Here is a 72,089-nt window from a genome sequence, read left to right on the forward strand (position 1 = left end):
AGCAATTCCTTTGTTTTCCCTGCCAGTTCCTTTGCAGTAAGATCCATCTTCTTACACGAGGAATCATTAAAAGAGAGAGCTTCAACAAACTTCCAGGTTTTATTCTTGAATACAGCAGAGAATGAGTAGAATGATGATCGGGAATACCATAGGCGCTACTATCAGAGATAACCCCCGTGGACACAGACTCTCCCTATGGGGCTCCACGCCAGACTCCTCTGATGTAGTTGGTGATGGCTCTTGCAGTGGGCATCACCCTGGATGATTTTCGAGCCTCGATGACAGCAGCACCATACTGCTGCACAGCTGTGAATTCTCCCTGGGGCCGGCTGTCATCTTTCTGAGCTTCAAAACAACTACCTTGGCTTGGTTGACATCTGGATACTGAGTCAAGAAATGATTTCCCCAGGTAACAATATTCTTTACATTGTCAGCAGTCACACCAGGTTTAAGAGTAATTTGAGTTTTAGTTTGGTTGTAATCCAAACAAGTCAGGCAATTGAAATTTTCCTTGAAGACGGATGGAGCCAAATTGGAGGCAGTCAGGCAGTTGGTATTGGCTGGGTTTCCCATAACAATAACCTTAACGAACTTCTTGTCATATTTCTCCAAGGCTGCACCCGGCCGTTTGAAGATTTTTACATTTTCAGTAAATCTTTTCTCTCTCCACCTTTCCTTCTTGGCACAGAACCCAAGAGAATGGCCACATCCAGGTGTTTGAGGGCAACTTCTTGATTTGCTTGGATGACATCTTTCAGGAGGGGAAGGGCACAGTCTTGCTGTTCCGTTAGTACGCTGTTCAGGACAACAAGTATGGCGGTGATATCCAACGGCACAAGAATGATAGGCTAGTCTTTACCAAAGACAGATGCATTTCTAATACTGTGTAGCAGTGAATATATGATTCGATCAGCTGCCCCTGTCACAAGGACTGGGATTGGTTCAGACATAATGGGGAACTGAGTGACAATTTTATCACTTACAAAGTGAGCCTCAGGGAGTCGGGTTACCTCTACTGCACAACTGACTTGTGACAACCTTTAGCACAATATATTTGTATTTCTTTCTGGTTTTGCTTTTTGAATACCCAGTGCTCAGAAAAGTAGCTGGCACATACAAAAAGCTGCAAACACATTTGTACAGCAGATAAATGATACTACTATAGATGCTAAAAATGATTCCATTTCATAGGCATATGAGTAAATTGAACTTATATCAAAAACAAATGTGACAGATGTGGCGATGCTGACTACAACTTGAAGATTGGTATTAGAGCTACTGTGACAAAACAGGTTAAAATATATTTATTGTATGATACTTAGATATGTTGGAATTGTAAGTAAACGGTCAGCATTGCTACATATGGTTGGTTAAGCTAAAACAAGAGAGAGAAACACACACACACACACCCCCCAGTGAAAAACGTCTGCGGTTGTGTGGAATTGGGGCAGGAGAATCCCTAGTTCTCTGAATCTAGACCTGCTTAGAGCAGTCTTCCTCAATGCGAGATTGTCATCATAATATTGACACTGTAGGGAAACTTCTCAGGATAGAAGTTCCTGGGAAGCTTAAGCCAAAATCATTTTTCAAGTTATAAGACCAGTAAAAAAAAAAAGCTGGTTTACTGAAGTCTGAGATGAGACAGGTAGGAGAGATTTAAGAAAAGTATTTAAAGTCTTGATTTGAATAGATCTTGTGGTTTTAGAACTTTTTCCCATAAAAGCTTCTTTCTTATAAATGTTACATATGTTTTGCCTTCTATTTTTAGAGCATTATTTGGGTGGAATATGGGACATTGCTTTAACTTGTGATGATAATTAGCATGACCTTTATATATACATAAATGTATTTGCATATGTGCATAAACATACATGTGCATATTTTAATCTCCCATTACTGGTTAAACCTGGTTACTTTCTACTAGCTTATGAAAAATACAAAATTTATCCGTAAATTGTGGAGAGAGTGAAACAACTCACTTTAGAGGGGTGACATTAACCCATTCTCATGCAGGCAAATTCAACTCTGCTTCACACTTGTGGTCTCGTGGCTGACGTGATCTTTAACGACATTTTCATGTTCAACAGTAAAAGGAAGAAGAAACAGTCTTGTGAAAGACACCAGCAATGTGATGAAACACTTAGGAGTTCTGCATTTCCGCGTAAAGTCACTATCCCTCTAAAATATTACTATGGAAGTTCTCCTAGGCAAATATTGACTCAACACATAAAGGGACCTCAATCATGTTTCTCGATTTAGGATTTGAAAATGAACACTAAACAATTGTTCTGGGCTATAGCACAATGAGACATTTCTAGAGCTTCAGAGATAAGTCAGTTCTTTAGAGACCCAGATGTAATTTCTCACTGTGCATACACACTGGCGAAGTAGGTCCAGAGATTTTAAGGCATTTGCATAAGATCACATGACAAGCTCTGGGCCAGTGGAAGAGCCATGCCTGCTACTTTTAGAATTCTCTCCAAGTTATCCTACTGCTTTCTTCAGTCTCTAGAGAAGGAATTCAGGCATTAAGCACACACTATGTATATATTAATACAGCAGGCATGTCCAACCTTTCCTCTTCCCTGGCCCACATTGGAAGAAGAATTGTTTTGGGCCACGCGTAAAATACGGCAACACTAATGATAGCTGATAAGCTGAAAAAAAAATTTCAAAAAACATCTTATAATGTTTTAAGAAAGCTTATGAATTTGTTGTTGGGCCACATTCAAAGCCATCCTTAGCAGCATGTGTGTGGCCTGTGGGCCGTGGGTTGGACAAGCTTGATATTCAATAATCTAGAAGCTTCTGAATTAATACAGGTTCGATCAGGAAATCATTTTATGCCTCTTAGGCTGAGGTGGGTTAGGCTTGGCTGTAGGATGGCATTTTTTAGGTTGTACTCAAGAAACAGCCGGGAAAGTATACCCTCAGTTGGTTTTGCCATGAAACCCAGTAATCTTGGAATGTCCACTGGAACTCTGGAAACTTTGGATATTAGCTCTATGAGAATCATAGCAATTTTGGGGTCTGTATTTTTCTCAGATAATACTGCTTTGTAACAAGCCTGCCTTCCTCTGGTCTGCAGACTACCCTGAGCCAGCTGGTGAGCCTAAAATATCACGCCGGCCCATCCAATTCGAATTTAGGGCAGAAGTTTGAATTTAGTTGCAAGTAATACATTAAAACGTGAAGAATGTTTTTGGTGTATAGCTATATATTTTGAAAGAACTGGTGGGTTGCTTGTGCTTGGGGATTCTCAATGACATGTGACTCCAAAAACAGAACATGGTGGCCCTGTCTTCAAGGCTGACTGAAGTGACAACATAGTCGCCCAGTTAGAGCTGCTGCTGACAGGTGCCCACCCAGACTTGTGGGAGCGCAGCTTGTCCCCTAGATCTGCCTGCAGGCTTTGTGGACACGCCCCCAACCTCCCTTGCATGCTCAGTACTCCCCAGGGGGGAGCAGTGAGACACAGAATCTCTAGTCATTTTTGGCCAGCAATCTAATGGAAGGTGGCATTTAAGTTTACTGTGTTTCGCTCGTACATCATGAGTACAAGTCCACTCTGAGCATAACCTTAGCAGCATAGCAGAAGGTATACCTACTCCTGGCCCTACCTCCAAACTGAGAAAATTAGTGTGGTTCATAAATAAACCTCTGGTTTCATGTTTGGGATCAACCGCCTGTCCCCACCCTCACTCCTACCCCCACCAAATCAGCCTGGTACTTTTCCAACAAATGATTGCTATAATACAATACTTCTTTAACCCAATGTTCTTAATCCGAGGAAGCAGTAAGACAATTATCATGAAGACTCTTGTTTCTTTAGGTAGCATGATGCCTAATCCATTTTTAGGATACAATAAGAGTGTGTTCTTATTGGGTTTTCTTACCAAGACTCAAAGAAGTCAACAAAATTCTGTCATTGTTGCTGCCTCTACCCACTGCCCCCTGTGCCGCCCTGCATAACCAACTATTCTAATTAATTTAAGGAAATTAATGTCTACAGTTGCTAGAATTAACAGTGGCCGGAATGAAGGGGAAAATCTCTTGTTAGCTCCTATTGTGTCAATCGCTGTTTTTAATTTAGCAGTAATAAAACTCTGCCCCAGTTGGAGAACCATGACCCTCACCATCTGGTATGGTAATTCACAAAACCTCTAGCTGGGACACTCCCAGCATCCAGGTGTTGAAATAGAATCACGCTGGGACCAGATCCCTTGGCCCATGCTCCAGAGACCCAGGGTCAAAAGCAAAGGAAAACACTGAACATCAGAATGATGCCATCCCCTGAGAAGAAAGTAGTTTATCTGTTATGTGCTTTCCCAGACATCTGGCAGAGCATCTGTGGGGTGGAGGTCTGTGGAACCATGGACTATCAAGTCTGTTATTTTCCATTTACAAAACAGAAAAGAAAAACGGAAATGACCACGTGGATGCTTCTGTGATCTGGATACTCATATCACAAGTACTATTTGGCATTTTATGGCTGCCAAAGAAAGATAATCTGTCACCCATTTAGTCCCACAGAGGAAAGCATTCTCATGGTGAATAAGATAAATGGAAAGAATTTATCCTTATATATCCCATGTTAGGTTGAAGTCAATGATGAATTAACATAGTTAAAACTCACCTTGGAAGGCTTCCACCTCGTTAACTACCACTTAACTATCTATCCACATATATTTGTGACAACAAATATATATGTTTTAGAAAACTTCTCAGTGCCTAGGTTTTATCTATCTATTTATTTATTTATGCATTTATTTATTTTGAGACGGAGTCTTGCTCTCTTGCCCAGGCTGGAGTGCAGTGGCACCGTCTTTGCTCACTGCAACCTCCGCCTTCTGGGTTCAAGTGATTCTCCTGCCTCAGCCTCCCGTGTAGCTGGGATTACAGGTATGCACCACCATGCCCGGCTAATTTTTGTATTTTTAGTAGAGACTGGGTTTCACCATATTGGTGTGTCTGGTCTCGAACTCCTGACCTCAAGTGATCCACCTACCTCAGCCTCCCAAAGTGCTGGGATTACAGGCATGAACCACTGCGCCCGGCCATGCCTAGGTTTTAAATGCTTGTTTAAAGATCTTTATACTTTCTCTACATGCTAAATTTTAGTCAATTCCACCTTAGGATAAAGCCATAAATTTCAGTAATATATCAGACCAAATGAGGAAACATCTCAGTTTTAAGACAATAGTTCCAGTCTTTTACTTTCAAATAATACTTTTTAAAGGGAAATATTTTTGTGCTTCCAGATGTTTTATTATGTGTTGTTATAAAAATCATAGTCTCATTTTCTTATAAGTTTTATCATACAAAAACAGTAAAAGCAACAATAGCCCAGCTTCCTTTATAACTAAAATAACACAGATTTTATATTCTTCTTTTAGACATTTCATTTTGGCATACAAACAATACATCTAACATTTAAAGTATGTTAAAATTGCTGTATTTTCCATTAATATAATATTTTTTTTGATTGGAATCCATGTTGGTACCTGCCATTTAAGATAATAGCCGGGCCGGACGCGGCGGCTCACGCCTGTAATCCCAGCACTTTGGGAGGCCGAGGCGGGTGGATCACGAGGTCAAGAGATCGAGACCATCCTGGTCAATATGATGAAACCCCGTCTCTACTAAAAATACAAAACATTAGCTAGGCATGGTGGCGCGTGCCTGTAATCCCAGCTACTCAGGAGGCTGAGGCAGGAGAATTGCCTGAACCCAGGAGGCGGAGGTTGAGGTGAGCCGAGATTGCGCCATTGCACTCCAGCCTGGGTAATAAGAGCGAAACTCTGTCTCAAAAAAAAAAAAAGATAATAGTCATATTACTATTATCTTAAAGATCTCTGAGTGCTAGAGAAAACTAAGTAAGACACGTCTTTGAATAAACTAAGTATAGCAACATCAAAACTCAACTTTTAACTCTCATTGTTGTAGTTAACAAGTCTCAGCAAAAGCTTTGGCTCTCTTGTTCCCCATGCTATATCTACGGCAAGCAAGACGTTTAACCTACCAGACGTGACACACCTGTTAGTCTTCTCCTGGTCTTTGAGTCTGACCTTTGAAGCAAGCTTAACCTGCAGCTGTGCAGCCCTAATCCTCTGCAGGCTGACTTCATTCTTGTGATTTACATCAGATGTTGTCTAACTGGGCTCAATGATTAGAGAAAGTGCATTGTTTATGTCTTCACTTGATCCGAATGTTTTGGTGTCAATGTGCCCCCTCTTAAGGGCTCTGAACAATTTACAATAACCCAGTAAGATATGAATGGGAAATACAAGTGCATTGCTGTTTCCAGAAAAACCTGTGCTTTATCGCCTTTTATTCTCACCTCATAATTACAAAGAAAGGCTGAATAACCCCGTACCAGTTCAACAAATCAGTAATGCAGACACCATGGCCTACTTACCTTTGATTATCTGCAAGAAGAGATCATGTTAACAGCAATGAAAATGGGTATACACGATTAATTTGGGAAGTTGAGCCCCTTATTTCTGTATATCTTTTAAGGCAACTTGTCAGTGAGGGTAATTGTCACAGGCTTTGGGGTCATTGCTGATCCTGACAAAATTTAAAATCTGCTGCAAGCACCTGTTCATCATCCCAGGCCCTCACAATGTGCTCACAATTCAGACTCGAAAAACTTTATTAAAGCAATTTGATTACTTTCAAATGATGTTTGATTGTTCACGCATGCAAATAATTTTATATGCTTCATGTCCTGTATATTTTTCTTTCCACATAGGCGAGCCTATCCACCAAAAAGAAAATATAGGAATGAAAGTGTGGCAATGTGTGCTAACCTTGGAGTGTTGATGAACACCATCAACTCTTACTCTTACCCATCCTGATCTCAAGCCAAACTATTCATGCAAATGGTCGAGCAGGTTTCAATCACGATCCCATATGATTCAGTCCTAGAACTTCCTGCTAGCTGCATGGGGCAGTGTTGGAAGTGCATTTCTTGGAGAAAATTTTCTATGTCCCTGCCACTATCCCTCAGTGCAGGAGGCGAGACAGAGCACAAAGGGAAGAAGATGTGGAAGCAGTCGTGGACAATGCGAGGCTCCTCTCTGAAACTTGTCAAGGCAAAAAGAGGAAGATAAGCTTTCATCCAGGCTGCTTCCCGGCACTGTTGTGCTGTCAATGGGGCAGTGGCCCAAGTGATGCTTAGAGCAGGTTAACTGAACTTAGATTCTCTCCACGAAATACTCTCATGTCCCCGCTACACCTTTGCCAAGACAATGGGTGAGAGGGATTCTGGGGCACTGTGGAAATCAAACACCACAAAGAGAAAGAATGCCTGCTTCTTTGCTGTCCTTTGTGTTATGGTTTGAATCATGGTCCCCAAAGATGTGTTAAAGTCCTAACTCCCAGACCAATGAGTGTGACCTTATTTGGAAAGTCTTTGCAGATATAATCATTTTAAGATGAGTTCATGTATTAGTCCATTCTCATGCTGCTAACAAAGGCATGCCTGAGACTGGCTAATTTATAAAGGAAGGAGGTTTCATGGACTCACAGTTCTGCATGGCTGGGGAAGACTCAGGAAACTTACAATCACAGTGGAAGGGAAAGCAAACATGTCCCTCTTCACATGAGAACAGCAAGGAGAAGTGCAGAGCAAAGCGGGGGAAAGCTCCTTATGAAATCATCAGATATCATGAGAACTCACTCACTATCATGAGAACAGCATGGAGGTAGCTGCCCCCCACGATTCAATCACCTTCCACTGGGCTCCTCCCATGACATGTGGGGATTATGGGAATTACAATTCAACATGAGATTTGGGTGGGGACACAGCCAAACCATATCAATTCACAACAGATTAGAATGTGAAATGGAATTCAAAGACAGATGTTCTTAGAAAAAGAGAAAGCAGACACAGACATGCACAAGGAAGAAGATGTGAAGATGGAGGCAGACCTTGGGCTGATGCAGCTGCATGCCTACCAAGGAATGCCATGGACTGCCAGCAACCCCTAGAAGGTGGGTGAGAAGGAAGCAGATTCTCCCTAAGAATCTCCAGAAGGAACCCACCCTGCCAACAGCTTCATTTCAGACTTCTTGCCCCCAGGACTGTGAGAGACTAAGTTTGCTGTTTTAAGCCACCCAGTTTGTGGTGCTTTGCTTGGCATTCCCAGCAAATGGATATGCCCTGCCACGCAGCAAGGCAGTAATTATGCTCTGCTTCCTCCCTGTCCTTCCCAGAATAGAGGCTGGAGGACAGCGGACCATGGTAGATCCCAGTGATGTTCACAGTTGAAGAGTGGAGTTCGGCTTCTCAAGTCTCTCTCTGGATGGGCACAAACCACCACCGCAATAGTAGAGCCACCATTCATTGAGTGTATGCTATATGCCTGGCTCCTGTATCACATGTGACTGAAGACAACAACACAGTGAGGCTGCCCAGATCTCACAGAAGAGGAAGCCCAGGCTCAGATTCAGTCCCTTGCCCACATCACAGAGTTTGAAGATGGAGAAGCTCAAATAGGGACTCCAACACCACACCTCTACAAAAGACTACCTTCTTCCCCTCCTCCTACTTTCTCTCCTCCTCCTCCTTCCTTTTTTTGACAGGGTCTGGCTCTGTTGCCCAGGCTGGAGTGCAGTGACACAATCTTGGTTCACTGCAACCTCTGCCTCCCAGGCTCAAGCCATCCTCCCACAACAGCCTCCTGAGTCATTGAGATTATAGGAATGCACCACCATGCCTGGCTAATGGTTTTGTATTTTTCTGTAGAGATGGGAGTCCCGCTTTTTTTGCCCGGGCTGGTCTTGAACTCCTGAGCTCAAGTGAAGCACCTGCCTCAGCCTCCCAAAATGCTGGGATCACAAGTGTGAGCCACTGTGCCAGCCCCAATAGTATTAAAATATTTAATGCCTTGTCACATAGTGGCACAAGGAGGTGTTTTCTGAAGAGGCTGTCAACTTTTTCTTTAAGTGTCTGCAATTTAACTCAGTGGTCTTTAAAAACGTTTGCCTCAATTCCATTTTTAGGGAATCACAGAGAAAATGGAAAGGTAGTAAAGGAAACTAGTTGTTGAATTGGGAAAGGCCATAAAGAGGACTCAGAGAGTGGTGGTGACATTTTTACATTTCTTTATTTGGTTGACATTTTAAATCACGCTCATCACATTTTCTGTGAAATGTGAATGATTTAGCTGTAGCAATTAAAACGAATGAGCTAAGAGGCTATTTGGTCAGTGAATAAGTGGGTAACAAGTAAGTCTAAATCCACATTGAATGTTTTAGAGGCTCAGCCTTTGCTGTACATGATCTTGTTTCTCTCTCCAAGCCCCTAGTTTGTCTTGTAAGGACAATGAACTTGACCCACCCCAAAAAGGTATGCTTTTGACTCGAAACACTGGCAAATAAAGCCAAGAAGTAACAGCTGTATGTAGAGATATGAAGATTGTAAATCTTTGGGCTTAAAGGGCATCTATTCCTGCTGTGCCTGCCTCAAACATATTTTGAAACCAAAGGTAATAAACAACCTCTGAGTGTCCATGCATATGCATGTGGCATCCCCTGCATGTTTAATTAACTGCACATATGCCTTGTGCAGAGGCCATAGATGTGCCTTCACTTGTATCTGAACTGTCCCTAACTAAAACAAAGCTGTGAGAGATGCTGAGGTTCAGGACTGTGGGAAGTCTTGAGCTCCTCTGAGGAGTCCGTCTTTGGCCTCACCACATCCCTGGCTGAACATACTCTCTGGAAGGAATTATGTGGTTTGTTAGCAGTGTCATTCTGAGTGTCATCTAGAATATTCTTGAGTCAGAGTCTGTGGACTGTCTCCCAACCTCTGAGTTCACTTCCTCTTCGTCCTGGGTATTATACTGGACTACATTTCCCAGTCTCCTCTGCAATTAGCTGTGGTCATGCAACTGAGTTGTAACCCACAAAGTGTGGGTGGAAGTGATGTGAGCCATTCTAAGCTACAGTTTTTAAAAAGCTAATGTTTCTTCTCCATATTCTTTTATTTTTTGGCAGATGGATCTAGTCTGAGAGAAGGCCCTAGAGGATGGTGGACCAGAATGTGCAAGGAGCCTGGGTCTCTGAGTCACCATGTGGAGGAGAACCACTCATCAACCAGGTGCAGACAGTTAAGCGAGCAGTGAGTGAGGAACAGACTTTCCTTGTGTTAAGCCATTGAGATTTGGGGACTATTTTAAATGTATTTTAAAATCATAACCTAGCTACTCAAAGAATAGTTCATGAATTGGTGCTGATTCATGAGCACTTTATTACTAGTCCACCACAGGAGAAGCATAGTAATTTGAGAGTAAGCATTAAAAAGCTTTTATAGGCTGGGCACGGTGGCTCACGCCTGTAATGCCAACACTTTGGGAAGCTGAGGTGGGTGGATCATGAGGTCAGGAGTTCAAGACTAGCCTGGCCAAGATGGTGAAACCGTATCTCTACTAAAAATGCAAAAATTAGCCAGGCATGGTGGCAGGTGCCTGTAATCCCAGCTACTGAGGAAGCTGAGGCAGGGAATTCCTTGAGCCCGGGAGGCACAGGTTGCAGTGAGTCAAGATGATGCCATCGCACTCCAGCCTGGGCAACAAGAGCAAAACTCCATCTCAAAAAAAAAAAAAAAAGAAGAAGAAGCAGCTTTTATAATAGTTGCTACTACCATGATACCTAAGTGTCATGAGCGGATTCATCTCGTTGAGCAGGGTATAACCGGGTTGAGTACTGATGGGCTCCTGTAGTGAGTTGCATATGGTGTAAGTGACATACTACACATGGGCAATGAGCGCGATCACAAATTCAAAGTGAGAGCTCCCTACAACTGTGTGAGAAACGCTAGTCTGGCCTACTATGAATACAAGCCAGCAACTGAGACTGCTGTAGGTCACCCCGACTTTCTGCCTTTACCTATGGTACTGTCCATCTACTGCTAGAAACCTGCTGATGCTACCTCTAAATATTTACTGAACACACATTCTCCCCATCCCCGCTGCCCCAGCCTTTGCTTGGGCCCCATGCTCTCTGACAAGGATTATGACTGATTAACTCTCTGCTGCTTCTCCTTCTTATCCAACCCCAAGACTGTCACCAGACTGATCCCTGCAAATGTAAATCTGACTGGAGCATACTCTACTTGTAATCCTTCTACAGCTTCCATTGCTTCGAAAACAACTTTGACTTCCAACTGGATATTATCTGAAATTTTAGCCTCATCTGCTGCTGCTCTCTCCCTTGCAAGCTGTGCTCCAGCGACAGCTGAAATTTCATAAGTGTGCCATACTGAATCGTGTCTCTGTGGACCTGGGCTTGCTCTCGTCTCTGCCTAGAGTCTCTTCCTTCCTTCCCTCTAAAACCCAATGAAAAACATCTTCATACTTTAATAGCAGCTGAAGTTCCCAGAAATCGTCTTTGAGCTATTTCTCCCAAGTAAAATTAAGCTGTCTTTTCTCTGTACTTCTCTTACATATCCTTCCATTATTTTGCTTGCCATATGGTACTTATTTTAATGTTTCCTTATCTCACCCCACGGAGCTTTATTTATATGGCACTGGGCATGGGGTCTGGCCCACAAAAAGCAATCTGTCAGTGTTGAGTAAATGAATGAATGAGTAAATGCAGGTGATAATAAACAACTTGACTCATCAACTGGCTTTGCCCTTGCCCTCACTCTTGCCATTTAGGCAAGCAAGGGTCTGCCTCATATTAACGTCCTTCTAATTTGTAATGTAAATGGAACAACACAGGTAGGTATTGGTAACAGCAGAGACTTGAAAAAAGAACAGTAGCTGGAATCAGCAGCTCTTTATACCGCTTTTGTTCACACTTCCATGCTTTGGATTTATGAAGGTGTTAAGTAAGCTTTTAAAATCTTCTGAAGATCTACATTAGTACACACTCCTGCTGCTAGTGAATTTCTTTTTAATGTGGCTTTTCCCATTCCCCCAAACAAACAAACAAACAAAAAAACTACATTCAGGAAGAAATGAGTTGGACATCCTCCAGCCTGGTGACAGCCAGGTGACAGCTCCATCTGAATTCATACCACTTTTTACAAGTGTTCTATTTTGAGTACAACCTAAGCCCTCCTCCTCACCACCTTTCTGGAAATTGTTTTGCAGTCTACAAAGAAAAGAATCCTTGGACTCAAAAGTTTATAAACACACAATACAAACTCTAGTACATATTTTGAGGCCAGATTCAAACATACTTTTTTTTTTTTTTTTTTTTTTTAAGATGGAATCTTGCTCTGTCGCCCAGGCTGGAGTGCAGTTGTGTGATCTTGGCTCACTGTAACCTCCGCCTCCTGGGTTCAAGCGATTCTTGTGTCTCACCCTCCTGAGTGCAGGGATCACATGTGTGCACCCCCATGCCCGGCTAATTTTTGTATTTTTAGTAGAGATGGGGTTTCACCATGTTGGTCAGACTCGTCTCAAACTCCTGACTTCAAGTGATCCACCTGCCTTGGCTCCCAAAGTGCTGGGATTACAGGTGTGAGCCACCACACCAGCCTCAAAAGTACATTTTGAAATCAAAGGTAATAAACAAAGTGAGGTATGTGTCTGAAAAGGGATTCAGATATACATTCAGAAGAAAGGGAGTCATAGTATTTGTTGAACAAAGGACCTATGCCCTTGAGGGAGTAAAATGTCAGAAATATTTTTGTTAACCGTGTTTTAAATATTTATAATATATGATATGTGTTATCGAGTTATTTTGATTACAGAGGGGCTGGTTTCCCTCATCATTGCCCTAAGAGACACACAGAAGGGTGGATAAAGAGAGAAGAGGGGAAGGAGAGCCTTCCTCCTAGGGAGCAGCAAACTATAGCTGTAAGCAAAGGAAAGACTATTGCACACTGCAGTGGGAACCAGCCTGGAGGTTTTCAAGTTCCTGCCAATATTCCTGATGCTGTCCACCCAGTTCCCCCATACGTCGTTGTGGTCTTGATTCAGTCACTTGTGCATGCCACTTGCTCTCTTAGGCTGATGCTACCAGCAGGCTTTGGAAACTATGGCTCCCTCCAGACTTTCTGAGGTCTTAAACAGTATCCAAAATTTGCAGAAGAGTCAGTTTTTTTGTTTGTTTGTTTTTAGGGTACAATGAAAAAAACATTTGAATAAAGTTATTTTTCACTCATTCCAATGTCAATATCTGAAGTGTGGAACATTATAAATCAAGTTGACATTGACCTCACAGATGACCAACATCTTTCATGATTTTGCATATGAAAGAACTTTGTGTTTCGACTGAGACCTGTCCCCGGAGGTCAGGGGTCAGGGGTGGAATTTCCCACGTGTCATGTCATGTTGGTGCTCACAGAGCTTCAGATTTTGGTGCATTTCAAATTTCAGATGTTTGGATTAGGGATGGTCAACCTCTGGTGGCCTGTTTTGTTACAATCGACGAATAGAGATTTAGGTGAGAAGATGCCTGGATTCTCTTTTGTGAGTCCCAGATGGGTGTTTAACACATTAACAGTTGTTTTATCAATGGGTTCTTAAGTTTAAAAGAGGAATGGTCACCTGCCCCCTCACCAAGATTCAAGTTGAACATATGACCTGGTCTTCTGTCAACCACCAGGAGCCTGTAGCTTCTGCTCAGGCTGATAAGTCCCTGAGGCATATTCTGTCATTTCTAGCTCTACACCTTTGAACTTGATGGGATTCTAAGAAATGCCATTTTAAAGATGGTTTGCGGCTTGGCATGGTGGTTCACATCTGTAATTCCAGCACTTTGGGAGGCTGAGGAGGGTGGATCGCCTGAGGTCAGGAGTTCAAGACAAGCCTGGCCAACATGGTGAAATCCCGTCTCTACTTAAAAAAAAAAATTAGCTGGACGTGGTGGTGGGCAACTGTAATCCCAGCTACTTGGGAGACTGAGGCAGGAGAATCGCTTGAACCCAGAGGGTGGAGGTTGCAGTGAGCTGAGATCACACCACTGCACTCCAGCCTGGGCAACAAAAGCAAAACTTCGTCTCAAAAAAACAAACAAAAAACCCAAAAACAAAATCTTTTGGGGGGTAATTCAATAATTTTTCTTAAACGATACTCTTTGTCTTTTAACTCTCTCTCTTTTTTTTTCTTTTTGGGACAGAGTCTTGCTCTGTCACCCGGGCTGGAGTGCAATGGTATGATCTCGGTGATCGTGGCTCACTGTAACCTCTGCCTCCTGGGTTCAAGTGATTCTCCTGCCTCGGCCTCCTGAGTAGCTGGGATTATAGGCGTGCACCGCCATGCCTGGCTAATTTTTGTATTTTTAGTAGAGATGGGGTTTCACCTTGTTGGTGAGGGTGGTCTTAAACTTCTGACCTCGAGTGATCCACCCACCTCGGCCTCCCAAAGTGCTGGGATTACAGGCGTGAGCCACTGCACCCGGTCCTTAACTCTATCTTTTATCAGAGCTCCATGTCTTTCAGTAATATATGATACTGCTCATTCTGCAACAGGCCTCACTTCCCTTTCTTCTCCTTCGAGGCTTTAGGGTTATCTTTGAGTCATCTGTGGTCAGCCAAGAAGAAACGAACAATTTATTGTATTTTGAAAGAGCAACATGCTTTGAAATTCTGGACCCCGCAACTGACATTTTGCAGCTTGTTCTCCCAATCCCAACCTCAGAAACAGCTTCCCATCGAGCTCATACAGACCTTTTCTCCCACTGTAAGGGGGCAGGGGTCAGGCTAGGGGTGTTGGTAAATAGTGACCCTTCTCGCCAAGGTGCCAAGCACTGTCATTTTTTAATATCTATGCAGTGAGAAGGCATGACTTAAAAGCTAGGCGAACAAGAATAAAAATTTCTCTGCTCACTCAAAGAAAGTGCTACTGTACAACCAATGCAGCTGCAGATGGTCCCTAATTCATTAAATGATTGTGTTCTAGAAGCTCAACATATACACATGCATCAGTAGAGCCGTTTGTCTGGGGCTTACAGTGGCTTTCTCTCATAGAAAAGGATGAAAGGTAACCTATGAAAGCTTCCTGGATCCATGATAATATTAGCTAGCAATAGATAACGCTTATGAATCTCTTACTCCCTGAAAGGTACAACAACTATTCTTATTAGGTATTCCTACCACCCCTATATTGCAGAGGTAAGAACAGGGCCCAAGAGGTTAGGGAACTCACGGTCACAGAGCCAGTAAGTGGTAGAGACTTAAATCTGGTAGGCTCGTTACCTTTCTTCTCTACTTACTGCTGGCCTTAAGAGGGTGAACAGGACAAGGAACACTGGCCTGAAACTGGCCTCAAGTCTTGGTTTCCTGCAGAAGGCTGACTGCTTTGGAAAAACAAAGCAAGAGAGGAAGCATTTTCTTCCCTGCCCTTATGTGTACAATAGGCGTTCAGCGAACATCTGAGGAATTTAACTCCGGTTCTGTGCCTCTTCCTCTTTCCCAGGCAACCTCCAGCGTCAGCAAACTTAGATAGCTTCTAGTCCCTGCCACAAATAGCAAAACCACCCGAATCACCAGGCTGTCTGCCTCACCACCAAGTCCTACCCCTAATCCTATGGAAAAAACCAAGCCATTAATTCATTCAGTTCATGTTGATTATACTACACAACAACTATGCTTTGTTAATTCCTGGGAAAGCAGCAGTAAACAAGAGAGCTTGTTTCTACACACACTAAGCAAGAAAACGAAGATATGCATAGGAATTACCATCCATATTTTATTCAAGAACAGAAAGGAAACCTGGACGTTCAATAAAAAGGTTAAAATTTAAGATCAGTTAAATGATCTATTCATATGATAGAATGTAATGTACTCATTGAAATGATTATATGGGTTACACAGAAAAACTTACTGCCATGGAAATACAGTCACATTCTATAACTGAAAATAGTTACTGGAAGGCCGAGGTGGGAGGATCTCAAGGTCAGGAGTTCGAGACCAGCCTGGCCAATATGGTGCAACCTCATCTCTACTAAAAATACAAAAATTAGTCAGGCATGGTGACACATGCCTGTAATCCCAGCTACTCGGGAGACTGAGGCAGGAGGATCACTAGAACCCAGAGGTGGAGGTTGCAGTGAGCCAAGATCGCACCACTGCACTCCAGTCTGGGTGACAGAGGGAGACCCCATCTCAAAAAAAAAAAAAAGAAGAAAAAAAGAAAATGGTTAACACAAATAGCGTATTTGGGGTAAAAAAATGACAAGACATAGATAAGCACTAACAATAACAACAAAAGTAAAGTAAAAGGGGTCTCATTATGCTGCCCAGACTGGTCTTCAACTCCTGACTTCAAGCAATCCACCTGCTTTGGTCTCCCAAAGTGCTGGGACTGCAGGCATGAACCACCATGCCTGGCTGAATTTTTTCTTTACATGGCTTTGCCTTACTTGAGGTGACAACTTTATGAGGTCATTTTACTGATAAGTCCCTTGAGTCAGAAGCACCATTTCGCTGGTAGATTTACATTTACTAGTTTTTCTTTCATTGGTACAATAAACAATTTCAATGTAATTAAGAAACAACATTCAACAGAAATATTAGTTTGAGTGACGTGTAATTTTTTTAGGTCACAGTTATTAATGACAATTTCTTTTCCTTTTAGCCTTTAGGATTCAAATGAGAAAGTCCACCTTTGCCAGAAAGCAGGGGCAATGCGGCCTTCTTCAGGGCCAGCTGCAAGCAGACATTTTAGATCTGAGGTCAAATTGTAAAATGAACAATTACCTTTCCTGCTGGCCAGGCTCCCCCTCATATCCTGCCCTAACCTGACCTCTGAGCATCTCACCTGCCCTGAACGCATCACTTTGGTAAAGGGAGCACCTCGATGCTGTTATTAATACCCCCAGACAGCCCTGCAAGCTAGTTTTCCATTCATTTCAGCCCACTCTCCATGCTTGTTTCCCATTGAGGTAGACTTAGTTCCGTTTAATGAAATTGACTGAGAAATGAATTTTTAAAATCCTGGGGGGATTAATAAGTTATTTGTCTTCAGCAAAGTTTTGATCCCCGTTTTTATTTATCTGTGTAAAGCAAATAATTGCAAAACAGATCTGTAGAACTGCTTCTGTTTGCTCCAAATATCTGGCCAGAGTTTGTCTAGTGCCTGTTAAGTTGCCAAGGAGGGAAAACTTCTTCCCAAGCAGGTGGGCGTAGAAGCCAGCTGAAATGGCCGAGGAATGCTCTGCTAAATCCATGCAGGGCCCTTTGTGCCAGGCCCTTGGTCACTCACCTGGTGTCCATCTCAGCCTGATGACTGGCCTGTGGCATCTCCAAAGTCTCTGATGGGGGATCTGAGTGCCCTTTGGCTGGGTCTGTCAGGGCGATCATGCTGCCTGCTCATGACATTGCCTCCAGGTTCTTAAACAACCTAGGATCCCAGATAGTGAGCGAACACATCCAGAACTGGCTTCTGCCATTCCCAACATGCCAGGATCCAATGTAGTTAGATAGTTATTACACATTTATGATGTCATTTTCACTTGAGTTACCTTGAACATTGGCTTGCTCATCAGTTATTGTGCAAATGCAGAATGAACCCCAGCGTACATATCAATGTGCGTGATAGGAAAGAAATACAGTATCGTTCAGAAACAACCACCATACAAAGACGATAACACCGAGCCTCCTTCTTCTCTGATTATATAGTGATTGAATAGTTCCTGACATCAATAGACCCAATTTGTCTCATAAAAATTACACACACACCACACACCACACACACACACACACACACACACACACACACACACACACAAACTGGTTTTACTTGTTTGTCTAGTTTTGGGAAGCATTTTAAAGAAAAACTTTATTCTAACAGACCACATTTGTCCATATAAATTTCTATTTCTTGTTTGGGGAAAATTGCCATTTCCAAAAATAAGTACAAAGGAGACTGACCTAAATTTCCAAATCCCTCCATGAACCCCTTATATTCCATGTAAGGCAATGTTGAGCTCTTCTCCAGCAACAAGTTATTATGTATGAGAAGAAGACACACTGTTTATAAGGTACGTCCACCAAAGAGCTGAAAGCCGTTTACAGACATGACCTCACTTGGTTTTATAACAGGCTAGAAGACAAGACTGAAATAGACTGTATTTTTTTTTTGATATGTTTAGGTAACAGATATTGAAGTCGTCAAATGGACACCCCCACACCAAATCACTACATTACATACTATATTGGAAACAGGAATCTCTGAATGACTCCAAATTTCTAAGTTTATGTTAGCTAGCCAAGATTGCAAGTGGCTGAACATCAAACTGTAGCAACAGCCAACTAAAAACTACAATATACCAGTGTGAATCAAGAGGCCATGAGTAATACGCTTTGTATAGCACTTATATTCAGTTTGAGAGTATCATGACATTCTGCTGCATTCAAGGATATGGATTTCGTTTGGATGTCTTCACCCAAATCTCGTGTTGAATTGTCATCCCCAGTGTTGGAGGTGGGGCATGGTGGGAGGTGTTTGGGTCATCAGGGCGGATCCCTCATGGCTTGGTGTTGTCCTCTCGATAGTGAGTGAACCCTCACGAGATCTGCTTGTTGTAAAGTGTGGCACCTCCTCCTACCTCTGGCTCTCTTCTCGCTCTGGCTTTAGCCATGTGAGGTCCCCCCTCCTTTTTACCTTCCACCATAATTTTAAGCTTCCTGAAGCTGCCCTAGAAGCAGGTGCTGGTGCCACACTTCCTGTACACCCTGCAGACTCATGAGCCAATCAAACCTCTTTTTTTGAGACTGAGTCTTGCACTATTGCCTGGGCTGGAGTGCAATGGTGCAATGTCGGCTCACTGCAACCTCCACCTCCCAGGTTCACCTGATTCTCCTGCCTCAGCCTCCTGAGTAGCTAGAATTACAGGCATGCATCACCACATCCAGCTAATTTTTTGTATTTTTCAAACCTCTTTTCTTATAAGTTACCCAGCTCAGGTGTTTCTTTATAGCAATGCAAGAATGGCCCAACATAGATACATAGAAAAACAACTTTGACATTACAAAGTAATTCCTTATCTCATGAAAGGGGTGCTTACTGGTTACAATCACAGAGGTGAAGGTATTAAATATCTGCTTTTCCTGTTTAATGATCCAGCATATTTTGTAAGCACTTATTGAGTGTCCACAACTATATCTCTTCCCATGCCTGAATACAGAGCTGACATTATGCCGGATGGCTGTATAACAAAGCTGTGCACTCCCTCTGGGTGTTATAGATTGACTAGATGATACAGAATCCCGGTAGTATTCAAAGGATTTCCCCACTAGCATATGCAAACCCTATCTGCATGTGGATTACATTCATATGTATTCAATGCACGTCTTCATTGTACCCTGTGGCTGTGGAGCACGGTGGTCATGGGCACTGATTTTAATGACAAACTGCCTGGGTTCAAATTCCAGCTCCACAGCTTACCAGATGTGGGGTTTTGAGCAAGCTACTTACCCTCAATTTTTTTATCTGCAAAGTGGGGCTTTGCAGATGCAGAAACTATCTACCTACTTTTTTTTCCCTTAAGCTACCGCAGAAGGTAAATGTGAGCTATTAAGTGTAAAGTGCTTACAATACAGTACCTCGCACATAGTAAGTGTTATGTGAGTGTCGGCCATCTTGTTCTACTCCCCCATACGGCCTCATGTAAAAGCAGAATGGAGTTAAGAGGCTGTTGAGAGATGCATAGAAAGACTGCAGAGAAGACAATAAATGCATGTGACAAACAATGTGACAAAAATAACAAAGGAGTTTTTATCAGGGTTTTGTTTTTGAGACAGAGTCTTGCTCTGTCGCCCAGGCTGGGGTGCAGTAGCGCGATCTCAGCTCACTACAACCTCCACCTCCTGGGTTCAAGCAATTCTCCTGCCTCAGCTTCCTGAGCAGCTGGGACCACAGGCACCCAGCCACCATGCCCAGCTAATTTTTGTATTTTTTGTGGAGACAGGGTTTCACCATGTTGACCAGGATGGTCTCTATCTCTTGACCTTGTGATCCACTCACCTTGGCCTCACAAAGTGCTGGGATTACAGGCATGAGCCACGGTGGCCAGCCCTGAGCTAAGTTTTAAAGCTGTCACCTGGCCAATCATTCAGCAAGAAATATTTAGGGGGAGGGATGGAAGGTGATCAAAGGCTGGAAACTGACAACTGTTTCCCAATACATGGTTATTTGTACTCAACTCTTTTATTTTTATTTTTTTAGAGACAGTGTTTCTCTCTCTTGCTCAAGATGGGGTGCAGTGGCACAAGAGTAGCTCACTGCAGCCTCGAACTCCTGGGCTCAAGCAATCCTCATGTGTCAGCCTCCCAAAGAGCTAGGACTACAGGCATGCTCCCCTATGCCTTGCTAATTTTTTAGAAAAAGCTTTTTTAAGAGATGGGGTGTTTCTTTGCTGCCGAGGCTGATCTCAAACTCCTGGGCTCAAGCAATCCTCCTGCCTCAGCCTCCCACTGTGTTGGGTTTACAGGCGTGAATGACCATGCCTGGCCCTCCATGGTTTTCATAAACATATGTGAGCAAAGAGGTAAAACCCAGCACCCAAATGGTTAAAAAGTACATAGGATGTTTGAGTTGTACAAATGTCAACTCAAAAAATACTAAGGTGATGTCTTAGTACAGGAAGAGAAGCAATCAGTGAATTAGTGGCAGTTTTGCCTGCCAAAACATAGTCATTCTGAATATAAGGAGATAATTTCTGTTTTCTGGGTTGGACATACTCTCAGTGCCAGGATGGTGAAATCTAACGTTCCTTTCAGTCTTTCCCTGTTGTTTTTTCCAAGTTACATTTATTTACTTCTTGTTTTCAGTACATACCAAAGCCATTCAGAAAGTCAGCCATCTTAATACAGAGACTAAATACAACATAATACAATCATCCTAAATAGTTTTAATAAGGAAATAAGTTTATCATCAGAGTAATAACTTATTTATAATATTAAAATCATAAGCATACAAAGTGGAATTATGATGGAGGTACAAAAAATAATGAAAATACCTAGGCAAAATCAAAGTGTGTGTCTTTATAACACTAAATCACATAGGCTTTTATGCTGCTAATGTGATAATGATCACTATTCTTTTGATTGATCTATTAGAATTTGAAGGTGGTAAAAAATTTCTTCCCAGAGTTAGAATAACTTTGGTTGGCTATCTTCATTGATTCAATCACCTGGTTAATTGATCAGATCTTCATTTCACACAGGACTGTTGAAACATAAGTTTAAACTCCCAGAAGGGGGGCCTTCCAATCGCTATCCTAGCTGGTGGAGTATGGCAGCTTTAGAGCTTGTATTAGCATCTTCATACTGCTATGAAGAAATACCTGAGACTGGGTAACTTATAAAGAAACAGAGATGTAGTGGACTCACAGATCCACATGGCTGAGGAGGCCTCCCAGTCATGGTGGAAGGTGAAGGAGGAGCAAAGTCATGTCTTACATGGTGGCAGGCAAGAGAGCCTGTGCAGGGGAACTCCCCTTTACAAAACCATCAGTATTGTCTTGATACTTAAAAGTTAGGCTTGTGAGACTTATTCACTATCACGAGAATAGCACGGGAAATACCTGCCCCCATGATTTAATTACCTCTCACAGGGTCCCTCCCATGACACATGGAGATTATGGGAGCTACAATTCAAGATGAGATTTGGGCAGGGACACAGCCAAACCGTATCAGTGCTTTTTATCCAGTGCAGCCAGGCTGGCGTGAGTTGAAAGAGGCACTTCTATCTACAACACAGCATTGTTAGAGCTGCCCGATACCTAAAGGAGTAGTGAGTCACGGCCAATGCTGACCTCGAGTTCTTTAACATCCTTCTTCCTAGGATCTTAGGAGTGCAAACCAACTCACATAAATTAAATTAGACTCTTCCAGTATTTAAGCTTTGCTTTAAGAGTACTACAAGGCACATTCAGACTTTTAAGGTACCCTATTGACCAGAACAGTGGCAAACACACAGCTGTCAATGAGAAAATAATGGCTGAATAAACAGATAAATGAATGAATGAATTTAGAAATATTTAAACCCTCTGCATTAGACATTCATTAGAAATACAAAGCACTTAGCATACTTTTTCTGAAGTTTTTGCCAAACGAAGAAACTGGATTTATTAGATCCAATATGTTTAAAGAATCTTAGTATAATATAAAGAGATAAATAGAATCACTCTTTCCATTTTTCAAACTTCCCATAGCAACAGGCCAGAGTAAATCCAGAGTAAACAGAAACAGAACTGAGACTCCTGCTTGTGAGGACAGATTTCACAGTCTACTTCTGCATGGTTCATTAATTTGTAATTTGTGAAACTAGCAAGAGAAGAGCCTAAAGAAAATACAAAAAGAAAATGAATGATTTATTTGATCTACTTTTGTGTTCCCAACTCTCTCTCTATTATTGATTCTTGATTCTCTGAGCTAAATTGAGCAAGGAATAAACAAATCCCAGGTAATATTATATTCATTTTAGTCAACTCATTAAACTGCTCATCAAGCTTTTGTCAGAGCTGCAATGCAAGGAATAGGAAAAGCTACTCATCAACCTTTTATTAATTTAATTGTTAAATGGATTCTTTGAGTTTTACCTCTGTACTCTTAGAACAAAGTGACCCAGAAAGGCCAGAGAATAACAAAATAGAAAAACAAAAAGTCGAAATAGTCTCCACACTGGATAACTGTTCTGTTAATAATTAAAGTTCAGGGAGACTCCAGAGTTGGAAATAAGAACACCCCTGTGGTAGGATGAAAAGTGGCCTCCCGAAAATATCTACATTCTAATCCGTGGAACCTGTGAATGTTACCTGATGTGGTAAGAAAAAGGGGGCTTTGCAGGTGTGATTAAGGATCTTGAATCAGGAGATGGTCCTGGACTATGCAGGTGGCTCTAAGTGCAATGACCTGTATCCTCATAAAAGGGAAGCAGAAAGAGATCTGTCACAAGAAAGGAAGGAAACATGAAGATGGAGCAGAGAGAGACTCGAAGATGCTGACCTGGAGAACGGGAGTGATGCAACCGCAAGCCAAGGAATACCAGAGCCACCAAAAGCTGAAAGAGGCCAGGAATGGATCCTGCCTGAGAGCCTCTGGGCAGAGCCTAGCCCTGCAAACACCTTGATTTTGGCCCAGTGATACTGACTTTGGATTTCTGGAGTCCAAATTTGTGAGAGAACAATTTTCTGTTTCTTTTAAGCCAGGAAATTTGCAGTAATGTTACAAATTTATTTCTATCCATAGGAAACTAATACAACTTCTATTTAGAATTCTAGTTGGGGGTTGTGTGTGTGTGTGTGTGTGTGTGTGTGTGTGTGTGTGTGTGTATTCTAGTTGGAATGCGCTTTTGTAGAGAAGAAGGGGATCTTACAGACTGGCTTCAAATTATAATGATAATAAAGACTTATCCAACTTACTGTTCCTCCTGATTCTCAACTACAGCAACCTTTGGAAATGTGGTTTCAAGAAAGCATGATCTTCTCTATCTGATATCTTTTCTATTGGGTAAATTTCCCTTATGAAGGTCACACAGCAAATTAGAACATTTTGCAGTGATAATAAGTGCCACTTTCTCCACCAACTAAAGCTAAAAAGGAAATAACATCCAAATTGAGAAACTCTTCTGTGGCTTTGAGGTCTTCATTTATTTATTGATGTGTGCTCTGAGGCATGTGTGTGTGTGTGTATGTACATCTATGTGTGTGTGTGTGTGTGTGTACATCTATGTGTGTGTGTGTACATCTGTGTGTGTGTGTACCTCTGTGTGTGTGTGTGTACATCTATGTGTGTGTGTGTGTGTGTGTGTGTGTATACCTCTGTGTGTGTGTGTTGGGACATGGTTAAAAATGCTATCTTCATGAGAAGCCATAGACTGCTTTCCAAGTGGTGTCAGCCCTGGGTAGTATGCTTGGGAGTCCTGGAGAACATTCATTTCTTGTCACTCAACAAAAATTCATCAGCATTTTCTCTAATCATACAACTTGCCAGAGTGCCACGGGGGATGAAAAGATGTAAAACATATTTATTGGCCTCAGGTACATGTGATACAGTTGGGTTGAAAATTTATCCAAATAAAAAGGCAAGTAACAGCACAACAGAGCCATATGAGAAAAGCTATAGCCACGGGGCTGATTTCTTTCCTGAGATATTGTTACCTTGAGCTTTGTTTTCTGTATTTCCACTCCTCCATCCATTTCAAACAAAGAGCTGGGCTGTTCCTGTTCCTTGCATTGCAGAGCTGACACATTCCTTCCATTTACAAAAACCTCGTTGCACACATTATTGTTATGGACTGAATGTTTGTGTCTCCCTAAAATTCATGTGTTGAATCTGTAACCCCAATATCATGCTATTTAGAAGTGGAGACTTTGGGAGATAAGTGGGTTTAGATGCGGTCATGAGGGTGGGATCCTTATGATGGTATTAGTGCCCGGATAAGAAGAGGGAGAGAGCTCTCTTTGCCACCCAGGTCTGGCCAGGTGTCAGCCCAACTGTATCACATGTACCTGAGGCCAATAAATACGTTTACATCTTTTCATCCCCCGTGGCACTCAGGCAAGTTGTATGATTAGAGAAAATGCTGATGAATTTTTGTTGAGTGACAAGAAATGAATGTTCTCCAGGACTCCCAAGCATACTACCCAGGGCTGACTCTACGTGGAAAGTAGTCTATGGTTTCTCGTGAAGATGGCATTTTCAACCATGTCCCAACACACACACACAGATGTATACACACACACACACACACACATACAGACACACACAGACACACACACGCCTCAGAGCACACATCAATAAATAAATGAAGACCTCAAAGTCACAGAAGAGTTTCTCAATTTGGATGTTATTTCCTTTTTAGCTTTAGTTGATGGAGAAAGTGGCACTTATTATCACTGCAAAATGTTCTAATTTGCTGTGACCTTCATATGGGAAATTTACCCAATAGAAAAGGTATCAAATATAGAAGAAAGACCATGCCTCCTTGAAACCACATTTCCAAAGGTTGCTGTAGTTGAGAATCAGGAGGAACAGTAGGTTAGAGAAGTCTTCATTAACATTATAATTTGAAGCCAGCCTATGATATCCCATTCTTCTCTACAAAAGCACACGCCAACTAGAACACACACACACACACACACACACACACACACACACCCATCCCACTCGAGTTTAAAATATTATTAATAATAATATTCAACATTTGAATAGTGCTTTTCTATCAACAGAGCAGTAAACAAAATACTCATATACTTTAATCCTATTTTATCCTAATACAATCTTCTGAGGTATCTTGCAATCCCAATCTGAGGAAGAAATGAGATCAGGGAAGGTAAATAATTTGATTTCTACTCAGGTCTTCTTTTCACTTTTCCCCCACTGACCCACATTGATTGAAAAAAATCATCAAATCAGAGTTAAAAATCATTTAGTTACAGACCCATCTTCTCTTTCTAAACCTCGACTATAAAGTGGTGAGGCTGAAATCAAACTTTATTGGGCAAATTAAAAGTGTAAAAACGATGAAACGGAAAATTTTGCAATTACTTTAATAAAAAGACTGGAGAGTTTTGCTATAGAAGCAGGATTGTTATGGAATAAAAATAAATCAGGAGTACTGGTGAGCTGATAATAAACTAGTGGCATCAGTATAATAATAACAAACCCATGTATTGGAGAATATTAGTTAGTCAGTGAACTGTGATCATTACATTCCTTTCTTGTTTCTTTGCTTAAGAAAATCCTCAAAGAACCTTTATCTGACACCTCTCGATTGGCCTAATTTGGGTTTTCTATATACTTGAAAGCAATAAAATTGTATTTCTTTCAAGGAGAGTCCATCACTCAAATTTTTCATTGCTTTACTCTGTTCTCATACTCAGTTAAACAAAAAAGCGACCCTTGATTATATTCCTTTGTTTGACTTCGCTCTGAGAGAGCAGTATACAGGCACCTGACTTTATCGGGAAAACTCTAAATCCTTGACTTTCATAGAAAAAATGAAGACTCTCTGCCCTATGCAGCAGAACCAAACTGTGTAATCACTTTTTTTTCTAAGGAAATTTCAAGGGCCAAGAATATCACATGCCGTGAATTATATAAGAGCCAAATCTTGGTTTTGTAAGATTTCAGGACAAAGCACAGAAGGGCAAAGAGTATGCTGAAATAAAAGCCTTGATTATGTGAAAGGGCCTTTTTATGGAGGGGAATGTTTTGGCTTTCAGAAGTCTGTCTTTTCTGAGAGTTTTTGTGAAGCATAAAAATGAAACGCAATTCCTAATGTGAACTTACAGAAAGTAACTGAGCAGAAATGATGACTCTCTTTAGCATTTGGTCCTCTGGTACATGCTGGGTCCTTCCCTGACCTCCGATGGCTATGCTAGCCTTACAGAGCCGTGATTAAGAGACAATTTTCTTGGAAGTCTTGATTTCTATGATGATGATTATTACCATCCTTTACATGTTTTGCACACTGTGGACTTAGGATAACTTTTCTTGAAAAGAGACTTAAGTGTATTCATCTCGCCTTGGGAAACGGTAAAGCTAGGTCATAACTATTACCACTTCCGTAGATTCAGGGGGTACGTGTGCAGGTTTGTTACATGGGCTAATTATGTAGTGCTGAAGTTTGGGGTATGAATGATCCTGTCACTCAAGTAAGGAGCACAGTATCTAATAGGTAGTGTTGCAACCCTTGCTTCCTTTCCCACCTTCCCTCTTTTGGAGTCCCCAGTGTCTGCTATTTCCATCTTTATGTCCATGTGTACCCAGTGCTTAGCTCCCTTATAAGTGAGAATATGTGGTATTCGTTTCTCTGTTTCTGTGTTGAATTCACTTAGGACAAGGACCTCCAGCTACACCCACACTGCTGCAAAGGACCTGATTGCATTCTTTGTAAGGCTGCGTAGTGTTCCGTGCTGTATATGTGCCACATTTTCTTTATCCGGTCCACTGTTGATAGGTACCTAGGAAGATCCCATGACTTTGCTATTGTGAATAGTGCTGTGATGAACATACATGTGGATGTGTCTTTTGGTAGAATGATTTATTTTCCTTTGGGTATATATCCAGTAACTAATTGATTGCTGGATCGAATGGTGATTCTATTTCCAGTTCTTTGAGAAATCTGCCAACTTCTTTCCATAGGGCCTGAACTAATTTACCAACTGCAGGAGGAAATACTCTTGCCTCTTCTTTTATATAAGAGAGACAAGAGAAAATATGAAAATTCCCTGGAGAGTTTAACCTGCAGTTGGCAAAGATTTTTGCCATGATGGTTACAGACTTTGCATGAGCAAAGTGAGGACCAAGATGTAACTGAATAATTGCCTTGCCAAGCTTGCATCAATAAAAATATGTCCAGAGCCTCTCTCGTGGAGTGCTTTATCTGTCTGGGCAGCATAGAAACTCCCTGGACACAGATGCAGAAGCTAGCATGGGAGAACTCAGTCTATGCTGTATGACTGTCTAGTGCATTGACTCCCCAGAAAGCATTCTGTCGCCCCTGAATCCTCAAGTCCATCCACAGTCCTTGCAGGGCATCCCTAGGTTCTCCCACTCCCCGATCTCCAGTAGAAGATAAAATAACCCAGGGAGTGTGCCATCTCTTCTAGACCCTTCTAGATACATACATCCCATACTTTAATGTGTTGTCAGATCCTCTAGGTAACTTACTACAATTCAGACCCTGTAGGACCAGGCCTGGGCTGGGGCCTAAAATTCCACATTTCTAAGAAGGCCACAGGTGTGATGCCGGTGCCATTGGTGCCTGGAGCACACTTTGAGGAGCAAGCCTTCTAGACAAGCTGACCCTTGCTGTTCACCTCCTCCCTTTGCAATTATTATACAATTTATTCTAAATTTAGATAGTTTGGTTTCCTTTTTCAGAGCTTAGTGACCCACAAGCACATGCTGCGGAATTGATAAAATCTGGTTAGTCTTAGATCTCAGTCTCTTCATCTGTAAAATGGGCAGTAGTTGTCACTGCACACAGAATAAGGGGGAAGAAAAAAGCTCTGAAAGTGCTGGCGAATATAAACTGTCCAGTGCTTTGTAGATATCAGTTAATCTGTAATATCTCCTACATCTATGAGAGGGGAACATCTAACACCAGGACTTCGTGTGTGTCCTGCACAATGGAAAAGTCAGTAATATTATTGGGTACATTTGGGCTTCACTGGGCTGTATTTTACTAATGGGCGGGGTGGTGTGCCTCACAGACAGATGCACAAGCTCCATCTTCTTACTCTGTTTCCTGTCTTAGACCCAGGCAAGAACTGACTCCTGGGGGACAGGCTGGCCCTGTCCATTCATTCATTCCATTTATGTTCTGTCTTCCTTGCAAGTAGCAGTGAATAATTATCTCTGCAGAACTGGCTTGCTCTGTTGAGCTTTCTCCCTGTGCTTCTCATCTAAGTATGCTTTGCCCAAGATTTAAAATCTCAAGGGACTTACAGGCACCAGCGAAGCACAGATGTCCATTTTCTCGGAGCCTTGTCTTAGGTTCAAGCTTTTCCGAATCAATTGGCAAAGGGACACTTAGTTTCTGGGTCTCCAGACTTAACAGTAACGAAACTATAGCCATAATTTAAACTCCAGACTTGCTCATCTGTTGTGTGACATTGGAAAGCACTCTAGGCATCCACAGCATAGACATTTGCCCGAGATATTTTTCTTTTTCTTTGAGATGGAGTCTCACTCTGTTGCCCAGGCTGGAGTGCAGTGGCACAATCTCAGCTCACTGCAATCTCCCCCTTCTGGATTCAAGTGATTCTCCTGCCTCAGCCTCCCGAGTAGCTGGGATTACAGGTTCCTGCCATGGTGGCTGGCTAATTTTTGTATTTTTAGTAGAGATAAGGTTTCACCATGTTGGCCAGGCTGGTCTCAAACCCCCGACCTCAGGTGATCCACCTACCTTGGCCTCCCAAAGTGCTGAGAATACAGACATGAGCCACCATGCCCGGCTGGAGATATTTTTCATACTACTAACTCCAGCACTGATTGGAAAAATGTGACAACCGTCACTATTTGGATGTGAACCATGTATCTAAATCTCTAGTGGCACCTCTTCCTCTAGGTGGACTTTGCAGTTGATTCTCCACCTCCATCCCCTTTCTCATCCACTGCAGAAGAGCAATAAGGTGTTCAGAAGAGATCTGTCTCAGAGTAGATGCTGATCAGTTTAAATCCTGTATCCCTGGCTTGTGGCTGCATCAGGGACCCCCATCCGCGTGGTCGGATAATACTAAGAAACAGGCAGGTGGCCTGATTAGGCTCAATTTGGCTGAAAGGAAGAACTCCTGGCACGCTCTGCTCTCTCCAGACACAAACGGGGAATCCTGCAGCCTTATTTCCTCAAGGAAGTCACCCTGAAGTCTAGAAGATAATCAAGATGAAGCCAACGTTCTGGAGGGCAGAGTGAGACATGAAGAAACCCCAGGCCTTGATGGTATCATGGGACTTCTGTGTTGACCAGCTCTGAAGTTACTTTGAGTTGAGCTTTCTGTTACCTGCAGCTGCAAACCCTGAAAACAGGAACAGATTTCCTGCATCCATAGATTTCCAGTCTTTCAATTCTATGAAAATCTATGTATTCTTTTATTTAGCAAAGACTTTTAGATCATCTGTTGTGTACATGGTTCTGTACTAAGGATACAACAAAGTAGACATAGTTCCTGAGCTCCTGTTCTATGCTAGGCAGAAGCATGTCGGCTATGATTGAGTTGCTGTGATTAAGCAGACAGGCCTTAAATTGAGGGATGCTGCCTGCATAGCTGACCCTTGAACAACATGGGGGTCAGAGGCGCCCCCAGATGGAATTTCATACACAGCTCAAAAACTGTGTATAACTTTGATTCCCTCCAAAACTTAACTACTAATAACCTACTGTTGACCAGAAGCCTTACTGATTACATGTGTCAATTAACATATATTTTGTATATGTATTATATACTTTATTCTTACAATAAAATAAGCTGCAGAAAAGTATGTTATGAAGAAAATTATAAGGAAGGGAAGCTATATTTACTATTCATTAGGTGGAAGTGGATTATCATAAAGATCTTCATTCTCATCATCTTCACATGGAGTAGGCTGGGGTCGGGGGGTCGGTCTTGCTGTCTCAGGGAAGCAGACGTGGAAGAGGTGGAGGAGGTGGAAGGGGAAGCAGGAGGCACAGGTACATGGTGTAACTTTGATTGACAAAAATTTACATATAAGTGGGCCCCTGCAATTCAAGCCCATCTTGCTCAAGGGTCAATTGTGTTCAGCTCTAGAAATATAAGATTGAAAATAATTTATTTTCCTCCCAATGGTGTCTAGGAAAGGTTTACCCACCATAGCATCAGTCAATCCCCATTTGTTTCCAGCTTTTGCAGTAGAGGGAAAGGCAGAGGCTGGTGGAAAACCCATTGACATTCCAGCCTATGTAGGCAGCCCCCACCCCTGTTGTCTCCATCATCTTCCCTTGAGTCACATTTTGATCCTAAATTCAGCGATAGGATTTAAATAGAATTAATCAATGCCCATGAGGCCATTGTCAGATGAACACACTGATTTTCATTTCACATGGAAGTTCTTTAATTCCTTATAAGAAAATGTCTTAAGCAGGGAACATATAGTTTTAAGGGGTCATGTGAAGATAGAAGAGACATGCTTTGAACTTCTAACAAACTTCATAAACATAAAGGATGTTTCTTTTCACGAGCACTTGTTAACAATTCTTTACCATGCCCTATGTGGGACACATTTGAAATCATAACCACTGAAAAGACATAGATTGAGGCACATAGCTACATAGACTGCGATTATAATGTGAATACTAAATACGGAATATTCACATTCACCACTTAAAAATCCTTTATGCATTGTAGTAAAGAAGGCTTGTGACTAACTGATTTCTCTGATGTCATGAAACATAAAAAACAATCTCTCTCTAGTAACAGTGAAGTGAGCCCTTCCTGAGTCCGGAGGGCTACACTGACTTTGTTAACTGTCAGTATGGGAGTCCCAGAGCCAACAAGAGCTTTATTGCCAGGCTACCTCTCACTCGACTCTCCTTAACTCTCCACAGCTTTTAGTCAAGAAATGAGGCCAACAAATCTTCCTGCAACACATACCTTCGGTTCTGAAAAGACTTGCTCTAGAATTTACTCTTTTTAGTGACTTAAATTTTTGCTTCTAAGAGATTTCATAAAGACATTAATTTTATGTTTCAAAATATTTTCCTATTGCATCTTACCTTGTCCTTGGGACTGTGGAACATGAAAATCACTCACTCACACACACACGCGCGCGCGCACACACACACACACGCGCGTGCGCGCGCGCACACACACACACACACACTTTTGTCAGCCATACGGTATCGTTCAGCCTATGATGTTTGCCTTGTTTAGACACAGCTGGAATTACCCAACATCATTCCTTGCCACAAATAAACAAAAAAATATATAAGAATATGAATTATGAAAATATCTTTGACTCACAGCTGACTTCACATCACTGTTGATTAGAGCCTGGCAATCCTACGTGACTGTAAATAAAATAAGAATCTGTGACGCCAAGTAGTTATTTTTAATGTGAACGCAGGCCTTCCTCTCTCCTCTAATCTTGACTTAATACACCTGCGTTTCTATGTCCCAGTTTTTAAAATATAATATAGCATCAGGACATTTACCACCAGAAGGAAGGTTTTGACGGAGATTCTGATTTTCAACACTGAGATTTTGGCTTTCAGGCCATGATTAACTCATTAATCTTTTAAAAATATACCCATCTTTTTTTTTTAAGCTCACTTGCTTACAAGGCTAAAAGATTCTGGGGAGAATGCCCTTTGTTCTCATACATTCATGGATAGTGCAAGGCAAAAATAATGAGAACAAGTGACAAGAAAGGCACAGAGAATATGTTCTTTTCTGTGACCGGTGAATCCAGTTTCTTCTCCATCCTCAGCCTTCTGAAGCACCCTAAGCTACATGTGGAGGGCTGATGCATAGTTTAAAGGTACTAGGTGTTAGCTCAGAAAATAAGGCACAGTGACAAAGAAGGTGACAAGGAGGCTGGCATGATACCTTGGAGGTGGCGGTGATGAGTGAGCTCCCTGCTCCTGGCTCTTCACCTACTGACCAAGTATTCTTGGCTAAGTCACACACACCCTGTGTCCCTGTGTCTCCGTACCAATTGCTTTGCTTTTTTTTTTTTTTCTTTGAGACAGAGTCTCGCTCTGTCACAGAGGCTGGAGTGCAGTGGTGCAATCTTGGTTCACTGCAACCTCCGCCTCCCAGGTTCAAACGATTCTCCTGCCTCAGCCTCCCGAGTAGCTGGGATTACAGGCACATGCCACCACACTCAGCTAATTTTTTGTATTTTTAGTACAGACGAGGTTTCACTGTGTTAGACAGGATGGTCTCGATCTCCTGACCTTGTGGTCTGCCTGCCTTGGCCTCCCAAAGTGCTGGGATTACAGGCAGGAGGTACCACGCCTGGCCTTGCTTTGCTTTTAAATGTAAAAGCACCCTGATGTTGTAAGGCAACACCTACAAAATGTGGTGTGCACAGGGAGAGAAGAGTTTCCCTGCTTTCCATCCCCAGTGAGATAGAGAGCCCTGTCTCTGATCCAGGGAGGAAGATGAGAGTTGGAGCATCAAGAAAACTTAGACATGGGTTTTCTTGTCCTGACAGGGCAAATCTGAGAGGGCAGGAAAAGGTCCTAGCAGCCTCCTCTGTGTGAAGTTTGGGGGATCTGAGAGAAGTCTCCTCCCCCACAGGCCCAATGAAACATTCTAGAGTTCCTTGTCCTGAGGATGGTGAAGACCAAGGTGAGTGACCGTTGACTTCCCTGGGACTCCGGCATCTCCCAAATGACAGGTTGGTGGCTTCTGAATCTCCCAAATGACAGGGTGGTGGCTTCTACAGGTCCCCAGGGGGAGGAAGAAGTTAGCAGAGTGTGAGAAAGAGGTAACAGTAGTGAGGAGGCCTTGCGCCTGCAGGGGTCTTAGAGTGGCAGCTGTCATCAGAGCAGCTGGAACCGGGGAGCCTCCGGAGACGGAATGTCAGCATCAGTAGATTCCCTAGGCCATTGTCTACAGCAGACATTCTCCATCCTGGGATCTTCGGCAGTTCTCAGTGCTGAGCCACACGCTGGTCTCATCATTCAGAACCCCTGGCCATGCTATGCAGGCATTACAGTTGACCCATGAACAACCTAAATTTGAACTGCATGCTTCCACTTACACACGAATTTTTTTTCAACCAGGTAGATGGAAAATACAGTATTCCTGGGATGCAAAACTTGAGAATAAGGAGTTTTCATATATGCAGATTCCTCAGGGCCGACTATGGAACCTGAGCATGTGTGAATTTTGGTATATGTCGTGGTGGAGGGCATTCTGGAACTGATTCCCCGCATACACCAAGGCATGACTGTACTATATTTTAAAGCTTCAGACCATGGACTCCCCAAATTTGTATGTTGAAAGCTAATCCTGATGTGATGGTGTTTAGCCTTTGGGAGGTGATTAGACCATGAGCCCTCAGGATGAGACTGGTGCCCTAATAAGGAAAGACCAGAGAAGCTGGGCGCAGTGGCTCCCACCTGTAATCCCAGTACTTTGGGAGGCCAAGGCAGGTGGATCACTTGAGGTCAGGAGTTCAAGACCAGCCTGGCCAACATAATGAAACCCCATCTCTACTAAAAACACAAAAAGCAAGTTGGTGTGGTGGCGCACACCTGTAACCCTAGCTACTCAGGCAGCAGAGGCAGGAGAACTGCTTGAACCGAGGAGGCAGAAGCTGCTGGGAGCTCAGAGTGCTCCACTGCACCCCAGACTGGGTGACAAGAGTGAGACCTAGAGACCCGGTCTAAAGAAAAAAAATGGAAGAAAGACCAGAAAGCTAGCTCCCTCTCTTCTGCCATGTGAGGATATGAGGAGAAGCAGCTGTCTGCAATGGAAGAGGGATCTCACCAAAACCCCACCATGCTGGTGCCCTGATCTCAGATTTCCAGCCTCCAAAATTGTAGGAAATACATTCTGTTGTTTATAAGCCGCTCAGTCTACAGTACCTCGTTATGGCAGCCTGAATGAAGACACCCCCCTGTAATTTCAATGTGGAGTCAAGGTTGGGAACCACAGATCCAGTTTGTTCCGTGCACCCTTGCTACATACCCAAAGTGTGGGGCCCAAAGACCGGCAGCATCAGCATCACCTGGGCATGTGTTAGAAGTGCAGAACTGCGGGCCCTGCCCCAGAGCTTCCATCTCAGAACCTACAATTTCAGATCAGAGAGAGCTTGTGTGCATGTTAAAGTTGAGGAGGCTGCCGCTAACTGGCTGGGCAAGAATCAGACAAGGTTGGGCGGACCTGCCGTTGTGAGCCCACCTCATGCGTAGATCAGGGATTTTCAGCCCTGCAGAATGTTCCACCCCAGACCTTTGAGATCAAAATATCTAGATGGGGAGACTGGTCTTTGGTATTTTCAAAAGCATCTTGGCTGATTTTAATGGGAAGCCAGGGTTGAAAACGTAGGTACAGAATGGCAACTGTACATCTTGTGGGGACAAAGCTGGGGGAATGAGCAAGAGGGAAATTTCAATCTGAAAGTGACTGAGTCACAAGTCTGAACTGACCGAGAATTCACTCACTCAAATGGACTGAGCTCCTGTGGAAGCAGCTGGATTAAGTATCTCCAGCAGACAGAATACAGCTTGGAGGCAGAATATTGCATTGGGCTTTTCAAAGATAAAGACACATTTTTGCATGCCTGAGTCTGTGACTAAGAAGTCACTCCACATATAAAACACTGTGATAATGCCTAGCACATAGTACTTTATCAATAAATGGTTACTATTTTTAAGCAGAGAATGACATGACTCTAATATATATGTCCACCATATTTTGTTTGGATTTTTAAATCTGAAAATTGATATCTTGCAACAATTTTGGAAACTATCTCTTTAAACATCTCCTTTCTCTCATTCTTGCTATTCTATTAATAAATTGCAGTTGGGTGCACGTGAGCTGTTCTTTCTAGTCCCTGAGACTCCTATTTATTGTTTACATTTTTCATTTGTTTGTCTCCCCATGTTGCATTTTGAGTGATTTCTTCAAATCAGTTTTCAAGTTCACTGATTTCTTTTTTTGGGGGGCTCCGGGTGGAGTCTTGCTCTGTTGCTCAGGCAGTGCCCACTGCAACCTCCACCGCCCGGGTTCAAGTGATTCTCCTGCCTCAGCCTCCCGAGTAGCGGGGATTACAAGTACCTGCCACTATGCCAGGCTAATTTTTGTATTTTTAGTAGAGATAGGGTTTTACCATGTTGGCCAGACTGGTCTTGAACTCCTGACCTCAGGTGATCCGGCTGCCTCAGCCTCCCAAAGTGCTGTGATTACAGGCGTGAGCCACTGCACTAATTTTTTAAACTGGATCAAATCTATTATTATGGTAAAGGACTTTACTGTAACATGTAAAGTCCCTCAGGCTTTATGTGTTAATTTATATCTTATGAATAAAATTTATATTTTATAAATAAACATATTTACTTATATATTTATATTTTATAAATAAATATTTCCCTATCTCTATTAGTTTTACTGTCTCTTATTCATGCTTTGATCTCTTTTATATTTTCAAAGAATTAAATCAGTCTTAATTTTTAGTCTATGCCCAATATCTAAAATTATCATGAGTTTGATTATGCTATGTGTTGTTTCTCCTGAGTCTTGCATGTGGCGGCTTATTTCTTTTAGTGTGTGTGTGTCTGTGTGTGTGTATGTTTGTGTGTGTGTGAACTTATGTTCATGCTTTATTAGTAGGGATTTTTTTGAGGATTCATAATTCCTTCTGGTTTATTCAACTGGGGGCATTACCAACCCATGATGCTTTAAAATAAATTATTAGGTTGCAATTTGTAGGATGAAACAAGTAGGGGGAATTTGGGCCAGCGAATCTGTAAGAGTTAGCTTTCCACTTTTATTGGAGTAGGATTTTCCTCCCTTCCATCCAAACCCATGCTGGAAGCAGCATTTTTCTTTGCTGTTTCCATCTGTAAGGCAGGTTTATTTCTGATAGAACCTTACAATGACAATGAATAGTCCTGTGGCACCCCAGGTGGATGTAGGGTCTCTTATCGGGTTCCCACCTTGGGTGGGCCAGTGCCTTTGTTCTTCTGTCCCTGTATCCCTATGAATCTGTCAAAGCCGAAGCTTCAAGTTGCCTGGGCTTGGTCCCTGTTCCCAGCGTGACAGCCAGCTTGGGTGCTTGCTGTCATCTCTGCATTCCTTTTTTCACTTTATGTTTGGCTTCTCTGGAGTTTTGTTTTAAGTGCCAGCTCAGTGATGCACTTTCAGGGACCTTAAAAGACCTTTTCCAGCATTTCACTTTATTTCAGAAGGCAGGTTGTCCAGAGTCACTTATCCATAATAGTTCCAGAAATGGAAGACCTCAGTATTTTCTATCCTAGCAAATTCCTTGTGGGCTTTCAAGGCTCCGGAAGGGAAGTTGCACAATGAAGATGACTTTAAGAACACTGAAACGCTCAGAGAACTGATATTTAAACATATACCCTGCCACCATTATTCAGAGTGTTGTTTTAAAGAAAAAGAAATAGACAAAACAAAATGTGTGAAGTTCTTTGCTTTCTAAGGAATGTTGGTCATTCAAATTTCTGCAGAAACAGCAGAAATCCCCCTGAGCTAGAGGACCAAGTGAAAGCAGAAGTAATAATCCTATCCCGATGCTGATTTAGATGTTGGCAGAAAGCTGAGTGGTGAAATTCTGTTGCACATCACACAGATGAAAAATCATTTGAGTTTGCTGTGCCCTAATAATGAAAACTGGAAAAGCCACCCAATAGAGGACAGTGATACTACTCACCAAAAATAATTGCTCCCATTTTATCAAGCTGCTGTCATGCTAATATACGTATTTTTAAGTTCCTTAGTTTCTTAGGTCCAAACATGACAATTTAAAGACTTTCCATCTCAATTACTCAGACAGCCATAGAGAGGTCTGTGATTGTATTTGAAATGGTTCGTGTTTTTGCCTCATGAGAGTAGAACTCCTGTTCTTTAAACAAGATGAAACACGTTCTTGACCTGTTATGTAACATGCTACAGTTGCATGCATAAAGTAAATGAATCATCCTACTTGAAAGCTTTCTCTTTCTGACTAATGCGACTACGGAGGTTTTTCAACTGCAGAAGTTTTTGACAAGAGTTGTTACTGCAGGTTTAATTTTCTTTCATAGTTTTAAAATCATTAATTATTTATAGAGAATAAAGAGATAAATTTATCTTATTTAGCCTGATTTGACAAACACTAACTGGACTGGGCTTTGTAAAATGGACAATAGGATCAAATGTGGTGGCTGACACCTGTAATCCCAGCACTTTGGGAGGCCGAGGCGGGCAGATCATGGGGTCAGGAGATCGAGACCATCCTGGTCAACATGGTGAAACCTCATCTCTACTAAAAATACAAGAATTAGCTGGGTCTGGTGGTGCATGTCTATAATCTCAGCTACTAGGGAGACTGAGGCACAAAAATCCCTTTTACCCAGGAGGCAGAGGTTGCAGTGAGCCGAGATGGCACCACTGCACTCTAGCCTGGCTACAGAGAGAGACTCCATCTCAAAAAAAAAAAAAAACCAAAAAATGGAATTTTATCTAGCTGACCTGTAAAATTATTTAATTTCCTTTAATGTTCTGGATTTCTAAACATTCTTATCTGATTTTATAAGACTCAATGCACGGCCGGGCACTGTAGCTCAAGCCTGTAATCCCAGCACTTTGGAAGGCCGAGGCGGGTGGATCACGAGGCCAAGAGATCGAGACCATCCTTGTCAACATGGTGAAACCCCGTCTCTACTAAAAATACAAAACATTAGCTGGGCATGGTGGTGCGTGCCTGTAATCTCAGCTACTCAGGAGGTTGAGGCAGGAGAATTGCCTGAACCCGGGAGGCGGATGTTGTGGTGAGCCGAGATCGAGCCATTGCACTCCAGCCTGGGTAACGAGAGTGAAACTCCATCTCAAAAAAAAAAAAAAAAAAGAAAGACTCAATGCACCAAATACTCTGTGAAATATTTTTCAACCAGTTAGTGAAGGGCAAGTTCCATTTTGACTTTGTAAGGAATAGGCAAAAGCAATTTCTAGTGTAAGTTTTCCTTTTGTGAAAGAAATTAGTCCTACTGAAACCCTCTGCCCCATTGCTCACATTTCTTCTTTATGTTTTTTTTTGGTGTGTGGTAAAATATACGTATCGTAAAATTTGCCATTTTAACTGTTTTCAAGCATATAGTTCACTGGCATTCAGTATAACAAAATTGTTCTGCAAGGCCAGGCATGGTGGCTCACACTTGTAATCCCAGCCCTTTGGAAGGCTGAAGCAAGCAGATTACCTGAGGTCAGGAGTTCGAGACCAGCCTGACCAACATGGCAAAACCCCGTCTCTACTAAAAATGCAACAATCAGCTGGGCTTGGTGGCATGCACCTGTAATCCCAGCTACTCGGGAGTCTGAGGCAGAAAAATAGTTTGAACCTGCAAGGTGGAGGTTGCAATGAGCTGAGATCGCTCCACTGCACTCCAGCCTGGGCAACAGAATGAGACTCAAAAAAAAAAAAAAAAAAAAAAATTGTTCTGCAAGCGTCACCACGATCCAACTCTAAATTACTCTTCATCATCTCAAGCTGAAACTCTGTACCCTTTATACAAGGACTCCCATTTCCCCTCCCAGCACCTCCAGGCAACCACCACTACTTTCTGTCTCCATGAATTTCACTATTCTGGGTATCTCATAGGAGTGGAATAGTACAGTATTTGCCTTTTTGCAACTGGCTTATTTCACAAAGCATAATATCCTCAAGGTACAGACATGCTGTAGCACGCATCACACATTCATTCCTTTTTGTCGTTGAATATTATTCCATTGTGTGGGTGTACAATATTTCTGTTTAGTCATCAGTTGATGCACACTTGGTTGTTTCTATGTTTTGGTTATTGTGTGTAACGGTCCTATGAATGTGAGTATACAACTATCTGCCTTCCGTGCTTTTGAGTTTATACCTAGAAGTGGAATTTAATTTTTGAGGAACTGCCATTCTCTTTGCCACAGAGGCTGTACCATTCTTCATTCCTACCAGCAATGCAAAAGGGCTCCAATTTCTCTACATCACAAATTATTATTGTCTGTTTTTCTTGATAGCCACCATCCTATGGGTGTGAAGTGGTATCTCACTGAGGTTTTCATTTGTGGTTCTCTGATGATTAGTGATATTGTCACTCTCCATGTTTTTGGACGTGGTGTGCTCTTATGTGTGTTTGTCAAGGGAATAGACTATCTTGCTGGGATGTCTTTGACTTGGGGAACAGGTAAAGCTCAACACTGTCCCATTTCTTTTCAGAAGGATTTAATGCACCCCAATTATCCTTGAACAGATTCGAGGAAGTGACTAAGCTTATGGCTACATCATCCACTTCCTTTCATTCCCCAAAGAAAATGAAGTGCTAGCCATTTCCTTCCCTTTGTTCTTTCCCTTTGAGCACTGCCCTTAGGGTAGGTGTCCCCTGGGTTCTGCCAGCATGAAAGACGTTTGAGAAGGGCTGACCAGCCTCTGAGGACAGGTGGGCAATTAACCCCAGTGCTCAGCTCAAACAAACCCTGTGGCTGAGCGTGGTGAATGAGGGTATCACTGCAGGGGAAAGGCACCTTAATGTGTCACAGACAGTATCACACAGGAGACCAAACGGCACTGCGGATTTATGACAAGAACAAATGCCTGCATGTGGACTGTGCTTAGGAAAGCAAGTGAGGTGCAGCACAACGGTGGAGCTGGAGAAATCATTCATTAGTGAAAAATGCACCAAGCTGGTTAAAAATAGTTTCGATGTGCAGGTGACTAGAATTCAGGTGGGAGCTTGACAGTTGCCACATATCAGCCTTTTAGAGGCTGTTTTCAAGGACGTGTTGGAAAATAGAGACTCCATTCTCATGGCAAGTCTGCTTGAGAATAAATAACTAGACAGAGTCATCACTTGTATTAACTCGAGGACAACTCTCCCTAAGCAATTCGATGCTCTTTCCTATGGACTTCAGCCAGACCTAGCATCTGCCTAAAAGGATATAGAGTTCACTAACTTAAAATAAAGAAGCGTGATCTAAATGACTCAATACTGTATTTAAAATACGTGAAGTTCTAGCCAGTAGTGTACACAGACACAATTTTTCATTTTTTTTTTTTTACCGTAATTAACACATTAAATGTGAGTAGTGCTGCTGAGTGTTTTGCTTTCTTGGTAAGTTAAATAACCCACATAAGTCCTTATTCATATTTAATTTGCTAAGCAATCTGTTTCCTCATAGATGGTACAAAGGTAAAGTTTAGCTCAGTTCTTGGCTGCATTAGTGGGATTTAAATTATTAGGATTTTACTGCAGAGACTGAACCGCTATGCCAGGCTGAAATTTCTATTGTGAACATCTGGTTATCCCATACACAATTATTGTCTTTGGAATGTCAAATTATACTCACTTTGTGGTTTCTTTTACTTTTGTTAAGTAAAAGATTTAAAATCGACTCCATTATATTTGGGTTTGGGGCTTATAAACACTCTCTAAGTTGACAATTTATCTGTGGCTTACCTTCTTTACATCAAAGTAAGGTTTCTCTAAGGGCACACACAAGCCTCAAATGGTATGAATAGGAATTCAGCATTTTTGTGTGGCTTTTTCCCTCCCTCCCTCCTTTTCTTCCTATTTTCTTCTTCTTTCTTTTCTTTCCTTCCTTCCTTCCTTCCTTCCTTCCTTCCTTCCTTCCTTTCCTCCTCCTCTTTCCTCTTCTTCTTTCTCCTTCTTTCTTCTCCTTCTCCTCCTTCTTCTTCCTCTTCTTCTTCTTTCTCCTTCTCCTTCTTTCTCCTTCTCCTTCTTCTCCTTCTTCCTCTTCTTCCTCTTCTTCTTCTCCCTCTCCTCCTCCTCTTTCTCCTCATCTTTGCCCTCCTTGCCTTCCTCCTCCTCTTCTGGTTGGCTTGGTGATTTGGCACTCACATGACAGGAGATCTCGTTTAGGATCTATTCTATAAAGGAGGTTGCATTGTTACCCTTCTCAGCCTAGACACCAGGATTATGGTGGTAATTGCCAATTGGTCATCTGCTTAATTTTACCTTAAGCAGAGCAGATCCCATATTCTGGAATGACATATTAACAGAACACTCTAAACTGTACTATCCTACCACTGATAGCACACAGGATGGATACAGAGTGGCTCTGCCGCTTCTAACAATTCTTCCCCACGACAAAGCGTTGCCAGGTGTGGCTGAAGGAGTGGCACGGTCCTGGCTTGGTCTTCTCTCTCTGTCAACACCTACTTGGCCGTTGATCTTTCATCATCCACGCTGGCCCAGTCCTTCACATCCTGGACTTGTCAGGTCAAAAGAAACTGTTCTCTTGGTTATTGAAAATATTATGAGAATGTTTTGCCTCTGTTTTTATCCCTCAAAACTACACGTTAATAAAGTGGACTCTTTCCCTAATTGGGTGTTATAAATCTAGGCAAATAAAGCTTGAGTGGCAACCTCCAACTCTATAAAATGTTTCAGCAATTACTAATTACAAAGGACTTCCTCTGTGCCACAGAGAGCGATTGCAGGTGGATGGACTTATCTGGCCTTTACTGGGAAGAATATGACTTTTAGTGGAGGCTCTGAGTGTAAGCATTGCCCTCCATTACCGAGGAAACCTCTTCTAGAATACTTTTCTCTCAGATGAGTTCTCCAACCTCCCTTAAGTCTTTTCATTGAAGCTCCTCATTTGATGCTGCGAACTGTCCTCCCCATCTCCCTTACCCTGTTTATCCTGCCTTGTTTTTTTTTGGCCTGTAGCCTTTACCTCTTACTCACCTCCGATTACTTTCGCTTACATTCCTTGGGCTAATTGTGGCGGTCTTCTCCCAGGCCTGCAGAACATAAGCTCTGTGAGGGAGGAAATCTTGGTCTATTTTATTCACAGACATATCCCAAGTGTCTAGGACAGTGCCTGGCATGCAGTACTCACTACATATTTTGCTGAATAAATTTAATATATAAAACGTAGCAAATCATGATTGCTGTTATTTACTGTGTACCTCCTATATTTCAGGTGCTGTACTCAGTATTTTTTTAAACACATGATCACATTTGATTCCTCCAACAACCTGTGCTGTTGGTACAATTATCATCATCACTGCTTTACATCTGGTAAAACTGAGGTTGAGAGAGGTGAAATCATTGGTGAAAATGGCTCAGTTAGTAGAAATTAGACCAGAGATTTGGGCTAGAGATGCCTTCTCCTGCCTGGCTTCTCAGTCACTCTCCTATAACAACCTGTAACAGCAGCTACCGAATGTGTGGGCCCAATGCCAAAGGAAAACGCAGGTTTCCTTGTCAAAAAACTCTTCGAGTTTCAAGATGGTGGCAACAGAGCATTAAACCAAGGGCAGGACCCTATGTAACTGCACAGGACGTGTTCATGAAGCCAGTCCTGAGCTAGTCAATGTACATCCCCAGCTATAGCAATTGAGGGGCAGACGCTGCAATTTCTTTCATCCTCATTTCAGGATGGCTTTAGTTTTGAGTTAGAAAATCAGAGGTTAGTTCATTGCACTCATCTGGCAGAGAAACAAGTCTCAGTGAGGTGCTACTTATAAAGGGCAACATTTCCTTTATGCTACTGTAAAGTTTAAGGCCAGCCAAGAGGCAGTCCCCTTGGTATTGAAAGAGATTATAACAACTGGAAGTCGCCATTTTTTACTGTAATCAACAGAATGGGAGTCACTGGTGGTAGTTAAAATACAGATACTTGTCAGGATCTTAAAGAAGGCAAACAGAATTCCGGGGTTTCCTTGTGATGTTACTGTCATTTACCTTCATATGCACTTTCTTAAAAATAGGTGACAAGCATCACGCTTAAATATATAATTTGTCTAGTGTGTTTGGTAGAAATAAACTTGAGCCACCACTTCAGATGGCTGTCTCAGGTTGAAATATCCTTCCCTAAAGTCCTCCCTACCTACGTTTCTCTTAGATTTCAGGGTCTGATTGAAATTATGGCTCCTCTGTCTGACCTGTTTCAATTTAACCTAAATCAACACACATTTGTTAAGTAACACTTTGTTCATTGTAGAATAGAAAGGTGTAAGACACATTTTCTCATATAGATGACACCCTGCACCACCCCTCTCATTTGATAATTGCTCAGGAAACATTCTTTGAGTCTTACTCTGCTGCCAGGCTGGAGTGCAGTGATGTGATCTCGGCTCACCACAACCTCCGCCTTCCGGTTCAAGCAGGTCCCCTGCCTCAGCCTCCTGAGTAGCTGGGACTACAGGCATGCACCACACCTGGCTCATTTTTGTATTTTTAGTAGAGACAGGGTTTCATCATGATGGCCAGGATGATCTTGATCTCTTGACCTCATGATCCACCCGCCTCCGCCTCCCAAAGTGCTGGGATTACAGATGTGCGCCACAGTGCCTGGCCAGGAAACATTCTTCATTAATTAATTGCTTACCCAATGTCAACTTCTTTTTTTACAAGGAGAAGGTAAATTGGTTCAGGATGATAATGGGCTCAGTTAAAAATGCTTACTCCCTGGGGTCCTCTCATGGGTAGGAGTAGCCATGTGACCTGGATTGGTGACAAAATTCAAGCCTATAGGGAGGGACTTCTGGAAATCTATCTCATGAAAAGGGACAGGCTCAGCTAGCATACTCCCTTTCGTTTTTCTCTTCCCCCTTCTTCCTACAACATTTCTGTACCTGTGTTGCAGGACTTTTCCTTAGCTCAGCTAAAGACAGGATCCTTGTCCGTCCTATGGCCATAAAAACATAGGCTCCCAGCTGGTTTGAAGGGTGAATAAAGCAGGGTTTTATTGGGTAAAAAGGAAGAAAAGGGGGAAACAGGGACTCTCCACAAGGCCAGAATCTCCTGCTAGATGCTGTTTGAATCCCAGTTTCCACACAGGAGAAGGAGGGTCAGACTCCTCCCTGCTACAAACCATGTGAACTTCCCCAGGCTCCACCTCAATGGGCAGGCTGGTTGGAGTTTCTCCAGGGACCCCCTCCCACCTGGGCGTCTCGCCTGCAGTACCCATGCTGTAACTACGAAGACAAAAACCACAGTCCAGACAGCGGAGCAAGAAACTAGAAGATCCTGGTTGAAGGGCCCTCCATGGCTTCCTCAAGTCTCTGCCCTGCTCTGCCGACACGTGGACTTTTCTTCAGCTAAAAAAATTAAAGCCCCATTTGGCGAAGCCTCTGCAGTTGTCTTTTTGTTACATGTAGCCCAAAGAGATCCTAAGTGATACACTGTAGACACCATAAAAAGCACTGACAGGGGGAATCTAGAGCCAACTGAACCTAAGGAGAGAAAAGGAGGCGGAGAAGAAGAGAAATTGGCTGTGTCGCAGAGGCAATGCGCAGCGAGACATCTCCCTACATAAAATGCAGGGCAGAGCCTACCTCTCCCGTCTCGTCTCATTTTTTGTTTACTCATGAGTGGCTGAGCAGCCCTAGCCTTCCCCTGCGCTGATAGGCACGTCCAGGCCTCTTCTCCCTTCCCTTGGGGGCTTGGAGCCCCTGCTTGAATAGTCAGGCTTCCTTTGAGAAGAGTTTAACACACGAATTTGAAGCTAGTAGAGGAAGAAACTCAATCCCTGAATCATTAGCCTAAGTGTCTGACAGAATGGGTCTGTTCTAGCAGTGAGAAATGACCTTGACTGCCTTTGGATGGTAAGGGCAGAAAATAGAGAATAAAACTCTTTGGATTTTTAAAAACATAACAAAGTCCTCAAAATAGCTAGATCCTTTCAGCCTCTTGATTTATTGAACAATAAAATAAATAGGATGTACCAAGGCTTCACTTTCATAAAAAATCTATTCTTCTAAGTATGTAGACCCATATAGCAAACTGGAGCTTGCTTTACTCATTAATTCTGTGGTGTGGATGAGCGTTTCCACGTATTTGCTTCCTTCTCAGGTCATTTAAGATTATTGATTCCTCCTTCTCTAGCATAGAGCTCAATTCTCCAAAGACTGGTTAGCAAAACATTTTCCAGCTCACATTGCCATTTAAAAATGATTATGCTCAGTGTCTTCAGCTTAAAGTTTCCCTTCTTGGCTTCCATATGCTAGCAGTTTGTACACTTCTCTTTTTTTGCTTTGTTTTTTTAGGGCTGATTCCACAGTCTTCAGCCCTTTTGCTAACTTTCCCTGACTGCTTTCTCCTGGTGGCTGAAACAGCAACAGAGACAACGGCTAAACCAGATAAGCTGCAGAGATTTGTTTTTCTCATAACCAAAAGTTTCCGGGGGACATAAAATCATTCTAAGTAGTCATGTGTAGTCTTTTGGCTCAAAAGTAAAATGCTAAGTTACGCATTAGTTGTTGCATAAATTTGCATATTGATATATACAATCCCGACGACTTTAACAGCATCCCAGATTAGCAGAGACAGATGCACACAGGCACACACAGCCTGACATTCAGAGACTCCCAGGCAGAGACAAACAGCCCAGGGAAAAAGTGGGGACGGCTCAACAGGAGCAAGGAGGATTGGAAGGAACACAGGTTTTTTAATTTTGTTTCTTTTTTGTGAGATGGAGTCTTGCTCTGATGCCCAGGCTGGAGTGCAGTGGTGCCATCTCAGCTCACTGCAACCTCCGCCTTCCAGGTTCAAGCGATTTTCCTGCCTCAGCTTCCCTAGTAGCTGGGACCACAGGTGTGTACCAGCACGCCCAGCTAATTTTTTTGTATTTTTACTAAAGATGGGGTTTCACTGGGTTAGCCAGGATGGTCTCGATCTCCTGACTTCATGATCTGCCTGCCTCAGCCTCTCAAAGTGCTGGGATTACAGGCATGAGCCACCACTCCTGGCCAGGAACACAGGTTTTTAAGGGAAAGATGGACAGCCTGGGTGGGCAGAGGGTTCTCCCCAGCTCTTGCTTTATGTAACCTTCTGGTCCCAGGCCCCCACTCCAATGCCCTGTCCTTAGAACTTCCTGCCTGGTCCTGAGCAGAGAATAGGAGAGGTGATTTGTGTGGGTCTGGCATGAATCAGAAAATGCTGAAGTATCGAAGTACCCTGGGTCCCAAAGGAGCATTCAGTCTTGTTTTAAGAAAAGAAGAGGAAAATTCTTAAAGGATGGTATTTCTACTTATTTGTTTTTTTGTTTTGGCCTTTCACTTTCTATGACATCCAAGTAGAGAACCAGGGTCCTGGGATGTGCACGCCTACAGGCCTTTGGCACTCTGCCAGCAAAGATTAGGCCCTAAGAGAAGATTCCACACTGGTCTGATTTGCAAACTAAAGCACCAATTTATTAATTTCCTGGGGTAAATAAGCACTTCAAGGTGCTACCACCGGAGAGTCTACTGCCTTCTAGGAGCACAGGTACCTGGAAAAGTCATTCATAATCAGGACAAAGGGCCAGGCATTCTTTAAGGAATATCTTCCATCTGCTTTGAGAGGCTACATGACACTACCTCCACAATAATTTTATATTATACATGCAGAGTGGGCGCAGCTCAGTGCTGGAAACATATTCCGAAATTCTCAGTCTTGGCCTCTCATGTCTTAAAACTTTACTCATCATCTTTTGTTTTTGTGTCTATACTGAATATTGAAAAATCAACATTTTAAATATCAATGAACATCTTTCACTCAATAAACATGTATTGAGTTCTCAGTCTAGGCTAGATTCTACAACAGCACATAGGGACTGCAGTGGAGACAAAGATGGATAAGACACAGGGCCAGGCCCTAGAAAGCTCACCATGGTAAGGGGATGATTACATAAATACACGTGGCTGTACCTCAGAGGGAAAATTACTTTATATAAATATCCAGAATGTGCTTTAGGGATTCAAAGGATGAGAAACGGAATCTGTTTGGCAAGATGAAACGAGGCTGATTCATAGACGTGGCTTTTAAGCTCAGACGTAAAGAACAGCTATAATTTTAGCAAGGAGAAATGTTCAGGTGAGGCAGTGGCAAGGAAGTGGAGGAGACGGAAGAGGAGGAGGGAGAGGGAGGTAGCCCGTGTGGATGAAGGGGATGGTGTGGGGGCTCACCTGATGTTCTGTTCAAATGCATGCCTCATGCTTGGGCTGGAGGTACAGAGAACGTTCAGGAGAATTGTGAGAGTCAGAGGCTGTTGGGTCCACGTTGGGCAGGTTTGATGCCAGGAGCTTCATTCTATGGACACTGGGCACTCACAGGTCCATAGGTTTTTGCCCAAGAGAGGGCTGAGATCTGAACTGCAGTTCTAGAAGACTAATTTAGTCTCATTGTACAGAATGGACTGGAGAGAGAGAGAATAAAGGCTGAGGAGGCCAATGTGAAGGTGCTATAGGAATTCAGATCAGAAATAATGAGGATCTGCCCGAACCAGGACAGCACAGTAGGAATTAAAAAAAAAAAAGTGGAGGCGATTTACGAGATACAGTGGAGATAAAATCAGTAAGTCTTGGCAACGAGCTGGATGCAGCAGGTATAAGAATGAGTCAAAGATGACTAACAGAAGCTAAGATTTACCGAGCACTGTGCTAAGCACTTTAAATGCATTAATTTATTTGATTCTTCTAATGACTCGTGAAGTAGATACTATTAGTGCCCCCATTTTATAGATGAGCAAACCGAGGCACAGAGATTACATAACTTTTTCGGGTTAGCATAGTTAATAGGAAAAGTCAGAATTTGAACCCGGGTCTCTCTCGAGTCCTCTGTCATACTGATTTCCACACGACTGCGTTCATTTCTAAGCCTTGCACCATGAAGTTCCCTGGCTGGAATGGAACTTGTCTCTGAATTTATGCTCTCCTGTCCTGACTCACAGAGGCAAAGGGAAAGTATTCATGGTCCTGAAGACAAATCTAAGCACGGAATCGATGTGGGTAGTGCTTTGAAAAAGTAGCAGAAAGCTCTACCGTTGTATTCATAAGGGCAATTTTTAAAACATTCTATAATGGCAGTTGGTATCATGATTAAGGTTTTCATTTTATTTATTACTTTCTTATGATAAAACGAAACAAATCCTGCCTGAATTATCTTCCATGTGTCAGTAGAAAGGCATTTTTCATATCAATACATTTCCTGCTTTGTAGATATTTTCATGATCAACCTTGTGCTCACTCAGTGGCATTGCTCCTTTTGGCTCCGGGCTGGGTCTGAGCTGATCTGGGATGATCGATCCATCCAGGATGATTAGAGACCATCTTCATTTCTCCAGCACTGGCCCATGGGCTCTCACCAGCTCTAGCCAGTTCTCAAGGTTAGACTCTTGATTTTCATTCTGTCTTTCTGCTTTCTTTTTCATATGGAAACTACAGCACTAAACACGCTTGATTAGACTTCAGGTGCTGAGGAAAATCACAGTGTTGCTTTCTTAAAGATATGGTATGCCAGCCACTTTCGGAGTGACAGAATGCAGGTTTATTGAGTAATGACAGTCTGAGTCTGTCCTCTGCAAGGAAAGAACTAATCTCACCAAAAAACAAAATGCTGGCATTTTTTAAAAACTAATGAGCTTTTTATGGCTTGCTGGCAACCTATTTCATTGCCGTAATAATTGGAATAGTCACTGCAGTAATAGTCAACTGCTCCCATATCATGAACAAGAGCAGAACATGCAGAATCAGCTGAAAGAAATCATGAGTGAGTGCCTGTGTGTATGCTTGTGAATATATCCCAGAAACTGTGTGTGTGCATATGTGTGTGTGTGTGTGTGTGTGTATGCTTGTTTATAAATTTAAGCCCCAAATATTTCATTAGGAAAAAATGCCCCACACTGACTGGGCACTGTGGCTCACACCTGTAATCCCAGCACTTTGGGAGGCAGAGGTGGGCAGATCACCTGAGGTCAGGAGTTTGAGACCAGCCTGGCCAACATGGTGAAACCCCATCTCTACTCAAAATACAAAAATTAGCTGAGCTTGGTGGCATGCGCCTGTAATCCCAGCTACTCAGGAGGCTGAGGCAGGAGAATTGCTTGAACCTGGGAGGCAGCGGTTGCAGTGAGCTGCTATCATGCCACTGCACTCCAACCTGGGCGACAAGAGAGAGGCTCTGTCTCAAAAAAAAAAAAAAAAAAGAAAAGAAAGGAAAAGAAAAATGCCCCACATACAAAGCAGTAAATTATAAGGTGGCTTTCCTGCTGTGGAACAATGCCTCATGATTCTACACCAGACCAATTTTTTTTTTTTTTTTGGCAAGAGGAAGTGGTCATTTAATAAATAACTGTGTGTGTAGGGGGTGCTACCATCCAGAATACCCTGAAAGGTCACCAGTTTGCCTGCACAGAATGTTCCAGAACAGGAAAAGACTGAGGACATCTTGGCCTCCTACACCTCTGACAGGACACCACTGTCCCAGTCCACTTGGCCCTTCATGTCCCTGCCGGTCCCTGAAAATGGGTCAGATTGTGTATCTTTCTTTCTTTTCGAAGCTGAATTGTACCAGATAATATTGAAAAGATCTCTGTTCTTCTAAGTTGGCTTCATTTTCTTTTTTCTCCATACAACTTTAAATTTGAGTTTCTATGAGTTACTTCTTCAAATTGCTTTTAATAAGAAACCAGTCTTGGCCTGGCATGGTGGCTCATGCCTGTAATCCCAGCACTTTGGGAGGCTGAGGCGGGTGGATCACCTGACATTAGGAGTTCGAGACCAGCCTGACCAAGATGGAGAAACCCTATCTCTAAAAATAAAAAATAAAACGAAAGAAACCAGTCTGAAAGTATGAATTCTTCAAGCACAATAAGAGTTGCACTGGAAGTTTCCTTTCCTCCTAATCATCTTGCTTCTTTTTTGTCTAGGGGGTAGGATCAATCTTGGATAGCTCTTACTATCTTTTTCATTTATTTAGCATAGAAATAAAATGTTGATAAGTACCTTTTGAGAGGGAGACATCTTGAAATTAGTTAGTGCCATTAAGAAGCAGACCATATGGCTTCTTAATGGATTCATCTAATCTTTGAGGCCCTAGTATATTTCTCTTCTAGAGCCAGCAGTTTGCAAACTTCATCTTGCATCAGAATCACCTGTGCAACCTTATGAAAACTTGTAATGTCCAGAGATCCAGATTCAATGGAGTAAGCTCGAGCCAGTACATCCTAGGATGATTCTGATGAATCAGAGGAAGACTACAAATTACCATTCCAGACCCCAAACCATTGGTTTTAAAATCACTTTAGATCACCTGTAGCACTTTTTAAAAGTATTGTTCTGAGGCCCCACTTAAGACCAAAGATATCAGAATATCTGGGAGAAGAGCCAACACATTGATTATTTATTGGAAGTTCTTCAGGTGATTATAACTTTCAGCCAAAGCTGAACATCGGTGGTCAGTCTAGATTTATGAGTTTATGCCAAACTTCACAACGTGGATTTTACTGAAACATCAGTGGCACGAAGGTGGTATAAAAGTTTCCATTACACACCACACAGCAAAACCTCTTAAATATTCCTTTTTTAACATCTCTGCTTTTTCCAAAGTTCCTTTTACTAAAGATTTATTTCTATTCTGCCTCTTTCTCAGAAACTCCTTTTTATTTCAGTGTCTTCTCCAGCCACGTTTCCCCATAGTGGGGCCTTTCCCCCCCCCATACTGCTTCTCAAATCAAACTCAGCAAAACATCGTTCATTCCTCACTCATACATCAAGAGCCTCCAGGTATCCTTCCAAAATTAGGGATAAATTATTGATGCATTAAATTTTGGAAATATGTAAGACCAGAAGGCATATGGAATCCCTAGACCAAAACAGACATAGCTTGCAGACAGAGCTGAGAAAACCTTATGACAGAAAAGAATCTCTCAGTTGTGAAAGTCGACAGATTACACAAGGGTGGCTTGGCTGTCTAAAAGATGCTCCTTGCATCCACTTTGTCCTCTCCATTTCCACTGTAATCCCCACATCAGGCCCTTTTAACCCTTCCGTGGACAGCTCTTAACAGTTTTCTAGCTAGACTCCCATTACCATACATGTTGGGGCCCTACTCCGATCATTGTGTTGGGCAAGTACAAATCCAAGGGGTTTTCTAGGTTTCATTAAACTTGAATAGAAGTTCCTAAATTTTTGTGGTCATGGTTCCCTCGGAGGGTTTGATAAAAAGTACAGGACCTTTTTTTTTTTTTTTTTCAGAGAGTATCTCACTCCTGTCACTCAGGCTGGAGTGCAGAGGCATGATCAAGGCTCACTGAAAGCCTCAACTTTCCTGGTTCAGGTGATCCTCCTGTTTCATCCTCCCATCTCAGCCTCCTGAGTAGCTGGAACGGCAGGTGTACGTCACCACACCCAGCTAATTATTCTACTATTTGTAGAGAAAAGATCTTGCTATGTTTCCCAAGGTGTTGTCAAACTCCTGGACTCAATTTGTCCGCCCACCTTGGCCTCCCAAAGTCCTGAAATTATAGGTGTGAGCAACTGCACCTAGCTTCAGATCCATTTTTTGAACGCAGATTCACAAAATTTTGCATACAATTACAGAGGCTTTTAGGAACTTACTAAGGTACATTGACAACCCTGTGGTCCATGGACTCTACACTGAGAACCCCTGCAATAAAGCTCCGTTAGAGTAATTGATGTGTAATAAATTTTGACTGAGTTTAAACACTTGGATTAAAAAAACTTCACAGAAAAGGAAGGTAGGGTGAAAACATCACATTGAGAAACACCAATTGCCTGTAATTTTGACTTAATTTGTAAATGTCTACAATGTTTGAATGAAATCAAGGCAGTTGAAGCAGTTGAGTTACTTGGGTTACTTTTATTTGGATTGTGCAATTTTCTACTTCTTGCCTGTCATGATGATAATGACATAAAATGATGATAGGGATATAAAATTTGATGTCACTTATTTACAAAGCACATCACACACACACACATATATTTTATATTTCATTTACTTTACACAAGAATAGTGAGCATTAAAGAAATTAAATGACTTACTCAGCTGACACAGTAAGGAAATTTTTGAGAGGGGCTAGAACCTTGGAATTCTGGCTCCTAGGCCAGTGCTAATTTTTCCCGTCCAGTTGTTTATTCTGTTCTCACTTCACAGTGTCTCAAGTTTGTAAACTTCTGATCCAGTCAGACTTTCACTATTACAATTCAGGTATTCATTGATTCATTCATTCAGTAACCATTACCATTCATTAATTCAATCATTTAATAGCCTTAAATGTGTCACTTGGGCAAGGCAGGCAGTGTGCATCAGTTTAAGGAACTAGGTAATATGTTATAATAAATTGCCACAGGAATTTAAGGCAGGTCTGGCTACAACCTGCAAAAAGGGAAATCTTCATGGAGGAGGTGACATTTGATCTTACATGCAAATTGCTAACAGATAACTCTAGGGAAGAAGGTAGCAGTGCAGGCAATGAGGAAAATGTAAGAAAAGGCACATGAGTGAGAATCACGGGGGAGTAGGCCACATCCATTTTCACAGGGTGGTCTTCAGGGAATCCTGGGCAACAGGCTGGAGTGGAGGAGAGACTGGCAGGTCATGTGGGGGCCTGTGCTCTCCCTTCGAGGGCTGGTGGGGTCACAGAGGGCTAGAAACAGGGAGACATTCCCCTGTGCTATGCTTTGAGATATTGTAATGGTAGTGCAAAACATGAGTTAGGTAGGGAAGATTCTTTTTTGCAGTCTTATCTTGTTTTATATTCATTCAACAACTTGTCTTAGTTCTTAAGGCTAAAAATTAAAAGTAAATATTTATCCAGAGTTTTAAAAACTGGGGTCTATGGTTCTTTGTAAAGTCCATTTACAGGGTTGAAGAGGTCAATAGCTCTCCTAAAATTATACACACTATACTGTGTATGGATTTCTCTCTTTTTTTCCCAAACTGAGGAGAAGGGCCATAGCTTTCATCAGCTTTTCTAAAGGGTCCGTGATCCGCAAAAGAATCGCTGCTTAAAGCTTAATGGAAGTAGGAGAACAGTTTTGAAATTGCCCTATGTAAGGATGGCACTATGGATTAAAATGTATGTAATAGTCATTGGAATAGGCTGTATTGCTAATCCTACTAAATTTTTTTTGTCAGAAATCATAGAGTATTAAGATGGATGGATGTAGAAATATTACTTTTCTTATTTAACAAAAGTTGAAACCAGGGATTCTATTACATAGTGTGCTGTTCAAGATCACCTGGATAGTTCTGGAACTAAGGAAAATCCTTACAGAGCATATCTTGTCTTGTATTGCCATCATCAAAAAACCCACAAAATTTACTATTAAAAATTACTGACAGAGAACAGTAGTAGTTTGTAATTAGTGTTATTGAGTTACTATTAGTTATATTGTTGGATATTTTTTAAAGCATCAAGTTACTAGTTTCTGTATCTGATTATAAAAACATAAGTTTAAACATAAGTTTCCAAAGTTTTTAAATCTCTTAAAAATGAATTCTGTAAATCACATCAAAACATTTTTTCCTATAATTAGTCCTCTGTTAAAATAGCCATTGGATCATCAGCCTTTTCTGTCTCTACTCATAACTACACTGTTGTAGAATGACATTTAAAACACTTTTTTCTTTTAAAATAAACATGTCATGGCTGGGCACAATGGCTTATGCCTGTAATCCCAGCTCTTTGGGAGGCTGAGACAGGAGGATCATTTAAGTTTAGGAGTCGAGACTGGCCTGGGCAATATAATGAGACTTTGTCTCTATGAAAAAAAAAAAAATTAGCTAGGCGTGTGCTCCTGCAGCCCCAGCTACTTGGCAGGCTGAGGCTGGAGGATCTCTTGAGCCCAGTAGTTTAAGGTTATAGTGAGCTATAATTACACCACTGCACTCCAGCCTGGGCAACAGAGTAAGACACTGACTCAAATATAAATAAATAGATAGATAGATAGATAAATGAAAAATAAACATGCCCAATTAATCTCTTTCCAGCTGAACCAAGGGCTGGGTTCCGCCATTGACCTACCCATTTAGGATGCATGTAAAGTTTCAGATTTTGAAGTTAAAAATTGAAAACTTCAAAGCCACCATCAATATAAATTGGAAGATGCTAACTACGGCCAAGGATAAACAGAGTCTTGTCTTGTCTAAAGAAGAGATTTCACAAGGAAGCAACCTAATCTTACCAAGGAGCTACTGGGGCAACAGGCAGGGCTACTCAATATTGTCATGTAACCCATTAACTCAAACTCAATGACAGATAGATTCTAATTCCCAGTTTCTGGATATTTTCAGGTTTATAAGAAAAGGCACTCTCTCCCCCACACTCTTTTCCTTTCTTTCTCCAAACTGCCACCCCAAACTTGCCTTTCTAGTAATAAACCTGTCCTAGCAAGACCCCTAGCTGGAGGGAGGAGGAGTGCTGTGATTTGGCAACAGCACAAAGCTAACTAACCCTCAGGAGGGTGAACCAGAGAGACTGGCCTCAGTAGCAATTAACCGTAAGGACTCAGCTCAATTATTCTCACGAGAGGAAGAGATCAAAAAATATCATGGTGGTCAGGCTGTGACTAATATCAAAGCAATTTCAAAAGACCCAACTTATGCCACAGGGGAAAAAAAATGTTAAAGGGCTGCTAACAGAAATTTTTATTGAAGGAGAAACATCTCTGTATTTAAAAATCCATTGGTGGTCCATTCTAGTTGGGAAGGTTGATCTCTAGACCCAAGCACTGTTGGGATGTGCTTGGAGTGATATATAGGAAGAGTTCAACTACTCTGCATAAGCGATGCCCAGAAAGTTGCAGGGTCTCAGTGAGTGAGTGGAGGAGAGGAAGAAAGCTAAACAGAGGAGCTCAGGTCAGATGAAAGGATGTTCTGCTTGAATAGACAAGGAGATGAGGAGGGGATCATGATTGGAGGACTTTTGAGAGTAAGTCTGATTAACATTCAGCTTTAAGCCATCAGTTTCATAGCAACTCGGCATACTGCTCTTACTTACTGTCCCCTAATTAGTCCTGAACCTCCCTCAATGTTGACTACCAGATAACCTTTTTGCAAATAATGTTTTGGAAAAATTACATGGGCATGGAAATATTAATATGTTTAGTCCTATATTTTTTCCTTTTCTTCATCGAAACTGGTAGCAGTCATTGCAGTGACTAAACTCGGAGATTTGGGAAGTACTGAACGTTATGTAGTCAGTGGCCCTTCCTATCTTTGGGTGAGATTTGGCCATTAGAAAAGAGTAAAGGAGGCAGAGAGGGAAAGCAGAGGTCAGCAAAGGGGGAAAATAGTTGGGAGCTCACATTATCAAGGATCTGGACCCAGCCTTGTGGCAGAGTCTGAAGACATGGCAGGACCACAGTGGACCTGTAGGAAAAGACACAGTGGATTTGGGGGTGGGTGGATAAAGAGTATGAAGAGTTTCAAGTGACAGGATTTCTCCAAATGTATCGAGCAGTTGAAATTTTAGGCCTCGAGCCCAGGAGAAAGATCTGGACTGGAGACTCACTTAGAGAATCATTACCATAATGTTCAGTGTTTCTCAAAGACCATCTGTGTACGTTGCACCCACCCCCAAAACACTGGCAGCCAAGTCCTCTGGGAATGGGCCCTCAAAGTATCATTTTAATCCTGCTTTCCACATGACTCTTAAGCACACTGGAGTCTGATCACTAAAACTAGATGCAAACTGATGCAATGGGAGAGGGTGATAGAGCTCCGAGAAAATATATAGTGAGAAGACAGCCAAAGGAAAGGACAAAGGAGACATCGCCTAGGAAAATGAATGAAATTATTCATTGGATTGGCATTGAGATTGGTCATTGAGGAACTCAAAAAGGACATTTGCAATAAGATGAACACTGGAGCATGAAGCCTATGTGGTTTACATAGGTTTACGTGTGTGTGTGTGTGTGTGTGTGTGTGAATTAGGCTATCTTACTGAGTTGAAACACCTGGCTTTTAGTCCTAGAGTTTCATTAGTTAGCCGTGTGACCCTCATCAACAAGACACTGAATATCTGCCCCATCCTGACTCCTTACACCAATCTGGAGTAGTTGTGCAAACCATCACTGGAGCCTCAGAAAAGCAGACACTGGCCCTTAGATTTAATCTCTGCCTTCTGGCCCTTCAAGGACAACATGGTTTGTACTTTTGGCTTTTCCCTCTCACAGTCCTGTGGGACATGATTTTCTTCTCTACCTTTGACTTCATGTCTTGCAATGATGATAAGAGTCACCTAGCCCTGGACTGCTGAGAGGTAGCATGGGGCCTCCTCTTACCTGACCCTGGATAAAAGAAGAGGAAGATCAGCCCCTTCCATCTGGGGATACGTTCTTCTGGAAAGTCATGGGTTGGACTAGGCCAGTGGATTCCAAATAGATTACTATTGAGTTCAAGCACGCTGCTGGAGGGTCTCGTTTCAAATGAAGCAGCTTCATTTTTACTTGTTTGAGGATTAAAAGTTCATCTACATAGGCATTGTCTTGCAAAAGCAACAGGTCTTTCTATTATTAAAATCAAGTATGAAAAGCCAGTGAACTTGTTGATGTCTAGAGCTTGGATTTTACTTCCAGAATTTTTTATCAAATCCACACTGAGGATTTTGAGAACACAACTTTGTTCTTCTAACCCTGAGTCTAGTTCTTAAGGTGTCTTTTTCTGTACGTTGTGTTAGACAGAAATTTTAGAGTTGTAGAATAATGATAACACTAGTATTTTTTAGACCTTAATTAGAAGACGTTTGATATGGCTTGGCTCTGTGTCCCCATCCAAATCTCATCTCAAATTATAATTTCAGATTGTGACCTGGTTAGAGAGATTGGATTATAGGGGTCGTTTCCCCCATGATGTTCTTGTGACAATGAGGGTGTTGCCATGAGATCTGATGGTTTAAAAGTGGCAGTTTCCCTTGCACTTTCTCTTTTACCTGCTGCCATGGAAGATGTGCCTTCATCTTCCACCATGATTTTAAGTTTCCTGAGGCCTCCCCAGCCATGTGGAACTGTGAGTCAATTGAACTTCCTTTCTTTATAAATAAATTACCCAGTCTCAGGTAGTATCTTTATGGACTAATAAACATTCATTAACTAATATATTTTCTTTTGTATAATATTTTATTAAATAATGCTAAATTTTATTGAATACAACATTCATTAATATAACATTTATTAACTTTGAGAATGGACTAATATGACATTCATTAACTATTACATTTTCTTTTGTATAATATTTTATTAAATAATGCTAACTTTTAAAATTCAAGTAATTATAAAAATTTTGAAAAACAAGAGAAAGAAAAAAACCCATATTATTTGTAGCCTGATGGCTTTTAACAATTTGAAATGTTTCCTTCCATTATATGTGTGTGTACACATACACACAAGTTGAAAATATATGTATGTGTATTATTAGTTCCTTTCCATGCTGCTGATAAAGACATGCCTGAGATTTGGTAATTTATAAAAGAAAAGAGGTTTAATGGATTCACCATTCAATGTGGCTGGGGAGACCTCACAATCATGGCTGAAAGCAAAAGTCACATCTTACATGGTGGCAGGCAGAGAGAATAAGAATCAAGCAAAAGGGATTTCCCCTTGTAAAACCATCAGATCTCGTGAGACTTATTGACTACCACAAGGACATACTCCTTGCAGGGAAGCCCATGAAACCATTTTTAGCTCCCAGGCCTCTGGACTTGTGATTGGAGGGTCTGCTGCAAGGTCTCTGACATGCCCTGGAGACATTTCCCCCATTGCCTTGGTGATTAAGATTTGGCTTCTGGTTACTTATGCAAATTTCTGCAGCCAGCCTGAATTTCTCATTAGACAATGGGTTTTTCTTTTCTATCATATCATCAGGCTCCAGATTTTCTGAACTTCTATGCTCTGTTTTCCTTTTAAACTGAATGCTTTTAACAGCACCCAAGTCACCTCTTGAATGCTTTGCTGCTCCCTTTACCAATTTACTGTATTAGTTCATTTACTAATTTACTAATTATTTCATTTACTAATCACTGATGCTGATAAAGACATGCCTTAGATTCGGCAATTTATAAAGGAAAAAAGGCTTAATGGACTCAGTTCCATGTGGTTGAGGAGGCCTCACAGTCATGATGGAAGGCAAAAGGCACATCTTACATGATGGCAGGCAAAGAGAGAAAAAGAATCAAGTGAAAGGGATTTTCCCTCAAAACCTTCAGGTCTCATGAGACTTATTCACTACCACAAGAACTGTAAGGGGGGAACTGCCCCCATGATTCACAATTGTCTCCCACTGAGTCCCTCCCACACATGTGGAAATTGTCGGAGCTACAATTCAAGATGAGATTCGGGTGGAGACACAGTCAAACCATATTAACGTGGTGTCATACATTTCTTTTTTCACTCAATGGGATATAATCACCATGTCCTCACAGAATTAAGTATTCTTTGCAAACATCATTTTTATTAAATGCAAACATTCATATTTGGTAGCTCTCTGCTTTTTGGGGTCATATGTGTCCTCGTATGCCTATTTTTGGAGCAATCAAAGGGCTATATTTACTAAAGGACATGTTCCATACTCCCTCAAATTCAACAAACTTCTTTCTACACCCCAAAGCCATCTCTAGTCCATGTATCTTCCCTGTTCATTAGCTCAGTCTTTTTTCCTAATTTACAGAGAATGTTCTTTCTCCCATTGTGAGGGTCTGTTCTATTGACACTCATCATCTATTTTCAGCCTTTTCCTGTATCTCAGGAGCTACAGAGCTAACCATGACATTTTCCAGAGTCTTTTGCAGCTAGCATTCTGGATACAAACATGACCCTGGCAATGAGGCTGAGGATGAATCAGGCAGAGGCTGCCATTGGAATAGTATTCCTGATTTCAGTGGGGTTGGTGAGATTCCAGAGTGACAGAAGGCAAGTTAACCATTAGAGACAAGGTGGGTGTGGTTATTGCAACAGGACACAGGGCGAGAGCCATGACCAGAATGGTTTTTATTTTAGGGTTTTTTTTTTTCCAGCTGATCATTGATCATATATCTCTAGTACTGAAATAGATAGGTTACTACTAAGGTTGATTTATATAACCAATGAAACTTTAAGTCCAGTGACTGTTCAAGGGAAGATGCTCAGAGTTCCCTACATGTAAGTACTATAAACTCTCTTAGTCTTCCCTACAGAGTTCTGTAGCCATTTACAGGGTACCTGTGTACCAGGGAAAGAAAGATACCAGATTTGGGGAGCAGTTCTCGAGACCATTTTTAAATTGAACCCCATGCATGTAGGCTCATTACTTCTCTTCTTAAAGTAAAATGAGTTCCTTGGACAGAAACCATGTTCAGTGGGGGCCTCAAGCATTTTTGTATTCAGAGTTCCTGGCACCGTGGGAACAGGTCCTCCATTCAGATTGGTGGCTCTGGGATTCTAGCGATAAAGATAGTTTTGACCAGAGTTTGTCTCACAGTGGGTTCAGTGGATTCTATGTATATACTCTGTATTTATTTGTCTAGTTCCTGAATGCATAATTTGGCAATTGGAAAATACCTCATTTTTTCTCTGGCTTACAGAGGCAGGGCTACTATGGAAAGAAGGGGAATATGAAGTCTCCTCCCCTCCAAATTGTGAGCCAAAACAATGTCACATTCCGGGAGGAAATGCAGAATTCATGTCAACATCAAGGACCTGGAGAGTATGTGGGAATTGATTGCAGTTGTATCCATTAAACCCCATGTCTTTGACCTGTGCAGAAGTGGGGAGAATAGCGGGACTTTAGGCAAGTTAAGTGGGTAGTGGCTCCAATGCCAAATGCTGTACAGATGTGGTCTGTTTTTGTGGAGTGAGTCAACACATTGCCTGGTGTCTGATATTCAGGCGTTAATGTTGCAAACTTTCTTTCTTCCTATACCAATTAGCAGATACAACTCAATGCAGTTGACTTTCATCCTCCAGCAATACATCTTCACTAACGTCGCGCTAGCTGTTTTAATCTAGTCTGTAGAGACTTGATCACTTCCCCATCCCATAGGATATCATTCTGTTCCACCCTATTGATTAGATCATGCTGATTGAGCAAAAGAGTAGCAAGTACCCTGGATGTCTTGGTAAAATATGTAAGTGCCCAAGGGTGGGTGATAAATCCCATGAAAGTTTAGAGACCTCAGTGATCTCAGTGAAGATTCCGGAGGCTTAGTAATCTGAGACTTTCAAGATGTGCCTTCCAAAGTGAAAGACAATTTGGATCACGTTACATTATCTGCTATTAAGAAAGTCACAGTGTTCCAACCTATTGCCAAGTAGCTTTCAAAGCTTCTGGGCACTGACATTCAAGTAGCTCTTCCACTTAGAGCTTATGGCCCAAGATATCCAAAGGTGGTTTGGTGTCCCACCCAGTATTGCTTCCAAACAAGAAATTAATTTTACTGAAAAAGAAGAGAGGCAATTAGCTCATACATGTGGGATTCACTGGTCTTATCCTGAATCCCACCACCTAGGAAAAGCTGACCTTAAAAATGGTAGAATGGCCTGCAGAAGAATCAGTCATGGTGGAATCTGAGAGATGGCAGCTTTCACAATTTGAAGATCTGTCTTACAAGATATTCCATATGCTTTGAACAAGTGACAAATATGCAATGTGATTTCTCCCAGAACCATATTTCATGAATACAGAACCAAGGGGAAAAGTGAAAGAGTCACCCCTCACTATTTCACCTAATGACACACACACAATTTTTGCTTCTTATATTATCAGATGCCATTGGTGCCCTCTCACATCCCATTGGCCTACTGGCAAAGATCGTCTGCAACAGCCAGAAGTTCTGAGGGCAAATGCCGCAGGAGTACCCTCAACCAACAGGAGTTCTGGGTCAATAACTTGGCCTCTTCACTTATCAGGGGTCATTCTGAGGAATGTTCCACAGTCTTCCAGCTAGTTCTCAGTGGGATCTGAGTTTGTGACAAACCTAAAAAACTCTTCCTCCATTTTGAAATTATATTTTAAAAATATTCTCATTTTCTTCTCATGGTTTTTGTGTTTCATTCACTTTTACATATTTGACAGATCTAAGATTTTTATTGTAAGTTATTGTAGAAATATAATAAAACTTTCAAGTGACTATCCAGTTATCTCAGCATCATTTATTAAATAATCCATCGTTTCTTTAATGATTTGGATTGCCATCTTTATCATAGTCTAAATTCCTACGTAAATGCTGCCCTATTTCGGTACTTTCTAGTCTGTCTGTTGATCTGCCTACTCATGTGGCAATACTGCTTTAATCATTGTAGCTTTATAATGTATGGCCATATCTGGAAAGACAAATGACTTTCCAAAGCTCTGATTTTTTTCAGAATATTCTTGGCTATTATTTGTTCATTTTTCCATATGTTTTATTTAATTAAAAAAATTTTTTTAAAGACAAGTTTTGCTGTGTTGCCCAGGGTGGTCTCAAACTCCCGGCCTCAAGTGATTCTGCCACTTCAAACTCCCAGATAGTTGGGATTACAGGCTCAAGGCACTGTGCTTGGCTCCATACATTTTTTAACGATCATCTTGACTAGTTTTCCCCCTCTCCCAAATTCCATCTGGTATTCTTTTTGTGTGTAGGTTAACTTAGTAAGATTCATTTTCTTTTTTCTTTTCTTTTCAAATTTGGATATAATTTACATACAGTAGATTCATTCCCTTTGGAAAGGAGTGATGATCCGAGTTAAGTGGGATATATAGACTAGGTTTTTTGGCTCCTAACTTTGGCATTCTCTGCCAAACACCATTCTATTTGAAAGCTCTCTTGCTCTCTCTCTCTCTGCTATAATTTTCCACATCGTTTCTGTAAATAATCAAGGTTTAAAAAATTCTAAAATATATGCAGACAGAAGACCCTATAAAAGAGGGGAAGAGGTAGTGACTCTGTTGGTCACCAGATGGTTGGTCTTTCTCTTATCCTTACTATTTATATCTATTGAATGGAAGTAATAGTAAAAATGTCTTTAGAGTTACTGCGAAGTTAAATGAGGCGGCATCAATCAAATGAGCACAGAGTCTGTGGGGAGACGGCATTCGGGGCCCTAATTCTTTATTTCTTCAAATGTTCATATTCTTTATTCTGTAACTGTGTGTTGTCCTTCCTCTCTGCCTCTGGGCTCAGCCATGCAACTTACTTTGCCCAACGGGCTGTTAGCAAACAGGATGCAAATAGAGGCTTGTAAAGGACCTGCACATTGAGACTTGTTCCTGTTGTTGCCTTCTGACACTTCCACAAACACATGCCTGGGCTAGCCCTCTGGAATAGGAGAATCATGTGGCCCAGCTAACAGCCGACACCTAACTCATCTCCAGAAATGTGAGTGGGCAAATGAGAAAAACCCTGCAACTGAACCTAGTCTAAATCGCTGATTTATGGAGTGTTCAGCTAAATGCATGTTTATTGTTTTAAGCTCTGAGTTTTGGGGTGTGGTTGGTTTCTCAGCATTATTGTGTCAGTAAATAACTTACACAAAATGACATGTAAGAGGTGCTTAAAAATTATTTATATGGCAGCCCTTTGGTGATTCAACTTTACTTTTTATTTAAATCACAGACAGTTCCCCATTTACCCACTCTTCCCTTCCTTTGTAGCTTACTCTTTAAAATGTCCAACCGAGGCACACTGTTACATTTAATGCACTTATTTGTCAATTTAACATATCTCAAATTGCTTCTCTCCTGTTTCTAGTCTCTTTAATGGTGAAAAAATTTTAGTCACATTTAGTCTACTGGCTGTTAGCATTTTATTTGGGTCTCAGAGGGGATGTAAGAGAAATAGGAGACAAAAGCTTCCTTTAATAACGCAAATCCAAAGGATAAGAACTAATTTCAGTGATATGTGGTACATACAGAAGTGTTCAGAAGCAACCAGGGAATTCAATGAGTTAAAGTCAAGTAGGTTCCATTGGTGAGATTTTAAACATGGTATTAAGACTCCTACAGAAAAAAAAAATGGAAGGATAGAATAAATGACCAATCTATGTCATTATGTCTAGGCTGTGAAATGGGAATGTGACAAATGAATGCTCCATCCTGACACTGTTTTTCACTTCCTACTTTGGCAAATAGTTCCATGGCCACTGGATGCCACTCATGATGTGGGCAATGGTGTTAGGGACGAGTTCATTATGACATATTTAGTGTCTTAAAACGATGGCATGGAGGCCAAAGCAACTCCATCTTAGATGCTAATCTGCCATGTTGGCTTGCTGATTAACCCCAGTTCTGGGAAGGCCTCCAAAATTTCCAGTTTATCTACTATTCCTTGTAAGGGCAGGTACTTACCATAAATCTTCCCCGTAGGTCCAACAACGTTGATGTTATCCTACTTCAATTGTCCTGCACATCCCTTCTGAATCACTCCTCCCCTGTGGTACATAAGCCCTTGGTCTGGGGGATAAAGGCGCAGGACCCACCATCATGTCTTACCACCACCCGAGACACAGACATGGCTTCTCTTCCTAAGTCCCTATTTAATGCTTCTTTCTAAGAAACTAGATGTGTCAGCCTCTTTCTTTGGCCTCTCAGCTTCCTAGGAGGCCCAATTATTAAACTGTACACAATTTACTGGGCTGAATGGTGCTGCCCCTGAACACAAGCACTGAATTCCACTGGCTTTGAAAGTAAAGATAAGGCCCTGACCCTCTCCCAGTCAGCCGTTGATTACGAGCTGGTGTTAGTTTCTGGTGTGACCTTTCTGTAAGGCATGAATTCCAATTCCCTGGTGAATGTATTCTGAGGGTATTCTGCCAACTGTTATTTCTGAACAGAGCATGTTCATAGACAAGGAAAATCATTACACCAAGACTAATGCTAACAGGCTCAGTGGTCATTTGAAGAAAGGGGAGACCAAGAATTCCTTGTCCCCAGCGGCCCTCTTTCCTCTTGTGTTGTGACACTTGCACTTTGTCTCTTCTCATTCATCTCCATTACCACCTCGACAGCCCAACTTTATGTTCTGGGAAAAAATAAAGAAGGTATGTGCTTCTGGCCCAATGTATGAGGAAAACAGGCAGCTTCCTAGCTGGAGTAAACTTAAGGGTTGACTGCATCCCCTAATCAGAAGCTGGGTTTTAGAGATCCAAGAAGTGTTGATTCTAGAAGAAGCCTTAAAATAATCTCTTCTGAATATTTTCAAATGACTGTTGCTCAGAATCACACAAAAGCCTAGGTAGATATGAAAATGAACAAAACAGAGAGAGCCAGAACAGCGCTGGCTGAAAAGCAGGATGGTGGGTGGTAGGCGGGTGTGGAGAAGAGTCCCTTGTGTCTGCAGGGAGTGGAGTTAGGAAACCACCCATCTTACCAATGTCCATTTTTAGAGATTCAGAGAAGTGAAAGTACTGATCTGCAAACAGACAGTGAGGTCAACAGGAACCAGAATGCACACATCCTGACTTTCAGTGTAGTGCTCTTTTCAGACCTTTAAAGAACTCGTAGGATATATGAATAAATGTGCATTATCAATGGGGGCATTTGAAGAGATACACAAATTCTCCTAGAATGCAATAGTACTATAATGGAATCTGGGTAATTTGGCACACTATTTTATAAGAAAATGTTTAAAAATGCTCTGTTCTTTTCTTTTTAGTATGTTAGTAATGAACTTTTTAAAATGCAACTTAGCAATTAAGATAAAAACTTAAAATATTCCCTTGTTCCAATCCCAAACTCCTCTGTAGAGGTCACTGCTAACAGTTTTAGTTACCCATTTTTCTATGAACACATACTGACATTTACATGTAGATATATGATTATGGTATTTGTTGTTAATTACAAAAGCATGAATAGTGTATATATTGTCCTGGAATTGTAAAAAATAAAGAAAGTGACATCCTTCCATAGGAGTACACTTTTACTCATTTTTTAGCTGTTTTAAATGTGTGGTTTGAATCTATTTTATTTTATTTATTTTATTACTATTATTATTTTTGAGACAGAGTCTTGCTCTGTCAACCAGGCTGGAGCACAGTGGTGCGATCTCAGCTCACTACAACCTCTGCCTCCTGGGTTGAAGTGATCCTCCCAAGTAGCTGTTACAGGCATGTGCTAACACATGCAGCTAATTTTTGTATTTTCAGTAGAGACAGGTCTCACCATGTTGGCCAGGCTGGTCTCGAACTCCTGACCTCAAGTGATCTACCTGCCCCAGTCTCCCAAAGTGCTGAGATTACAGGCGTGAGCCACTGGGCCTGGCCTGTGAATGTATTTTAATGTGTTTATCCACTCTTCTGTTGGTCAACGTTGAAATGGTTCTCAAGATTTCATTATTACAAGGCTACAATTAAGAGTTTGAACATGTATATTTGTCCACTTTTGCAAATATTTATGCCATACAGATCCTTGGGAGTTGTTGAGTTCAAAAGAGATTTATTTATATTTTTGATAAACGTCGCTGTGCTGCTCTGTAGGAAGTGAGGCCAGTTGCTCCCACTCAGAACTGTGTGGCAACATTAGCACTAAATATTAATCTTTTCCAACCTCGCCAATCTGATAAGCAGAGAACTCACACATCTCTAATTCATCAGGTGAAGCTTCTTCTCAAACATTTTTTTTGTATCTATGTAAATACTTTCTTCTATTTCCAAATAGGATACTGAAATTTACATGTTATTTTAAAGACAACTAATATACAGCTAAACTAACTGAAATGAGATATACAAGAAATTTATGGGATCTAAGTAAGCTACAGGTGGGAAAATCTTAAATAAGTTTTTAACTTCATTTAGCTATTAGGAACATCAGGACTTCTAGAATTGATACTGGCCCTGTGTATCAAGTACATTTTTCCCCCATAAATACTTGTTTACTTTTCCAGAGAGCATATCATATCATGCTATTGTGTCTAAGAAATCAGGGAGTAACTAGGTTGTCCATCTTACCAAAGTACAAAACACTACTTCAAAATGCTGGGTGTAGATGATGATTGGATGGTTGAGAAAAAAGATTTTTAAGCTTAAACAAGAAATCCAGGGGAGTCCAGAGGATTGAAGTTGCTGCTGGATAGATGAAGTTTCACCGTGCTGCTGAGAGAAAAGCTTTAGAAGATCAGAAGTAAACAAGATGACTTGAAGACAGTGAAGACTAACGAAGCAGAATGTCAGAAACCGGCGGTCAAATAACCTGAAATTAAAACAGCCCTTTCTACGCATTTCTTTGGGAAAAGAGAAGAAAAACTTCCTTACAAAGCATTTTGAGGATTTATGAAAAATTTACAAATAGTGGTTCAAGAAATGGAATTTCTTCAGTTTTCTAAATGTTTGAGTCTCGTGTGCTTTTTAATCATTTGTGGTTTTCTCTTTGTAGTCTTTATTTTTTTCTTCATATAAATTAGGTTACCTGCCTTTTGCTTATTGAGTACAAGGAACCTCTCACAGAATCTTAATGCTAAATTAATCCTTTGATTACGTATGTTGCAAGTATTTTCTCCAGGTCTGTTGTTTGTCCTATAATTTTGTTTATGGAATCTTTTCTCGTACAGAGGTTTTAAATTACAAATTCAAGTGTGCCAATCTTTTCCTTCATAGGGATGCTCATATTTCTAATATTCTTTCAATATCAATCTTTAATCCCTATCACAGCTAGGCAAACTGCAGCAGTGACACTTTTCATTAAAAATAAATCATCCTAAATTTAAAATGCAAATTTACACTCACTGCTGATGCCTTTGACTAACAACATCAATCATTATGGAGGAAAATAAAATTCTTTTCTTAAACTGCATACAGATCAGGGAAGGCTTTGGAAGGCCCAGATAAATGATGGATATTTCAGTGGTGGCATGATTGAAAACCTCATGTTAAAAAGCCCAAACAGAAGCAATTTTACAAATTTTAGCTTCTTATCAATATGTTTATGTCTCTCAGTATGTCTTGTCTTTTCCGCTCTTGCTCAACGTCTTACCCCTAGGAGTCAACGTATTACAGGCTGTTATTAACATATAAAATATCTGTCAAATTTTTATTAGTAATTGACATCTTCGGATGAGTCTATTCTTTGTTTTGAGGAGTAGAACACAGGAAGATTAAGTTTTGATGTGTGAGATAAGACTGACATAAGCCAGAAATTTTGCTATTAGGGAAAAATTTACGTCTTCATAAGAAGTCACAATGGGTGGCCCAGAAAAGCCAGGGTGAGAAATATCATTTGGTGGGAGAGAGTGGGTGGTAGGAGGAAAGGGAAGAAAAAAAGAAATAAAATATTGAGAAAAACTTTTTGAGAACTTCTTTTGCACCTATCATTAGTGTTATATAGTTATTGTGTCATTTCTCTGTTACATTGTGAAGGTCAATATCCCATCCATATCTACATCTCTACTGAGTGACACAGGCATTTTGAGACCATTTGCTGTGTACTTTCACATAAATTTTGTTTACATCCACCCTGCATTACCCTGTGACTGAACTAATGATGCCTACTTAGTATCACTGAGAGTATTACTTTATTATTATTATACTTTAAGTACTGGGATGCATGTGCAGAATGTGCAAGTTTGTTATCTAGGTGTACATGTGCCATGATGGTTTGCTGCACCCATCAAGCCGTCATCTACATTAGGTATTTCTCCTAATGCTCTCCCTCCCCTAGCTCCCCACCGGACTCCTAATGCTATCCCTTCCCTAGGATGGGGAGTTAAGGGAGGCATAGGATTAGGAGTCCAGTGTGTGATGTTCCCCTCCCTGTGTCCCGGTGTGTGACAAGGCCTGGTGTGTGATGTTTCCCTCCCTGTGTCCATGTGTTCACTGAGAGTATTATTAAGGATCAATTTCAGGTTTGCGCATTACTATGTTCTGGAACTATACAAATGTTTGGTCTAAAATCAGATTAAAAGGAAGATTTTTTATTTGTACTTGGAACCCAGTGCTCTTTTTAAAGCCTAATTAGAGGTTTGAGAAACCAGCAAGGGCTTTCTGACCCAGTGGAGCTTAACAGTTATGACAGGGATCGGCGGGGAGTCTCTCTCCATCTTGTCACTCCAGACAGAAATGAAGACTGTATCAGGAATGAAAATACTGCCCAAAATCATGGGTCACGAATAGGCAAACAAATGAGCAGCCCCCATTACCATTCCTTTGCAATGCACTCTAGAAGGATGCAAGGAGATACAGATAAACACACACACACCTCTGCAGATATACATGCAGCAAATCAGCAAGCCTAGGGTCCTTATGTAAAAAGGACCCGGAAAGCTGAAAAGGAATTCAATAGGAAATAACAGCTCAGTGCTAAGCTGAAATGGAGGTGGCAGCTCTTCACTGGATGTGGCCAGTAAATTTACAACATTTCAGGGCATTGCCTCTGGAACCTGACCTCCTTGGTTAAAATGTGAATGTTGCCACTTGCTAGCTATGACTGTGCAGGTAGTTTAACCTCTGAGACCCTCAGCTTCCTTGTTTGTAATAAGGAGATATCAATGGCATTTGTCCGCAGAGATATTCTGTGGGCTAAGGGAGGTAATTCAGGTCACACAGCACAGTTCTGGGCTTGCAGGCCCTCCATAATTACTCATTTAAATGTGGGTTTGCACTTGGGTGTCCTCTTCCAGGATTTCTGAAAAGAGTTGCTCTCGTTATAAGATGTGTGTTTTAGAGCGCAAGGTGTCTTGGCTATCAAAAAATCCCCACTCCCCAGTAGGGTTCCCAGGGAAGAAACGCTCCTGGGTCCCCTAACGTGAAGCCCTGAAATTAACACACCTTCATTCATACTTTGAAAGATGCAGGAGGAAGAGAGGAGTAAGTGATTTATGCCTGTTTGGCGAGGGCACCTGACTGCCTTCCACACCTCACAGCTCTGGACGTGAATGCTCAGGTGGCCTTCTATCTGTACCTCTCCTGCAGAGGGAACTAGTGGAATATAACAGAACCCCATGTGGTTATAGCTAAATACAAAAAATTCCCTGATTTGCAGTCACGCCTCTCTGTCACCCTGGCTAAATAACCCCAGGGAAGATAGACACAGAAACAACCACAACCAAAAATACAGTATCTTTTATCTCACTCAGTGGACACAACTTTCAGAAAAATCCAGATCATAAAACAGTTTAAAATGTAGAAAAACATATTGGATGTTTTTTCATACTGCAAAAATGTCCATCATAGAATTCCTTTAAATATCAAGTGATTCTAGCATATCAAAATATGATTGGTGTACTCAAATTTATCATTTCTAGCTTTCCTTAGGATTTCGAGGTGTATGTGGAAAAATTCTTTTTAAAATTACTATCAAATAACTCAAATTTCATATCTTTTAGCCTACAGTAAAATATGGCAAGTTCATGTATATTATATATCTACAAAGGTCTATACCCTCCTTTTTAAGCCTGTGGACTAATTTCCAGACAAATGATGTGAGATCAGGTGAGGTTTCCGGCTACCTCTTTGACCCAGCCCCTTTGTGCTCTCTGCTTGACTGATGGATTCGTTGCCAAGGCTCTCCAGCCCCTTGTGGATATGTCAAGAGAGTTGGCTGTGATCATCTAATTAGAGTAGAACCAAAGAGACAAAGCCCATGCTGGTCATCCGGGATTCCTGTGATCAGCTATTACCAAAGTCCCCAGGCTTTCTCTACAGATGAACATGTCACTGTCGGGAAACATGTCTGCCACAGCTTCTTGAAACACAGAGGACAAAGGAAGGTGAAGAAAGTTTTTAAAAATAAAAATCATTTTTAGATAGTTGATTATGAACATTAGTAAGGAACGTGCAAAGGTCTGGGGACTCTTACAACACTCATTCTCTCACCTTTCTTACCTCTTCACTCCCAGAGGTCACACCAATCAAGTTCTCACCAGCTCCTTTTCTGTTCCTGCCATGTTCTCTCCAACAAAAGTGTGCATCATGTGAACGGAACAGAATTCAGATTCCAAAGTATGGCCGTCTTGCTTTTTCCCACCACTGGTGTCATTAGCCTTCCTTAGCAGACACTGCCAAACTTAGTTCTTCTTTCTTTCTTTCTTTCTCTCTCTTTCTTTCTCTCCCTCCCTCCCTTCACTCCCTTCCTCCCTCCCTCCCTCCCTCCCACCCTCCCTCCTTCCTTCTTTCCTTCCTTCCTTCCTTCCTTCCTTCTTTCTCTCTCTCTCTTCTCTTTCAGACAGGAACTTGCTCTGTCACCCAGTGCAGTGGCGCGATCTCGGCTCACTGCAGCCTTGAACTCCTGGGTTCAAGTGATCCTTCCACCTTCACCTTCTGAGTAGCTGGGCTATAGGCAGGTACCATCATGATGAGCTAATTTTTTTACTTTTTGTAGAGATGGGGTCTCACTGTGCTGTCCAGGCTGGTCTTGCACTCCTGGGCTCAAACGATCCACCTGCCTCAGCCTGTCAAAGTACTGGGATTACAGGCATAAGCCACCACTCCCACCTGCTCCTTTCTTTCTTATTTGAGCTATTCTTTACAGTGTGTGTGTGCAGACAGGTGACCCACATGCCGGCATGTATTCAACTTGTCTTTGAGGTAGATGTTGAATGAAACTGCAACATTCTTTTTGCCTGGGTAGGAAAGTGATCTGAATATACTATACCAGGTAAGTATGACAGGCAATAGGGAAGTAGGCTTGCTTGGCAAACAATTTGGTGAGAAGAATTTGTGTCCAAGAAATGTCTCTTTGAAGCTAAGTGAGCAAAGAGGTATCCAAGCATTAAAACACTCAGGCACTCATTACATTTCATTTTAATCATATATGTTAAATATTTTTCCAAGCAAAGCCCATCTTTGCCAGAGTGAGTTTTACAGTTTAAAGTAAATGCATCTCAATACAGATTCAGCCATTCTGCACTGGAAAATGCATATATGTACATTGCATGTATGCCCTGGAAAATGCATGTATTTACATTGCATGCATGTACTAGAAAATGCATGTATGTATGCATGTGCCCTCTGGTCATTTCATTTCATTATTCATTTCACTTATTGCATTCCTTCATTTTTGAAAGATATCTGATACTCACAGGTCTGGTTTGTTATGGCAAATGACACTGAAGAAAACCAACAAGAGAAAGATATGAACTGGTACAGCCCAGAAAGCCCAGACGCAGACTTTCATTCATTTTCCTTCTGAGACTACACTGAAATGTTCTCTCTAGCAATGAAATACAGGGACGCATGTGGTAATATCTCTGCCCAGGGAAGCCTCTGAGAGTCTGGCTGGGGAGGTGGTGGGTAGGAGACTGGTCACAGGGGCATCTCTTAGTATGTATGCAGCCATGGCAACAGAAAGTCAAGACTCCAACGGTAAAAACAGCTACACGTTATCAATCTTGTTTGTGCAAAGCAACCTGACAGGCTGGTGTGGCATGGTTCATTGATCCAGGTATTTCTAACAAAATCATCAGTCACTAGCATAAAGAATACTTTGAGGGCCACAGACCCAGAAGTTGGTAAATCATGGTGCCAGGTGCCTGTGGAGATGGCAGAACTAAGCCACCAGACCTGCTGTGTTAACCCTTTCCTCACACTCTCCCCACCCTCAATTGATTTAAGGGGCTTTTAAAAAGTGGTTATTATTGTGTCTGTTTGCCCTTTTATTCTATAAATTTTCACCAACCACCTACCATATGCAAGATCTTGTGCCCTGAGGGAATGTTTAAGAATTGAGTTGGGGAGAAGAGACATACACGCAGGCAAAAATAAGTAAGAATACAAAAGATCAAATATTATGCAAGTCACCATTAGGACTTACCGTAAAGTTGTGTTTTTGGAAAATGAAATGTTAGAAAGTCAGAAAGGAAGGTCACAGTAGGCTGGAGGATCTAAGAGTTGAAGCTTGGTGAAGCTTAGAGAGCAGGCAGATTTGGACAAACAGACATAGCAGACCAGAGTGGGGAGCTTTCTAGGTGGGGTTCTGTTATGACCCATAGTTCAGAAGCGGGGGCCTCTTCTCAACTACCTCTTGAGGTACATGCAAGGTCACTAAGATAGGTTATGAGATTCATGTCAGGACCAGATTCTGGAGGATTCCAAATACCGAACCAAGGAGTTTGGATTCTGTTAGGTAGGTCTATAATGATATCAACTCTACTACACACTAAAATAGCCTGAGGAGATATTAAAAAATACTGAGTCGGGTGGTCTGTGTTGTAGGTAGTGACGACCTGGAGCCAGTGGTGCAGACGGTTAAGGAATTTACCAAGACAGTCATAGGTAAAGAAAGGCAGAAGTATTAGAAAAGGAATGATAATACATTGCACGGTTACAGTGGGCAGCACAGCAGGGAAGGGGCTGTGTGCAAGGAGGCAGG

At 41.7% G+C, this 72,089-nt stretch overlaps 1 pseudogene; it reads right to left on the reverse strand.

Moving 5' to 3' along the window:
- LOC116529762 overlaps nt 1-1,169 on the reverse strand; it is a 1,357-nt pseudogene extending 188 nt beyond the window's left edge.
- Between the last annotated feature and the right edge of the window lie 70,920 nt (nt 1,170-72,089).

Source organism: Sapajus apella, unplaced genomic scaffold, assembly GCF_009761245.1.
Source record: "Sapajus apella isolate SASKATOON/1434 unplaced genomic scaffold, GSC_monkey_1.0 scaffold63, whole genome shotgun sequence".
NCBI classification, from domain to species: domain Eukaryota; kingdom Metazoa; phylum Chordata; class Mammalia; order Primates; family Cebidae; genus Sapajus; species Sapajus apella.